We start from the raw sequence: 72,089 nt of genomic DNA on the forward strand, positions 1-72,089 counted from the left end.
ATAGTATTATTGAGCTGGTTACTGTGGACAATAGCTGACGTATAGCTTCGCGCGGACCACCAATGTTAGGCATTATTCGCATAAGTGATCCATTAACTTTGGTAATTTTCTCCCCCACCGCTCTGAAGTGCTCTTTGAAAGTTAACTTAGAGTCAATGTGCACTCCTAAGTATTTTAAGGAATCCTTTGAGGTGATTTGATGATCCCCGACAGTTAAGACTAACTCGTTCGCCGACCGTTTGGAGCTTACTAATACCACTTCCGTCTTTTGGCTAGCCAACTCCAGTCCTGTATTGGTCAGCCATTCCTTTATTCTTGCTACGGCGTCATTACATAATGCTTGAAGCAGGTCCAGTTTCTTGGCCACTACTACCACTGCAATATCATCAGCATATCCCACAATTTGCGTGTTTTCTGGTAGATCAATCTTTAGCACCCCGTCATACATTACATTCCAAAGCGTTGGACCGAGAACAGATCCCTGTGGGACGCCTCCTGTGATTTTGTACTCTTTAGCTCCTTGATCCGTGTCAAAAAGAAGTACTCTGTCTTTAAGGTAGCTACCTATAATTCTGCGTAAGTAAGCTGGAGTGCCGAAGCTTTGCAGCGCTGCCATTATCTGCATCCAGTTCGCAGTGTTAAAAGCATTCTTGATGTCCAACATAATCAGTGCACAGAACTTCCTTTTATTTTGGCCTCCAGAGATAGCTTCTCTAGCTATATTGACGACTGTTTGTATTGCATCTACGGTGGATCTTGATTTGCGAAATCCATATTGACTATTCGATAAGCCACCTGGTCTTTCTAGAGTCAGCTGTAGGCGCTCACTAATTATACGCTCGAAAATCTTCCCTAGGGAATCCAGCATACAAAGTGGCCTATATGAGGATGGTTGGTCCGGCTGTTTACCACGTTTCAGCAATAGGACAAGTCTTTGTCGTTTCCACGGGCGAGGAAACACGCCTTCTTGCATACAGGCATTAAAAAGATCAGTAAATAATGTAGCCCTAGTTGTAATCGCGGCTTTAAGGGCTATGTTTGGTACTTCGTCGGGTCCTGGGGATTTGTTATCAGCAACTCTTTTTGCAGCGTCCAGCACCTCTTGCTCTGTAATTTGCGGAATTTCCGTACTTTCTAGATCCTCGCTTGGATAAGTCCAGCGATCTTGCGCCGGGAAAAGTGTTTCAACAATAATATTCATCAGTATCGTGCACGTAGGTTGCTGTGATATCGGTCCTTTAACTTTGGCCATCACAGTTCTGTAGGCTGATCCCCAAGGATCTAGGTCGACATTATCCAGCAGTTCCCTAAAGCATAACTTCTTGCTCTTTTTTATGGCATTTTTAAGTGCCTTTCTTTGTGCGACATAGGTGCTGTGTAGCTCTGCATATCGTGGTGATGAGCGTGCCCTCTGCGCTGTTCTTCGTGCTTTGTGGCATTTTCTACGCTCTTCCGCAATTTCGTCATTCCACCAATATACCGGAGTGCGCTGTGCTTTTCCGCGACTTCTGGGCATGGCAGCATCACATGCCATACATAGCAACTTAGTGATTTGAACCGACTGGTCTTCCGCATGCGATTCTCGTACTATGGCGTCCTTCCAGATAATGTCAAATATTTGTGGGTCGAAAAGGTGCTGTTTCCATTTCCTACTTTGTCGATGTCTTGCTGCTACCGTTCGTGGAGTTTCGAGCAGCTCTACGCTAATAGCTTTATGGTCGCTGTGTGTGTAACGTTGCTTATGGACCATTTTGCTCGTCTTGCTATTTCGCTGCTAGCGAAGGTGAGATCTATAATGGATCGTCTGGTACTTGTATCGAAGGTATATATCCCTGGTTCATTTAGGAGTTCTAGCCTCAAAGAAGTAAGACTTTCGAGGAGAACTCTCCCTCTTTCGTTGGTTCGTCTACTTCCCCACACAGATGACCATGCATTGAAGTCTCCACACACTAAAAGCGGGTGTTTACCTCGTGCTTCAATGGTGATCCCGTATATCATGTCTTCGAACTCGGCGATGGTCATGCTCGGAGGGGCATAGCAACTGAAGACGTATATACCGTTGATTTTTGCCCACGTGAATCCTGCTACCGTTGGCGTCATAATTTCCTGTGGGAGAAATTTCCCTGGTGCCCAAATTGAGGCCTTCCCTGCTGAATCTGAGAGCCAACCCTGCTCCTGGCGATTTTTGTATTGTTCAGAGAGTACCACTATGTCATATCCTCCTTCATAGACTGTTTGGGATAATAGCTCTTGGGCTGCCTCGCAATGGTTTAAATTGAGCTGCAATACCCTCATGAGACAGTCATTTTGCTGCCCTCTCGTTGTGGGCATTTAAAACTGCCTGCTGAATGTTGTCCGCCACATAGCGCGCATTTCGGTGCATTTTCGCAACTTGCAGCCTTATGACCTTCCTGGCCGCATTTCCTGCATAGGCTAGACCTATCTACAGTCTCCTTACATTTCTGAGCTATATGCCCGTAGCCCCAGCACCTATAACAGCGTTTTTCTTGCTTGAGCTCTCTAATTCGGCAGGAAACCCATCCTACCCGGATTCTTTGCGTATTAAGAACCGCCTTGGCATCATCCGCTGTAAGGCTTATAAGTGCCGACTTCGTGCCACTGTACCCTGTGCGTATGCTTTTTATGGCAGCCACATCTGGAAGTTTGATGTTGCATTGCTGGTGGAGGGCGTTGCAAATCTCCTCGGGCGTAGTAATCTCATCGAGATCTCTGCACTGTAGCGTGACCATTTGGGACTTTGTTATAACTTTAGCTGAGTCCTTTAGTACCGCTTCAATTTCTGCTTGGTACGCGCTTGTTTTCCCATCTTGCGATTTTTTCAGCTCTAGTAACAGCTCTCCTTTCGCCGTTCTTCTAATCGTTTTGACGTCATCACCCAGGGATTTTAATTCGTCGCATCTTCTCACTTTACGCAATATGTCGGCGTACGTCGCATCCCCCGCCTTGGAAATGATGATTGCATCCGGCCTAGCCTTAAGTGATTTTTCTTGCTCTTCTTTTTGGCTAACTGCCACTCTCCCGTCTTTTGGGCTGTAGTTTCCTCTTTCCGCTCCGTCTTCTCTTGCGTTTCTTGCCGTCGTTTGTGTCCACCCACGTGCCCTGGTAAGACATCTTTTAGAGTAGTAGTGGGTTTTACCACGTTGTTCTCCTTGGTCGAGTACGAATTATTCCTCGGTCGCTTTCCTGGGGGTGATGGACTTCTATCCTTGGCGCATTCGCTTGCACGCAATTTATGTTCTAAATTCTTTACCTCTAGGGCCGACTCGATGTATAGCACTTTTATTACGGAGGCCAAGCGCTTGATTTCCGCGTGTATATTATTACGCCCTATGAAGAACTGCATCAAGTCCTCAATCGCCTTGCCTAGCTTGGTCATCTTTTTCTCTCCAGGGGGGTTTTGCTGATTTAACGCAGCTGACGCCTGCTTAATTAGCTCACTTAATAATGGTGTGCCCGTGTGAGCCTTGCTGTCGGAGTTCTTTTTGCAAAGCTTCGGTGTAGCACCCGGCGACGATGCTCCTTGCTTGCTTTCGGCCTCCGCTCCTTTGGGTTTCGTTACCACTTGCGACGAAATGTTAAGGCCCCCAGCCGATGGGCCACGCCCTTCTGGAGAGCGAGCTAGCTTCCTTCCTACAAATGGATTGAACGCCATTTCATTCTCCTGTGTTTGGTTTTTTATTTTAGTATTGTTGTTGCTCATCATTTATTTAATTGGGTCCCCTCTTGAGGCCGCTATCTTGGTCCGAGTGTGCAGTTACCTATATAGATCCCGTGGTTGTCTATGCGAAGGCAGGGAGGCCACGTGAAGGTTGACGCAGTCCCTCATGAAGACTGCGTTCAGAGCCAGATCAGTATTAATCGGGAGGATCTCAACCGAACCTGCACCACCAACTTAATGATGACGGACTTTGAACGTACCCCAAGGCCTGCCAAGGTTTTAACGGGACGGAGACGAATGGGACATTAACCGGAAAGTCATTTCGACGGTGTGTCAAGCCGTGTACTGAGATTTCCGAATGCCACATTCGCCAGCCCTTAACAAACATATCCGAGTCGTTGATTCCAGTATACCTTAATTAAGACCTTACTGGGCTCAGTCTTAATGTGACAATCACCTTAAATTTACAAATAATTTACCTCTTTACCTTCCTGAGTGTGTATCCCACGTCGTATAGTTGCCTCCCTATCTTGGGTAGGTATTCCCTCGAAGCAACCCCGCACTAGGCTGTGGATGCTTAATTCAGGGCGGCGTCTACTCGCCCTGTCACTGGAGGTTCTCAGGGTGCTTTAGGCCTTTTAAGCCAAACCCTCCTCACCAGCCGCTCTTGGTCGAGGGCTGCTTATTTGATATTCGCAGCTAACCTAATTAATAGGCCGTTCACTGTCCGCCAGCAGTGACCCCCTTGGCCTGAGCTCAGCCACACTTTAACTTTAACTTTAACTTTAACTTTAACTTTAACTTTAGCTTTAACTTTAACTTTAACTTTAACTTTAGGTTTAACTTTAACTTTAACTTTAACTTTAGGTTTAACTTTAACTTTAACTTTAACTTTAACTTTATCTTTAACTTTAACTTTAACTTTAACTTTATCTTTATTTTTAACTTTAACTTTCGCTTTAACTTTAACATTCACTTTAACTTTAACTTTAACTTTAACTCTAATTTTAACTTTAACTTTAACTTTATTTTTGACTTTAACTTTCACTTTAACTTTAACTTTAACTTTAACTTTAACTTTAACTTTAACTTTAACTTTAACTTTAACTTTAACTTTAACTTTAACTTTAACTTTAACTTTAACTTTAACTTTAACTTAAACTTTAACTTTCACTTTAACTTTCACTTTCACTTTAACTTTAACTTTATTTTTAACTTTAACTTTAACTTTCTCTTTAACTTTAACATTCACTTTAACTTTAACTTTAATTTTAACTTTAACTTTAACTTTAACTTTAACTTTAACTTTAACTTTAACTTTAACTTTAACTTTAACTTTAACTTTAACTTTAACTTTAACTTTAACTTTAACTTTAACTTTAACTTTAACTTTAACTTTAACTTTAACTTTAACCTTAACTTTAACTTTAACTTTAAATTTAACTTTAACTTTAACTTTAATTTTAACTTTAACTTTAACTTTAACTTTAACTGTAACTTTAACTTTAACTTTAACTTTAACTTTAACTTTAACTTTAACTTTAACTTTAACTTTAACTTTAACTTTAACTTTAACTTTAACTTTAACTTTAACTTTAACTTTAACTTTAACTTTAACTTTAACTTTAACTTTAACTTTAACTTTAACTTTAACTTTAACTTTAACTTTAACTTAAACTTAAACTTAAACTTTAACTTCAACTTTAGCTTTAACTTTAACTTAATTTTTAACTTTAACTTTCGCTTTAACTTTAACATTCACTTTAACTTTAACTTTAACTTTAACTTTAACTTTAACTTTAACTTTAAATTTAACTTTAACTTTAACTTTAACTTTAACTTTAACTTTAACTTTAACTCTAACTTTAACTTTAACTTTAACTTTAACTTTAACTTTAACTTTAACTTTAACTTTAACTTTAACTTTAACTTTAATTTTAACTTTAACTTTAACTTTAACTTTAACTTAAATTTTAACTTTAACTTTAACTTTAACTGTAACTTTAACTTTAATTTTAACTTTAACTTTAACTTTAACTTTAACTTTAACTTTAACTTTAACTTTAACTTTAACTTTAACTTTAACTTTAACTTTAACTTAAACTTTAACTTTAACTTTAACTTTAACTTTAACTGTAACTTTAACTTTAACTTTAACTTTAACTTTAACTTTAACTTTAACTTTAACTTTAACTTTAACTTTAACTTTAACTTTAACTTTAACTTAAACTTAAACTTTAACTTTAACTTCAACTTTAGCTTTAACTTTAACTTAATTTTTAACTTTAACTTTCGCTTTAACTTTAACATTCACTTTAACTTTAACTTTAACTTTAACTTTAACTTTAACTTTAACTTTAACTTTAACTTTAACTTTAACTTTAACTTTAACTTTAACTTTAACTTTAACTTTAACTTTAACTTTAATTTTAACTTTAACTTTAACTTTAACTGTAACTTTAACTTTAACTTTAACTTTAACTTTAATTTTAACTTTAACTTTAACTTTAACTGTAACTTTAACTTTAACTTTAACTTTAACTTTAACTTTAACTTTAACTTTAACTTTAACTTTAACTTTAACTTTAACTTTAACTTTAACTTTAACTTTAACTTTAACTTTAACTTTAACTTTAACTTTAACTTTAACTTAAACTTAAACTTTAACTTCAACTTTAGCTTTAACTTTAACTTAATTTTTAACTTTAACTTTCGCTTTAACTTTAACATTCACTTTAACTTTAACTTTAACTTTAACTTTAACTTTAACTTTAACTTTAACTTTAACTTTAACTTTAACTTTAAATTTAACTTTAACTTTAACTTTAACTTTAACTTTAACTTTAACTTTAACTTTAACTCTAACTTTAACTTTAACTTTAACTTTAACTTTAATTTTAACTTTAACTTTAACTTTAACTGTAACTTTAACTTTAACTTTAACTTTAACTTTAACTTTAACTTTAACTTTAACTTTAACTTTAATTTTAACTTTAACTTTAACTGTAACTTTAACTTTAACTTTAACTTTAACTTTAACTTTAACTTTAACTTTAACTTTAACTTTAACTTTAACTTTAACTTTAACTTTAACTTTAACTTTAACTTTAACTTTAACTTTAACTTTAACTTTAACTTTAATTTTAACTTTAACTTTAACTTTAACTTTAACTTTAACTTTAACTTTAACTGTAACTTTAACTTTAACTTTAACTTTAACTTTAACTTTAACTTTAACTTTAACTTTAACTTTAACTTTAACTTTAACTTTAACTTTAACTTTAACTTTAACTTTAACTTTAACTTTAACTTTAACTTAAACTTAAACTTAAACTTAAACTTAAACTTTAACTTCAACTTTAGCTTTAACTTTAACTTAATTTTTAACTTTAACTTTCGCTTTAACTTTAACATTCACTTTAACTTTAACTTTAACTTTAACTTTAAATTTAACTTTAACTTTAACTTTAACTTTAACTTTAACTTTAACTTTAACTTTAACTTTAACTTTAACTTTAACTTTAACTTTAACTTTAACTTTAACTTTAACTTTAACTCTAACTCTAACTTTAACTTTAACTTTAACTTTAACTTTAACTTTAACTTTAACTTAAACTTTAACTTAAACTTAAACTTAAACTTTAACTTCAACAAGCAGCAACTTTTGTGGTAAAACCTGTGGGAGGCAAAAGCTATGCCCAGGTACTAGGGGCCATACGCTGCCAGCTCCGCCCTAATGACACAGGTACGGTGGTACGGTCAGTACGAAAAACCAAATCTGGTAACGTACTGATTGAAACGGCGCGCTGCAGTGACCAGACGGCCTTCAGAGCAGCTATAGGTAGGGCAGTAGGAGAGGTCGGTGAAGCACAACAGCTCTCCAAGCGGATGAAGTTGGAAGTACTTGGCATGGACTGTCTCACAACTGAAACAGAAATCCAAGACGCAATAAGGAGGGAGGTCGGAAAAGAAGAAATCACTAGACCTCTCCGTGTCTCTGTGTTCGCAGCAAACCAAAGAGAACAGAAAATGGCGGTCGTCGAAGTGGACGAGAATATTGGCAACGCCCTACTCAAAAAAGATAAAATTCCTATCGGATGGATACAGTGCCGAATCAGACAGCGAGCAGAAGTACAACGCTGCTTTAGGTGTCTCGGCTACGGACACCGGAAGGCAGAATGCAAGGGTCCAGACAGGAGTAACGCCTGCTGGAAGTGTGGGCAAAGCGGCCACAAAGCTTCGGCCTGTACCGCAGCTCCAAAATGTTACCTGTGTAATACACAGAAGCTCGATCATGTCCCTGGATCTGGAGCATGCAGCATTTTCAGAGCGGCACTCGCTGTTGCAAAGGCCAAAGTCTCAATTCAATAGTGATTAGTTTTATCCAAGGCAACCTAAACCGGAGCAGATTTGCTGATGAGCTACTACAACAGTTGGTCTTAGACCATAAAGCTAACAGCGTTATCATCAGCGAACCCTATAGAGCCCGAAATGATTGGCATATAGACAACACCGGCACCGCCGCAATCTGGATAACAGATGCAAACGCCAATATTGTGAACCGTGTTGCCGGACAAGGCTACGTCCGCCTAACTACGAATAATACTACAATAGTAAGCTGCTACTTGTCCCCGAATGATCCCATTCAAACGTTCAGGGAGAAGCTTGAACTTATTGAAGACGACCTGAGGGACTTAACTAGTAACCTGGTTGTGGCGGGAGACTTTAACGCAAGAGCCGTCGAATGGGGAATGCCGCAGACTAACACCCGTGGAAGGTTAGTCCTTGAGATGGCAGCCAGGCTCGGTTTGAACGTGCTTAACACTGGTACGACCCCTACATACCGACGGCCAGGCTTTGGATACTCGATCCCCGATGTAACACTAGTGTCAGAAAGCCTGCTGCTGACCGCTGCTGGATGGAGAGTCATAGAGGATCTGACTGGCAGCGATCACAACTACATCACTTTCCACCTAAACGATCCCGGTCAGAGGCAGATTTCGAACGGGCCACGCAGAACAAAAGCATGGGACGCATCCAAGGTCGACTCTGCCACGTTCTCCGCATCAGTACTGAGGGATGCCCGACGGATAATCAACAACTCCAGTCCGACGGAAGAGACGGTTGAAAAGACAATGAGCTGTCTTCGCCACGCTTGCAACCTCTCTATGCCACGGAGGGGAGTGTGGAGGGGTAAAAAGCAGGTATACTGGTGGAATATCGAAATCGCGAAGCTGCGGAAAATATGCCACAGGATGCGAAGGCTAGCAACTCGCGCGCGCGGCAGGCCTGAGGCTCTAGAAAAGTCGGAAGCGTACAAAGGAGCGAAGAAAGCTCTTAGTGCTACCATTAAGCAAAGCAAGCTTAAGTGCTGGAAAGCGCTTTGCGAGGAAGTGGATCGAGACCCATGGGGCAGGGATATAAGATAGTAATGAAGAAGTTCCGTCCGCCAAACCAGCTGATGGACGAGAACCAAATAAGGAGCATTGTGGATGGCCTGTTTCCCACCCAACTGCCTAGGGAGCGCGGGTACGTTACCCATGAAGATAGCAACGGGGAACCATTCCAAGAAGAAGAGCTTAAAACTGCCGTGCGAACTATGAAACCTAGGAAAGCATCTGGGCCCGACGGAATACCCGCGGAGGCAATTAGACTAGCTGCAAACGACTGCCCAGAACTTATGTTGCACATGTACAACAAATGTCTCGAAGAAAGAATTTTCCCCACCATATGGAAGACAGCACGACTGGTTCTCATTCCAAAAGGGAAAGGAGATCCCAACTCTCCATCATCCTACCGTCCCCTATGTATGTTGGACACAGCAGGGAAATTGATGGAGAGTCTCCTGAAGCAACGCCTCACCAGAGCGTTACAGGACGCCGGAGGACTGTCGCCCAGACAGCATGGTTTTCGGAGGGGCACTCTACAATAGATGCCATAGCAGAAGTTATAGACGCAGTCAAGAAAGCCGAGACAGCGTGCCACAGAGCAAGACCTATAGTGTTGCTGGTCACGCTGGACGTCAAAAACGCTTTTAACTCAGCTAGGTGGGAGGACATGCTTGAGGCACTAGAAAGCACTTTCAAAGTACCGCAATATTTGTTATAAATTTTAAGGGACTACCTAAGAGAGAGGTATCTAATATATGAAAGTACTCACGGTCAAAAAAAGGTAAAAATAACAGGTGGAGCAGCCCAGGGTTCGGTACTAGGTCCCGATCTCTGGAATATAACTTACGACAGTCTTCTTCGATTAGACATGCCAGAAAGCACCTTCCTCGTTGCATTTGCAGACGACGTGGCAGCTGTAATAACAGCACCAAGCTGCGAGCTGGCACAGCTAAAATTAAACCAGGTCATGCGTAATGTAAATAGGTGGATGGCTGAGCACGGTCTCCAGTTAGCAACAGCCAAAACGGAGATCGTCATCCTCACAAAGAGACGTACTCCCACTACCAGGAACATGATGGTTGGGGACCAGCCAATAGAAACACTCGCTTCAACGAAATATCTGGGAGTGAGGTTAGACAGCAAACTCAACTTCTCGGATCACATACGAGGGACCTGCGAAAGAGCTGCGCGCATAATAGCGCAGTTGAGTAGATTAATGGCAAACACAGGTGGCCCAAAGCCATGCACAAGGAAGTTGCTTGCATCAGCCTCGGATTCTATACTCTTATATGGTGCAGAAATCTGGGCGGACGCAATGAAATACCGGAAGAACCGAGTCGCCCTCACCTAGGTCCAACGCAGAGGGGCGCTGCGAATATATTCGGCTTACCGCACGGATTAAGCTGAAGCTGTCCTGGTCGTCGCGGGAACCATACCGATATATCTTCTCGTTGAGGAAAGAAAAACAATATATGACAACGGATCGCAAGCAAGTAGAGCTGCTGTTGCCATGCAGGCGCGAGAAGAATCGATCCGACGTTGGCAAGATCAGTGGAGCAACAGCATCGTAGGAAAGTGGACTAGGGAACTAATCCCTGAACTTGATCCATGGTTGAAACGACCGCACGGAGAGGTAGACTTTTACCTGACCCAGTTTCTAACGGGACATGGTTACTTCCGCAAATACCTACACAGAATGGGTAAGGTTGATAGCCCGAGCTGTCTGTACTGTGGGGAAATAGACGATGTACGCCACACCTTCTTCGAATGCAGGCACTTCTCCTATCAGCGAAGGAGGGTAGAAGAGGTACTTGGCGACCTATCCCCGGGCAGTGTCATTAATAACATGACCTGTCGAAGAGACAGATGGGATACGGTCAGCACATATGTGAGGCATATACTTACCACTAAACGAGAAGACGGATGCCTAGCCCATTAGCGTGAGAGTAGCCATAGAGCTCACGTAGCGCGCACCCGTACCCGAAGTAATGCTAAACGCGGTCCCAGGTACGGGGATTTGCGCGGGCCGTGGGAGGTTAGGTTTTAGTGGGTAGGCCTTCATGGAAGAAGGGAGTCCTACACTCGGAGAGTCTCGCAGTGAAACTTAAATATCCCGGTCAGTGCATAAAGCATTTCCTCCTTCCACGAAACACAAAAAACAAAAAAAAAAAAATTCAAATTTAGCTTTAACTTTAGCTTAATTTTTAACTTTAACTTTCGCTTTAACTTTAGCATTCACTTTAACTTTAACTTTAAATTTAGCTTTAACTTTAACTTTAACTTTAACTTTAACCTTAACTTTAACTTTAACTTTAACTTTAACTTTAACTTTAACTTTAACTTTAACTTTAAATTTAACTTTAACTTTAACTTTAACTTTAACTTTATTTTTAACTTTAACTTTCACTTTAACTTTAACTTTATTTTTAACTTTAACTTCTCTTTAACTTTAACATTCACTTTAACTTTACCTTTAACTTTAATTTTAACTTTAACTTTAACTTTAACTTTAACTTTAACTTTAACTTTAACTTTAACTTTAACTTTAACTTTAACTTTAACTTTAACTTTAACTTTAACTTTAACCTTGACTTTAACTTTAACTTTAAATTTAACTTTAACTTTAAATTTAAATTTAACTTTAAATTTAACTTTAACTTTAACTTTAACTTTAACTTAAACTTAAACTTAAACTTTAACTTCAACTTTAGCTTTAACTTTAACTTAATTTTTAATTTTAATTTTCGCTTTAACTTTAACATTCACTTTAACTTTAACTTTAACTTTAATTTTAACTTTAACTTTAACTTTAACCTTGACTTTAACTTTAACTTTAAATTTAACTTTAACTTTAACTTTAACTTTAACTTTAACTTTAACTTTAACTTTAACTTTAACTTTAACTTTAACTTTAACTTTAACTTTAACTTTAACTTTAACTTAAACTTAAACTTAAACTTTAACTTCAACTTTAGCTTTAACTTTAACTAAATTTTTAACTTTAACTTTCGCTTTAACTTTAACATTCACTTTAACTTTAACTTTAAATTTAGCTTTAACTTTAACTTTAACTTTAACTTCAACTTTAACTTCAACTTTAACTTTAATTTTAACTTTAACTTTAACTTTAACTTTAAATTTAACTTTAACTTTAACTTTAACTTTCACTTTAAATTTAACTTCAACTTTAGCTTTAACTTTAACTTTATTTTTAACTTTAACTTTCACTTTAACTTTCACTTTCACTTTAACTTTAACTTTATTTTTAACTTCAACTTTCTCTTTAACTTTAACATTCACTTTAACTTTAACTTTAATTTTAACTTTAACTTTAACTTTAAATTTAACTTTAACTTTAACCTTAACTTTAACTTTAACTTTAACTTTAAATTTAACTTTAACTTTAAATTTAAATTTAACTTTAACTTTAACTTTAACTTTAACTTTAACTTTAACTTTAACTTTAACTTTAACTTTAACTTTAACTTTAACTTTAACTTTAACTTTAACTTTAACTTAAACTTAAACTTAAACTTAAACTTAAACTTTAACTTTAACTTCAAATTTTGCTTTAACTTTAACTTAATTTTTAACTTTAACTTTCGCTTTAACTTTAACATTCACTTTAACTTTAACTTTAACTTTAACTTTAAATTTAACTTTAACTTTAACTTTAACTTCAACTTTAACTTCAACTTTAACTTTAATTTTTACTTTAACTTTAACTTTAACTTTAAATTTAACTTTAACTTTAACTTTAACTTTAACTTTCACCTTAACTTTCACTTTCACTTTAACTTTAACTTTATTTTTAACTTTAACTTTCTCTTAAACTTTAACATTCACTTTAACTTTAACTTTAACTTTAACTTTAATTTTAACTTTAACTTTAACTTTAACTTTAACCTTAACTTTAACTTTAACTTTAACTTTAAATTTAACTTTAACTTTAAATTTAACTTTAACTTTAACTTTAACTTTAACTTTAATTTTAACTTAAACTTAAACTTAAACTTAAACTTTAACTTTAACTTCAACTTTAGCTTTAACTTTAACTTAATTTTTAACTTTAACTTTAGCTTTAACTTTAACATTCACTTTAACTTTAACTTTAACTTTAACTTTAACTTTAGCTTTAACTTTAACTTTAACTTTAACTTTAACTTTAAATTTAACTTTAACTTTAACTTTAACTTTAACTTCAACTTTAACTTCAATTTTAACTTTAATTTTAACTTTAACTTTAACTTTACTTTAACTTTAACTTTAACTTTAACTTTATCTTTAACTTTAACTTTAACATTCACTTTTACTTTAACTTTAACTTTAATTTTAACTTTAACTTTAACTTTAACTTTAACTTTAACTTTAACTTTAACTTTAACTTTAACTTTAACTTCAACTTTAACTTTAACTTTAACTTCAACTTTAACTTTAACATTCACTTTAACTTTAACTTTAACTTTAACTTTAACTTTAACTTTAACTTTAACTTTAACTTTAACTTTAACTTTAACTTTAGCTTTAACTTTAACTTTAACTTTAACTTTAACTTTAACTTTATCTTTAACTTTAACTTTATTTTTAACTTAACTCTAACTTTCGCTTTAACTTTAACATTCATTTTAACTTTAACTTTAACTTTAACTTTAACTGTAACTTTAACTTTAACTTTAACTTTAACTTTAACTTTAACTTTAACTTTAACTTTAACTTTAACTTTAACTTCAACTTTAACTTTAACATTCACTTTAACTTTAACTTTAACTTTCACTTTAACTTTAACTTTAACTATAACTTTAACTTTAAATTTAAATTTAACTTTAACTTTAACTTTAATTTTAACTTTAACTTTAACTTTAACTTTAACTTTAACTTTAACTTTAACTTTAACTTCAACTTTAACTTCAACTTTAACTTTAATTTTAACTTTAACTTTAACTTTAACTTAACTTTAACTTTAACTTTAACTTTAACTTTAACCTTAACTTTAACTTCAACTTTAACTTCAACTTTAACTTTAATTTTAACTTTAACTTTAACTTCAACTTTAGCTTTAACTTTAACTAAATTTTTAACTTTAACTTTCGCTTTAACTTTAACATTCACTTTAACTTTAACTTTAAATTTAGCTTTAACTTTAACTTTAACTTTAACTTTAACTTTAACTTCAACTTTAACTTCAACTTTAACTTTAATTTTAACTTTAACTTTAACTTTAACTTTAACTTTAAATTTAACTTTAACTTTAACTTTAACTTTCACTTTAAATTTAACTTCAACTTTAGCTTTAACTTTAACTTTATTTTTAACTTTAACTTTCACTTTAACTTTCACTTTCACTTTAACTTTAACTTTATTTTTAACTTCAACTTTCTCTTTAACTTTAACATTCACTTTAACTTTAACTTTAATTTTAACTTTAACTTTAACTTTAAATTTAACTTTAACTTTAACCTTAACTTTAACTTTAACTTTAACTTTAACTTTAAATTTAACTTTAACTTTAAATTTAACTTTAACTTTAACTTTAACTTTAACTTTAACTTTAACTTTAACTTTAACTTTAACTTTAACTTTAACTTTAACTTTAACTTTAACTTTAACTTTAACTTTAACTTTAACTTTAACTTTAACTTTAACTTAAACTTAAACTTAAACTTAAACTTAAACTTTAACTTTAACTTCAAATTTTGCTTTAACTTTAACTTAATTTTTAACTTTAACTTTCGCTTTAACTTTAACATTCACTTTAACTTTAACTTTAACTTTAACTTTAAATTTAGCTTTAACTTTAACTTTAACTTTAACTTTAACTTTAACTTTAACTTTAACTTTAACTTTAACTTTAACTTTAACTTCAACTTTAACTTTAACTTTAATTTTAACTTTAACTTTAACTTTAATTTTAACTTTAACTTTAAATTTAACTTTAACTTTAACTTTCACTTTAAATTTAACTTCAACTTTAGCTTTAACTTTAACTTTATTTTTAACTTTAACTTTCACTTTAACTTTAACTTTAACTTTCACTTTCACTTTAACTTTAACTTTATTTTTAACTTTAACTTTAACTTTATCTTTAACTTTAACTTTAACTTTAACTATAACTTTAACATTCACTTTAACTTTAACTTTAACTTTAACTTTAATTTTAACTTTAACTTTAACTTTAACTTTAAGTTTAACTTTAACTTTAACTTTAACTTTAAGTTTCACTTTAACTTTAATTTTATTTTTAACTTTAACTTTAACTTTAACTTTAACTTTAACTTTAGCTTTAACTTTAACTTTAACTTTAACTTTAACTTTAACTTTAGCTTTATCTTTAACTTCAACTTTAACTTTAACTTTATTTTTAACTTTAACTTTAACTTTCGCTTTAACTTTAACATTCACTTTAACTTTAACTTTAACTTTAACTGTAACTTTAACTTTAACTTTAACTTTAACTTTAACTTCAACTTTAACTTTAACTTTAACTTTAACTTTAAGGTCAACTTTAACTTTAACATTCACTTTAACTTTAACTTTAACTTTAACTTTAACTTTCACTTTAACTTTAACTTTAATTTTAACTTTAACTTTAACTTTAACTTTAACTTTAACTTTAACTTTAACTTTAACTTTAACTTTAACTTTAACTTTAGCTTTAACTTTAACTTTAACTTTAACTTTAACTTTAACTTTAAGTTTAAGTTTAACTTTAACTTTAACTTTAACTTTAACTTTAACTTTAACTTTAACTTTAACTTTAACTTTAACTTTAACTTTAACTTTAACTTTAACTTTAACTTTAACTTTAACTTTAACTTTAACTTTAACTTTAACTTTAACTTTAACTTTAACTTTAACTTTAACTTTAACTTTAACTTTAACTTTAAATTTAACTTTAACTTTAACTTTAACTTTAGGTATACTGGTGGAATAGCGAAATCGCGGAGCTGCGGAAAATATGCCACAGGATGCGAAGGCTAGCAACTCGCGCGCGCGGCAGGCCTGAGGCTCTAGAAAAGTCGGAAGCGTACAAAGGAGCGAAGAAAGCTCTTAGTGCTGCCATTAAGCAAAGCAAGCTTAAGTGCTGGAAAGCGCTTTGCGACGAAGTGGATCGAGACCCATGGGGGCAGGGATATAAGATAGTAATGAAGAAGTTCCCTCCGCCAAACCAGCTGATGGATGAGAACCAAATAAGGAACATTGTGGATGGCCTGTTTCCCACCCAACTGCCTAGGGAGGGCGGGTACGTTACCCATGAAGATCGCAACGTGGAACCATTCCAAGAAGAAGAGCTTAAAACTGCCGTGCGAACTATGAAACCTAGGAAAGCATCTGGGCCCGACGGAATACCCGCGGAGGCAATTAGACTAGCTGCAAACGACTGCCCAGAACTTATGTTGCACATGTACAACAAATGTCTCGAAGGAAGAATTTTCCCCACCATATGGAAGACAGCACGACTAGTTCTCATTCCAAAAGGGAAAGGAGATCCCAACTCTCCATCATCCTACCGTCCCCTATGTATGTTGGACACAGCAGGGAAATTGATGGAGAGTCTCCTTAAGCAACGCCTCACCAGAGCGTTACAGGACGCCGGAGGACTGTCGCCCAGACAGCATGGTTTTCGGAGGGGGCACTCCACAATCGATGCCATAGCAGAAGTTGTAGACGCAGTCAAGAAAGCCGAGACAGCGTGCCACAGAGCAAGACCTATAGTGTTGCTGGTCACGCTGGACGTCAAAAACGCTTTTAACTCAGCTAGGTGGGAGGACATGCTTGAGGCACTAGAAAGCACTTTCAAAGTACCGCAATATTTGTTAGAAATTTTAAGGGACTACCTAAGAGAGAGGTACTTAATATATGAAAGTACTCACGGTCAAAAAAAGGTAAAAATAACAGGTGGAGCAGCCCAGGGTTCGGTACTAGGTCCCGATCTCTGGAATATAACTTACGACAGTCTTCTTCGATTAGACATGCCAGAAAGCACCCACTCGTTGCATTTGCAGACGACGTGGCAGCTGTGATAACAGCACCAAGCTGCGAGCTGGCACAGCTAAAATTAAACCAGGTCATGCGCAATGTAAATAGGTGGATGGCTGAGCACGGTCTCCAGTTAGCAACAGCCAAAACGGAGATCGTCATTCTCACAAAGAGACGTATTCCCACTACCAGGAACATGATGGTTGGGGACCAGCCAATAGAAACACTCGCTTCAACGAAATATCTGGGAGTGAGGTTAGACAGCAAACTCAACTTCTCGGATCACATACGAGGGGCCTGCGAAAGAGCTGCGCGCATAATAGCGCAGTTGAGTAGATTAATGGCAAACACAGGTGGCCCAAAGCCATGCACAAGGAAGTTGCTTGCATCAGCCTCGGATTCTATACTCTTATATGGTGCAGAAATCTGGGCGGACGCAATGAAATACCGGAAGAACCGAGTCGCCCTCACCTCGGTCCAACGCAGAGGGGCGCTGCGAATATCTTCGGCTTACCGCACGGTATCAGCTGAAGCTGTCCTGGTCGTTGCGGGAACCATACCGATATATCTTCTCGTTGAGGAAAGAAAAACAATATATGACAACGGATCGCAAGCAAGTAGAGCTGCTGTTGCCATGCAGGCGCGTGAAGAATCGATTCGATGTTGGCAAGATCAGTGGAGCAACAGCATCGTAGGAAAGTGGACTAGGGAACTAATCCCTGAACTGAATCCATGGTTGAAGCGACCGCACGGAGAGGTAGACTTTTACCTGACCCAGTTTCTAACGGGACATGGTTACTTCCGCAAATACCTACACAGAATGGGTAAAGTTGATAGCCCGAGCTGCCTGTACTGTGGGGAAATAGACGATGTACGCCACACCATCTTCGAATGCAGGCACCTTTCCCATCAGCGAAGGAGGGTAGAAGAGGTACTTGGCGACCTATCCCCGGGCAGTGTCATTAATAACATGACCTGTCGAAGAGACAAATGGGATACGGTCAGCACATATGTGAGACATATACTTACCAGTAAACGAGAAGACGGATGCCTAGCCCATTAGCGTGAGAGTAGCCATAGAGCTCACGTAGCGCGCACCCGCACCCGAAGTAATGCTAAACGCGGTCCCAGGTACGGGGATTTGCGCGGGCCGTGGGAGGTTAGGTTTTAGTGGGTAGGCCTTCATGGAAGAAGGGAGTCCTACACTCGGAGGGTCTCGCAGTGAGGCTTAAATATCCCGGTCAGTGCATAAAGCATTTCCTCCTTCCACGAAACACAAAAAAAAAAAAAAAAAAAAAAAAAAAAACTTTAACTTTAACTTCAACTTTAACTTTAACTTTAATTTTAACTTTAACTTTAACTTTAACTTTAACTTTAACTTTAACTTTAACTTTAACTTCAACTTTAACTTTAACATTCACTTTAACTTTAACTTTCACTTTAACTTTAACTTTAACTTTAACTTTAACTTTAGCTTTAACTTTAACTTTAACTTTAACTTTATCTTTAACTTTAACTATAACTTTAACTTTATTTTTGACTTTAACTTTAACTTTAACTTAACTTTAACTTTAACTTTAACTTTAACTTTAACTTTAACTTTAACTTTAACTTTAACTTTAACTTAAATTTCACTTTCACTTTAACTTTAACTTTAATTTTAACTTTAGCTTTAACTTTAACTTTAACTGTAACTTTAACTTTAACTTTCACTTTAACTTTAACTTTATTTTTGACTTTAACTTTAACTTTAAATTTAACTTTAACTTTACTTTAACTTTAACTTTAACTTTAACTTTAACTTTAACTTTAACTTTAAGTTTAACTTTAACTTTAACTTTAACTTTAACTTTAACTTTAACTTTAACTTTAAATTTAACTTTAACTTTAACTTTAACTTTAACTTTAACTTTAACTTTAACTTTATCTTTAACTTTAACTTTAACTTTATTTTTAACTTTAACTTTAACTTTAACATTCACTTTAACTTTACCTTTAACTTTAACTTTCACTTTAACTTTAACTTTAACTTTAACTTTAACTTTAACTTTAACTTTAACTTTAACTTTTACTTTAACTTTAACCTTAACTTCAACTTTAACTTTAACTTTAACTTTAATTTTAACTTTAACTTTAACTTTAACTTTAACTTTAACTTTAACTTTAACTTTAACTGTAACTTTAACTTTAACTTTCACTTTAACTTTAACTTTATTTTTGACTTTAACTTTAACTTTAACTTTAACTTTAATTTTAACTTTAACTTTATCTTTAACTTTAACTTTAACTTTAACTTTATTTTTGACTTTAACTTTAACTTAACTTTAACTTTAACTTTAACTTTAATTTTCACTTTCACTTTAACTTTAACTTTAACTTTAACTTTAACTTTAACTTTAACTTTAACTTTAGCTTTAACTTTAACTTTAACTTTAACTTTAACTTTAACTGTAACTTTAACTTTAACTTTCACTTTAACTTTAACTTTATTTTTGACTTTAACTTTAACTTTAACTTTAACTTTAACTTTAACTTTAACTTTAACTTTAACTTTAACTTTAACTTTATCTTTAACTTTAACTTTAACTTTATTTTTAACGTTAACTTTAACTTTCGCTTTAACTTTAACATTCACTTTAACTTTAACTTTAATTTTACTTTAACTGTAACTTTAACTTTAACTTTAAGCTTAACTTCAACTTTAACTTTAACTTTAACTTTAACTTTAATTTTAACTTTAACTTTAACTTTAACTTTAACTTTAACTTTAACTTTAACTTTAACTTTAACTTTAACTTTAACTTTAACTTTAACTTTAACTTTAACTTTAACTTCAACTTTAACTTTAACTTTAATTTTAACTTTAACTTTAACTTTAGCTTTAACTTTAACTTTAACTTTAACTTTAACTTTAACTTTAACTTTAACTTTAACTTTAACTTTAACTTTAACTTATACTTAAACTTAAACTTAAACTTTAATTTTAACTGCAACTTTAGCTTTAACTTTAATTTTAACTTTAACTTTCGCTTTAACTTTAACATTCACTTTAACTTTAACTTTAAATTTAACTTTAACTTTAACTTTAACTTTAGCTTTAACTTTAACTTTAACTTTAACTTTAGGTTTAACTTAAACTTTAACTTTAACTTTAACTTTAACTTTAACTTTAACTTTAACTTTAACTTTAACTTTAACTTTAACTTTAACTTTAACTTTAACTTTAACTTTAACTTTAACTTTAACTTTAACTTTAACTTTATCTTTAACTTTAACTTTAACTTTAACTTTATTTTTAACTTTAACTTTAACTTTCGCTTTAACTTTAACATTCACTTTAACTTTAACTTTAACTTTAACTCTAATTTTAACTTTAACTTTAACTTTAACTTTATTTTTGACTTTAACTTTAACTTTAACTTTAACTTTAACTTTAACTTTAACTTAAAATTTAAATTTCACTTTCACTTTAACTTTAACTTTAACTTAAACTTAAACTTAAACTTTAACTTTCACTTTAACTTTAACTTTATTTTTAACTTTAACTTTAACTTTCTCTTTAACTTTAACATTCACTTTAACTTTAATTTTAATTTTAACTTTAACTTTAACTTTAACTTTAACTTTAACTTTAACTTTAACTTTAACTTTAACTTTAACTTTAACTTTAACTTTAACTTTAACTTTAACTTTAACTTTAACTTTAACTTTAACTTTAACTTTAACTTTAACTTTAACTTTAACTTTAACTTTAACTTTAACTTTAACTTTAACTTTAACTTTAACTTTAACTTTAACTTTAACTTTAACTTTAACTTAACTTTAACTTTAACTTTAACTTTAACTTTAACTTAAACTTAAACTTAAACTTTAACTTCAACTTTAGCTTTAACTTTAACTTAATTTTTAAATTTAACTTTCGCTTTAACTTTAACATTCACTTTAACTTTAACTTTAACTTTAACTTTAACTTTAAATTTAGCTTTAACTTTAACTTTAACTTTAACTTTAACCTTAACTTTAACTTTAACTTTAACTTTAACTTTAACTTTAACTTTAACTTTAACTTTAACTTTAACTTTAACTTTAACTTTAACTTTAACTTTAACTTTAAATTTAACTTTAACTTTAACTTTAACTTTAACTTTATTTTTAACTTTAACTTTCACTTTAACTTTCACTTTCACTTTAACTTTAACTTTATTTTTAACTTTAACTTCTCTTTAACTTTAACATTCACTTTAACTTTACCTTTAACTTTAATTTTAACTTTAACTTTAACTTTAACCTTGACTTTAACTTTAACTTTAAATTTAACTTTAACTTTAAATTTAACTTTAACTTTAACTTTAACTTTAACTTTAACTTTAACTTTAACTTTAACTTTAACTTTAACTTTAACTTAAACTTAAACTTAAACTTAAACTTAAACTTAAACTTAAACTTAAACTTAAACTTAAACTTAAACTTAAACTTAAACTTAAAGTTTAACTTCAACTTTAGCTTTAACTTTAACTTAATTTTTAACTTTAATTTTCGCTTTAACTTTAACATTCACTTTAACTTTAACTTTAACTTTAATTTTAACTTTAACTTTAACTTTAACCTTGACTTTAACTTTAACTTTAAATTTAACTTTAACTTTAACTTTAACTTTAACTTTAACTTTAACTTTAACTTTAACTTTAACTTTAACTTTAACTTTAACTTTAATTTTAACTTTAACTTTAACTTTAACTTTAACTTTAACTTTAACTTTAACTTTAACTTTAACTTTAACTTTAACTTAAACTTAAACTTAAACTTAAACTTTAACTTCAACTTTAGCTTTAACTTTAACTTAATTTTTAACTTTAACTTTCGCTTTAACTTTAACGTTCACTTTAACTTTAACTTTAACTTTAACTTTAACTTTAAATTTAGCTTTAACTTTAACTTTAACTTTAACTTTAACTTTAACTTTAACTTTAACTTTAACTTTAACTTTAACTTTAACTTTAACTTTAACTTTAACTTTAACTTCAACTTTAACTTCAACTTTAACTTTAATTTTAACTTTAACTTTAACTTTAACTTTAACTTTAACTTTAACTTTAACTTTAACTTTAAATTTAACTTTAACTTTAACTTTCACTTTAAATTTAACTTCAACTTTAGCTTTAACTTTAACTTTATTTTTAACTTTAACTTTCACTTTAACTTTAACTTTAACTTTCACTTTAACTTTCACTTTCACTTTCACTTTAACTTTAACTTTATTTTTAACTTTAACTTTAACTTTATCTTTAACTTTAACTTTAACTTTAACTATAACTTTAACATTCACTTTAACTTTAACTTTAACTTTAACTTTAACTTTAATTTTAACTTTAACTTTAACTTTAAGTTTAACTTTAACTTTAACTTTAACTTTAACTTTCACTTTAACTTTAATTTTATTTTTAACTTTAACTTTAACTTTAACTTTAGCTTTAACTTTAACTTTAAGTTTAACTTTAACTTTAACTTTAACTTTAACTTTAACTTTAACTTTAACTTTAACTTTAACTTTAACTTTAACTTTAACTTTAACTTTAACTTTAACTTTAACTTTAACTTTAACTTTATCTTTAACTTCAACTTTAACTTTAACTTTAACTTTAACTTTATTTTTAACTTTAACTTTCGCTTTAACTTTAACATTCACTTTAACTTTAACTTTAACTTTAACTGTAACTTTAACTTTAACTTTAACTTTAACTGTAACTTTAACTTTAACTTTAACTTTAACTTTAACTTTAACTTTAACTTTAACTTTAACTTTAACTTTAACTTTAACTTTAACTTTAACTTTAACTTTAACTTTAACTTTAACTTTAACTTTAACTTTAACTTTAACTTTAACGTCAACTTTAACTTTAACATTCACTTTAACTTTAACTTTAACTTTCACTTTAACTTTAACTTTAACTTTAACTTTAACTTTAACTTTAACTTTAACTTTAACTTTAACTTTAACTTTAACTTTAACTTTAACTTTAACTTTAACTTTAACTTTAACTTTAACTTTAACTTTAACTTTAACTTTAACTTTAACTTTAACTTTAACTTTAACTTTAACTTTAACTTTAACTTTAACTTTAACTTTAACTTTAATTTTAACTTTAACTTTAACTTTAACTTTAACTTTAACTTTAACTTCAACTTTAACCTTAACTTTAACTTTAACTTCAACTTTATCTTTAACTTTAACTTTAACTTTAACATTCACTTTTACTTTAACTTTAACTTTAACTTTAACTTTAATTTTAACTTTAACTTTAACTTTAACTTTAACTTTAACTTTAACTTTAACTTTAACTTCAACTTTAACTTTAACTTTAACTTTAACTTTAACTTCAACTTTAACTTTAACATTCACTTTAACTTTAACTTTAACTTTAACTTTCACTTTAACTTTAACTTTAACTTTAACTTTAACTTTAACTTTAACTTTAACTTTAACTTTAACTTTAACTTTAACTTTAACTTTAACTTTAACTTTAACTTTAACTTTAACTTTAACTTTAACTTTAACCTTTAACTTTAACTTTAACTTTAACTTTAACTTTAACTTTAACTTTAACTTTAACTTTAACTTTAACTTTAACTTTAACTTTAACTTTAACTTTAGCTTTAACTTTAACTTTAACTTTAACTTTAACTTTATCTTTAACTTTAACTTTATTTTTAACTTAACTCTAACTTTCGCTTTTACTTTAACATTCACTTTAACTTTAACTTTAACTTTAACTTTAACTTTAACTTTAACTTTAACTTTAACTGTAACTTTAACTTTAATTTTAACTTCAACTTTAACTTTAACATTCACTTTAACTTTAACTTTAACTTTCACTTTAACTTTAACTATAACTTTAACTTTAACTTTAACTTTAACTTTAACTTTAACTTTAACTTTAACTTTAACTTTAACTTTAACTTTAACTTTAACTTTAACTTTAACTTTAACTTTAACTTTAACTTTAACTTTAACTTTATCTTTAACTTTAACTTTAACTTTATTTTTGACTTTAACTTTAACTTAACTTTAACTTTAACTTTAACTTTAACTTTAACTTTAACTTTAATTTTCACTTTCACTTTAACTTTAACTTTACTTTAACTTTAACTTTAACTTTAACTTTAACTTTATTTTTGACTTTAACTTTAACTTTAACTTAACTTAACTTTAACTTTAACTTTAACTTTAACTTTAACTTTAATTTTCACTTTCACTTTAACTTTAACTTTACTTTAACTTTAACTTTAGCTTTAACTTTAACTTTAACTTTAACTTTAGCTTTAACTTTAACTTTAACTTTAACTTTAACTTTAACTTTAACTTTAACTTTAACTTTAACTTTAACTTTAACTTTAACTTTAACTTTAACTTTAACTTTATCTTTAACTTTAACTTTAACTTTATTTTTGACTTTAACTTTAACTTTAACTTAACTTTAACTTTAACTTTAACTTTAACTTTAACTTTAACTTTAATTTTCACTTTCACTTTAACTTTAACTTTACTTTAACTTTAACTTTAGCTTTAACTTTAACTTTAACTTTAACTTTAACTTTAACTGTAACTTTAACTTTAACTTTCACTTTAACTTTAACTTTATTTTTGACTTTAACTTTAACTTTAACTTTAACTTTAACTTTAACTTTAACTTTATCTTTAACTTTAACTTTAACTTTAACTTTATTTTTAACGTTAACTTTAACTTTCGCTTTAACTTTAACATTCACTTTAACTTTAACTTTAATTTTACTTTAACTGTAACTTTAACTTTAACTTTAACCTTAACTTCAACTTTAACTTTAACTTTAACTTTAACTTTAACTTTAACTTTAACTTTAACTTTAACTTTAACTTTAACTTTAACTTTAACTTTAACTTTAACTTTAACTTTAACTTTAACTTTAACTTTAACTTTAACTTTAACTTCAACTTTAACTTTAACTTTAATTTTAACTTTAACTTTAGCTTTAACTTTAACTTTAACTTTAACTTTAACTTTAACTTTAACTTTAACTTTAACTTTAACTTAAACTTAAACTTAAACTTTAACTTTAACTGCAACTTTAGCTTTAACTTTAATTTTAACTTTAACTTTCGCTTTAACTTTAACATTCACTTTAACTTTAACTTTAACTTTAACTTTAGCTTTAACTTTAACTTTAACTTTAACTTTAACTTTAAATTTAACTTTAACTTTAACTTTATCTTTAACTTTAACTTTAACTTTAACTTAACTTTAACTTTAACTTTATTTTTAACTTTAACTTTAACTTTCGCTTTAACTTTAACATTCACTTTAACTTTAACTTTAACTTTAACTCTAATTTTAACTTTAACTTTAACTTTAACTTTATTTTTGACTTTAACTTTAACTTTAACTTTAACTTTAACTTTAAATTTCACTTTCACTTTAACTTTAACTTTAACTTTAACTTTAACTTTAACTTTCACTTTAATTTTAACTTTATTTTTAACTTTAACTTTAACTTTCTCTTTAACTTTAACATTCTTTTTAACTTTAACTTTAATTTTAACTTTAACTTTAACTTTAACTTTAAGTTTAACTTTAACTTTAACTTTAACTTTAACTTTAACTTTAACTTTAACTTTAACTTTAACTTTAACTTTAAATTTAACCTTAACTTTAACTTTAACTTTAAATTTAACTTTAACTTTAAATTTAGCTTTAACTTTAACTTTAACTTTAATTTTAACTTTAACTTTAACTTTAACTTTAACTTTAACTTTAACTTTAACTTTAACTTTAACTTTAACTTTAACTTTAACTTTAATTTTAACTTTAACTTTAACTTTAACTTTAACTTTAACTTTAACTTTAACTTTAACTTTAACTTTAACTTTAACTTTAACTTTAACTTTAACTTTAACTTTAACTTTAACTTTAACTTTAACTTTAACTTTAACTTTAACTTTAACTTTAACTTTAACTTTAACTTTAACTTTAACTTTAACTTTAACTTTAACTTTAACTTAAACTTAAACTTAAACTTTAACTTTAACTTTAGCTTTAACTTTAACTTAATTTTTAACTTTAACTTTCGCTTTAACTTTAACATTCACTTTAACTTTAACTTTAACTTTAACTTTAACTTTAACTTTAACTTTCTTTAACTTTAACTTTAACTTTAAATTTAACTTTAACTTTAACTTTAACTTTAACTTTAACTTTAACTTTAACTTTAACTTTAACTTTAACTTTAACTTTAACTTTAACTTTAACTTTAACTTTAACTTTAACTTTAACTTTAACTCTAACTTTAACTTTAACTTTAACTTTAACTTTAACTTTAACTTTAACTTTAACTTTAACTTTAACTTTAACTTTAACTTAAACTTAAACTTAAACTTTAACTTCAACTTTAGCTTTAACTTTAACTTAATTTTTAACTTTAACTTTCGCTTTAACTTTAACATTCATTTTAACTTTAACTTTAACTTTAAATTTAGCTTTAACTTTAACTTTAACTTTAACCTTAACTTTAACTTTAACTTAAATTTAACTTTAACTTTAACTTTAACTTTAACTTTAATTTTAAATTTAACTTTAACTTTAACTTTAACTTTAACTTTATTTTTAACTTTAACTTTCACTTTAACTTTCACTTTCACTTTAACTTTAACTTTATTTTTAACTTTAACTTCTCTTTAACTTTAACATTCACTTTAACTTTACCTTTAACTTAAATTTTAACTTTAACTTTAACTTTAACTTTAACCTTGACTTTAACTTTAACTTTAAATTTAACTTTAACTTTAAATTTAACTTTAACTTTAACTTTAACTTTAACTTTAACTTTAACTTTAACTTTAACTTTAACTTTAACTTTAACTTTAACTTTAACTTAAACTTAAACTTAAACTTAAACTTAAACTTTAACTTCAACTTTAGCTTTAACTTTAACTTAATTTTTAAATTTAATTTTCGCTTTAGCTTTAACATTCACTTTAACTTTAACTTTAACTTTAATTTTAACTTTAACTTTAACTTTAACCTTGACTTTAACTTTAACTTTAAATTTAACTTTAACTTTAACTTTAACTTTAACTTTAACTTTAACTTTAACTTAAACTTAAACTTAAACTTAAACTTTAACTTCAACTTTAGCTTTAACTTTAACTTAATTTTTAACTTTAACTTTCGCTTTAACTTTAACATTCACTTTAACTTTAACTTTAACTTTAACTTTAAATTTAGCTTTAACTTTAACTTTAACTTTAACTTTAACTTTAACTTTAACTTTAACTTTAACTTTAACTTTAACTTTAACTTTAACTTTAACTTTAACTTTAACTTTAACTTTAACTTTTACTTTAACTTTAACTTTAACTTTAACTTTAACTTTAACTTTAACTTTAACTTTAACTTTAACTTCAACTTTAACTTCAACTTTAACTTTAATTTTAACTTTAACTTTAACTTTAACTTTAACTTTAAATTTAACTTTAACTTTAACTTTCACTTTAAATTTAACTTCAACTTTAGCTTTAACTTTAACTTTATTTTTAACTTTAACTTTCACTTTAACTTTAACTTTAACTTTCACTTTAACTTTCACTTTCACTTTCACTTTAACTTTAACTTTATTTTTAACTTTAACTTTAACTTTATCTTTAACTTTAACTTTAACTTTAACTATAACTTTAACATTCACTTTAACTTTAACTTTAACTTTAATTTTAACTTTAACTTTAACTTTAACTTTAAGTTTAACTTTAACTTTCACTTTAACTTTAATTTTAACTTTAACTTTAACTTTAACTTTAACTTTAACTTTAACTTTAACGTCAACTTTAACTTTAACATTCACTTTAACTTTAACTTTAACTTTAACTTTAACTTTAACTTTAACTTTAACTTTAACTTTAACTTTAACTTTAACTTTAACTTTAACTTTAACTTTAACTTTAACTTTAACTTTAACGTCAACTTTAACTTTAACATTCACTTTAACTTTAACTTTAACTTTAACTTTAACTTTAACTTTAACTTTCACTTTAACTTTAACTTTAACTTTAACTTTAACTTTAACTTTAACTTTAACTTTAACTTTAACTTTAACTTTAACTTTAACTTTAACTTTAACTTTAACTTTAACTTTAACTTTAACTTTAACTTTAACTTTAACTTTAACTTTAACTTTAACTTTAACTTTAACTTTAACTTTAACTTTAACTTTAACTTTAACTTTAACTTTAACTTTAACTTTAACTTTAACTTTAACTTTAACTTTAACTTTAGCTTTAACTTTAACTTTAACTTTAACTCTAACTTTAACTTTAAGTTTAAGTTTAACTTTAACTTTAACTTTAACTTTAACTTTAACTTTAACTTTAACTTTAACTTTAACTTTAACTTTAACTTTAACTTTAACTTTAACTTTAACTTTAACTTTAACTTTAACTTTAACTTTAACTTTAACTTTAACTTTAACTTCAACTTTAACTTTAACTTTAACTTTAACTTTAACTTTAACTTTAACTTTAACTTTAACTTTAACTTTAACTTTAACTTTAAATTTAACTTTAACTTTAACTTTAACTTTAACTTTAACTTTAACTTTAACTTTAACTTTAACTTTAACTTTAACTTTAACTTTAACTTTAACTTTAACTTTAACTTCAACTTTAACTTTAACATTCACTTTTACTTTAACTTTCACTTTAACTTTAACTTTAACTTTAACTTTAACTTTAGCTTTAACTTTAACTTTAACTTTATCTTTAACTTTAACTATAACTTTAACTTTATTTTTGACTTTAACTTTAACTTTAACTTTAACTTTAACTTTAACTTTAACTTCAACTTTAACTTTAACTTTAACTTTAACTTTATTTTTAACTTTAACTTTAACTTTCGCTTTAACTTTAACATTCACTTTAACTTTAACTTTAACTTTAACTGTAACTTTAACTTTAACTTTAACTTTAACTTTAACTTTAACTTTAACTTTAACTTTAACTTTAACTTTAACTTTAACTTTAACTTTAATTTTAACTTTAACTTTAACTTTAACTTTAACTTTAACTTTAACTTTAACTTTAACTTTAACTTTAACGTCAACTTTAACTTTAACATTCACTTTAACTTTAACTTTAACTTTAACTTTAACTTTAACTTTAACTTTAACTTTAACTTTAACTTTAACTTTAACTTTAACTTTAACTATAACTTTAACTTTAACTTTAACTTTAACTTTAACTTTAACTTTAACTTTAACTTTAACTTTAACTTTAACTTTAGCTTTAACTTTAACTTTAACTTTAACTTTAACTTTAACTTTAACTTTAACTTTAACTTTAAGTTTAAGTTTAACTTTAACTTTAACTTTAACTTTAAATTTAACTTTAACTTTAACTTTAACTTTAACTTTAACTTTAACTTTAACTGTAACTTTAACTTTAACTTTAACTTTAACTTTAACTTTAACTTTAACTTTAATTTTAACTTTAACTTTAACTTTAACTTTAACTTTAACTTTAACTTTAACTTTAACTTTAACGTCAACTTTAACTTTAACATTCACTTTAACTTTAACTTTAACTTTAACTTTAACTTTAACTTTAACTTTAACTTTAACTTTAACTTTAACTTTAACTTTAACTATAACTTTAACTTTAACTTTAACTTTAACTTTAACTTTAACTTTAACTTTAACTTTAACTTTAACTTTAACTTTAACTTTAACTTTAGCTTTAACTTTAACTTTAACTTTAACTTTAACTTTAACTTTAACTTTAACTTTAACTTTAAGTTTAAGTTTAACTTTAACTTTAACTTTAACTTTAACTTTAACTTTAACTTTAACTTTAACTTTAACTTTAACTTTAACGTCAACTTTAACTTTAACATTCACTTTAACTTTAACTTTAACTTTAACTTTCACTTTAACTTTAACTTTAACTTTAACTTTAACTTTAACTTTAACTTTAACTTTAACTTTAACTTTAACTTTAACGTCAACTTTAACTTTAACATTCACTTTAACTTTAACTTTAACTTTGACTTTAACTTTCACTTTAACTTTAACTTTAACTTTAACTTTAACTTTAACTTTAACTTTAACTTTAACTTTAACTTTAACTTTAACTTTAACTTTAACTTTAACTTTAACTTCAACTTTAACTTTAACTTTAACTTTATTTTTAACTTTAACTTTAACTTTCGCTTTAACTTTAACATTCACTTTAACTTTAACTTTAACTTTAACTGTAACTTTAACTTTAACTTTAACTTTAACTTTAACTTTAACTTTAACTTTAACTTTAACTTTAACTTTAACTTTAACTTTAACTTTAACTTTAACTTTAACTTTAACTTTAACTTTAACGTCAACTTTAACTTTAACATTCACTTTAACTTTAACTTTAACTTTAACTTTAACTTTCACTTTAACTTTAACTTTAACTTTAACTTTAACTTTAACTTTAACTTTAACTTTAACTTTAACTTTAACTTTAACTTTAACTTTAACTTTAACTTTAACTTTAACTTTAACTTTAACTTTAACTTTAACTTTAACTTTAACTTTAACTTTAACTTTAACTTTAACTTTAACTTTAACTTTAACTTTAACTTTAACTTTAACTTTAACTTTAACTTTAACTTTAGCTTTAACTTTAACTTTAACTTTAACTCTAACTTTAACTTTAAGTTTAAGTTTAACTTTAACTTTAACTTTAACTTTAACTTTAACTTTAACTTTAACTTTAACTTTAACTTTAACTTTAACTTTAACTTTAACTTTAACTTTAACTTTAACTTTAACTTTAACTTTAACTTTAACTTTAACTTTAACTTTAACTTTAACTTTAACTTTAACTTTAACTTTAACTTTAACTTCAACTTTAACTTTAACTTTAATTTTAACTTTAACTTTAACTTTAACTTTAACTTTAACTTTAACTTTAACTTTAACTTTAACTTTAACTTTAACTTTAACTTTAACTTTAACTTTAACTTTAACTTTAACTTTAACTTTAACTTTAACTTTAACTTTAACTTCAACTTTAACTTTAACATTCACTTTTACTTTAACTTTCACTTTAACTTTAACTTTAACTTTAACTTTAACTTTAACTTTAGCTTTAACTTTAACTTTAACTTTATCTTTAACTTTAACTATAACTTTAACTTTATTTTTGACTTTAACTTTAACTTTAACTTAACTTTAATTTTAACTTTAACTTTAACTTTAACTTTAACTTTAACTTTAACTTTAACTTTAACTTTAACTTTAACTTTAACTTTAACTTTAACTTTAACTTTAAATTTCACTTTCACTTTAACTTTAACTTTAATTTTAACTTTAGCTTTAACTTTAACTTTAACTTTAACTTTAAATTTAACTGTAACTTTAACTTTAACTTTCACTTTAACTTTAACTTTATTTTTGACTTTAACTTTAACTTTAACTTTAAATTTAACTTTAACTTTACTTTAACTTTAACTTTAACTTTAACTTTAACTTTAACTTTAACTTTAACTTTAACTTTAACTTTAACTTTAACTTTAACTTTAACTTTAACTTTAACTTTAACTTTAACTTTAACTTTAACTTTAACTTTATCTTTAACTTTAACTTTAACTTTATTTTTAACTTTAACTTTAACTTTAACATTCACTTTAACTTTAACTTTAACTTTAACTTTCACTTTAACTTTAACTTTAACTTTAACTTTAACTTTAACTTTAACTTTAACTTTAACTTTAACTTTAACTTTAACTTTAACTTTAACTTTAACTTTAACTTTTACTTTAACTTTAACCTTAATTTCAACTTTAACTTTAACTTTAATTTTAACTTTAACTTTAACTTTAACTTTAACTTTAACTTTAACTTTAACTTTAACTTTAACTTTAACTTTAACTTTAACTTTAACTTTAACTTTAACTTTAACTTTAACTTTAACTTTAACTTTAACTTTAACTTTAACTTTAACTTTAACTTTAACTTTAACTGTAACTTTAACTTTAACTTTAACTTTCACTTTAACTTTAACTTTATTTTTGACTTTAACTTTAACTTTAACTTTAACTTTAACTTTAACTTTAACTTTAACTTTAACTTTAACTTTATCTTTAACTTTAACTTTAACTTTAACTTAAACTTTATTTTTAACGTTAACTTTAACTTTCGCTTTAACTTTAGCATTCACTTTAACTTTAACTTTAATTTTACTTTAACTGTAACTTTAACTTTAACTTTAACCTTAACTTCAACTTTAACTTTAACTTTAACTTTAACTTTAACTTTAACTTTAACTTTAATTTTAACTTTAACTTTAACTTTAACTTTAACTTTAACTTTAACTTTAACTTTATCTTTAACTTTAACTTCAACTTTAACTTTAATTTTAACTTTAACTTTAACTTTAACTTTAGCTTTAACTTTAACTTTAACTTTAACTTTAACTTAAACTTAAACTTTAACTTTAACTGCAACTTTAGCTTTAACTTTAATTTTAACTTTAACTTTCGCTTTAACTTTAACATTCACTTTAACTTTAACTTTAAATTTAACTTTAACTTTACCTTTAGCTTTAACTTTAACTTTAACTTTAACTTTAACTTTAACTTTAGGTTTAACTTTAACTTTAACTTTAACTTTAACTTTAACTTTAACTTTAACTTTATTTTTAACTTTAACTTTAACTTTCGCTTTAACTTTAACATTCACTTTAACTTTAACTTTAACTCTAATTTTAACTTTAACTTTAACTTTAACTTTATTTTTGACTTTAACTTTAACTTTAAATTTCACTTTCACTTTAACTTTAACTTTAACTTTAACTTTAATTTTCACTTTCACTTTAACTTTAACTTTAACTTTAACTTTAACTTTAACTTTAGCTTTAGCTTTAACTTTAACTTTAACTTTAACTTTAACTTTAACTTTAACTTTAACTTTAACTTTAACTTTAACTGTAACTTTAACTTTAACTTTCACTTTAACTTTAACTTTATTTTTGACTTTAACTTTAACTTTAACTTTAACTTTAACTTTAACTTTAACTTTAACTTTAACTTTAACTTTAACTTTAACTTTAACTTTAACTTTAACTTTAACTTTAACTTTAACTTTAACTTTAACTTTAACTTTAACTTTAACTTTAACTTTATCTTTAACTTTAACTTTAACTTTAACTTAAACTTTATTTTTAACGTTAACTTTAACTTTCGCTTTAACTTTAGCATTCACTTTAACTTTAACTTTAATTTTACTTTAACTGTAACTTTAACTTTAACTTTAACCTTAACTTCAACTTTAACTTTAACTTTAACTTTAACTTTAACTTTAACTTTAATTTTAACTTTAACTTTAACTTTAACTTTAACTTTAACTTCAACTTTAACTTTAATTTTAACTTTAACTTTAACTTTAACTTTAGCTTTAACTTTAACTTTAACTTTAACTTTAACTTAAACTTAAACTTAAACTTTAACTTTAACTGCAACTTTAGCTTTAACTTTAATTTTAACTTTAACTTTCGCTTTAACTTTAACATTCACTTTAACTTTAACTTTAACTTTAACTTTAGGTTTAACTTTAACTTTAACTTTAACTTTAACTTTAACTTTAACTTTAACTTTAATTTTAACTTTAACTTTAACTTTAACTTTATCTTTAACTTTAACTTTAACTTTAACTTTAACTTTAACTTTAACTTTCGCTTTAACTTTAACATTCACTTTAACTTTAACTTTAACTCTAATTTTAACTTTAACTTTAACTTTAACTTTATTTTTGACTTTAACTTTAACTTTAACTTTAAATTTCACTTTCACTTTAACTTTAACTTTAACTTTAACTTTAACTTTAACTTAAACTTTAACTTTCACTTTAACTTTAACTTTATTTTTAACTTTAACTTTAACTTTCTCTTTAACTTTAACATTCACTTTAACTTTAATTTTAACTTTAACTTTAACTTTAACTTTAACTTTAACTTTAACTTTAACTTTAACTTTAACTTTAACTTTAACTTTAACTTTAACTTTAACTTTAACTTTAACTTTAACTTTAACTTTAACTTTAACTTTAACTTTAACTTTAACTTTAACTTTAACTTTAACTTTAACTTTAACTTTAACTTTAACTTTAACTTTAACTTTAACTTAAACTTAAACTTAAACTTAAACTTTAACTTCAACTCTAGCTTTAACTTTAACTTAATTTTTAACTTTAACTTTCGCTTTAACTTTAACATTCACTTTAACTTTAACTTTAAATTTAGCTTTAACTTTAACTTTAACTTTAACTTTAACCTTAACTTTAACTTTAACTTTAACTTTAACTTTAACTTTAACTTTAACTTTAACTTTAACTTTAACTTTAACTTTAACTTTAACTTTAACTTTAACTTTAACTTTAACTTTAACTTTAACTTTAAATTTAACTTTAACTTTAACTTTAACTTTATTTTTAACTTTAACTTTCACTTTAACTTTCACTTTCACTTTAACTTTAACTTTATTTTTAACTTTAACTTCTCTTTAACTTTACCTTTAACTTTAATTTTAACTTTAACTTTAACTTTAACCTTGACTTTAACTTTAACTTTAAATTTAACTTTAACTTTAAATTTAACTTTAACTTTAACTTTAACTTTAACTTAAACTTAAACTTAAACTTAAACTTAAACTTAAACTTAAACTTAAACTTAAACTTAAACTTTAACTTCAACTTTAGCTTTAACTTTAACTTAATTTTTAAATTTAATTTTCGCTTTAGCTTTAACATTCACTTTAACTTTAACTTTAACTTTAACTTTAACTTTAACTTTAACTTTAACTTTAACTTTAACTTTAACTTTAACTTTAACTTTAACTTTAACTTTAACTTAAACTTAAACTTAAACTTTAACTTCAACTCTAGCTTTAACTTTAACTTAATTTTTAACTTTAACTTTCGCTTTAACTTTAACATTCACTTTAACTTTAACTTTAAATTTAGCTTTAACTTTAACTTTAACTTTAACTTTAACCTTAACTTTAACTTTTACTTTAACTTTAAGTTTAACTTTAACTTTAACTTTAACTTTAACTTTAACTTTAAATTTAACTTTAACTTTAACTTTAACTTTATTTTTAACTTTAACTTTCACTTTAACTTTAACTTTAACTTTATTTTTAACTTTAACTTCTCTTTAACTTTACCTTTAACTTTAATTTTAACTTTAACTTTAACTTTAACCTTGACTTTAACTTTAACTTTAAATTTAACTTTAACTTTAAATTTAACTTTAACTTTAACTTTAACTTTAACTTTAACTTTAACTTTAACTTTAACTTTAACTTTAACTTTAACTTTAACTTTAACTTAAACTTAAACTTAAACTTAAACTTAAACTTAAACTTAAACTTAAACTTAAACTTTAACTTCAACTTTAGCTTTAACTTTAACTTAATTTTTAAATTTAATTTTCGCTTTAGCTTTAACATTCACTTTAACTTTAACTTTAACTTTATTTTTAACTTTAACTTTCACTTTAACTTTCACTTTCACTTTAACTTTAACTTTATTTTTAACTTTAACTTCTCTTTAACTTTACCTTTAACTTTAATTTTAACTTTAACTTTAACTTTAACCTTGACTTTAACTTTAACTTTAAATTTAACTTTAACTTTAAATTTAACTTTAACTTTAAATTTAACTTTAACTTTAACTTTAACTTTATTTTTAACTTTAACTTTCACTTTAACTTTCACTTTCACTTTAACTTTAACTTTATTTTTAACTTTAACTTCTCTTTAACTTTAACATTCACTTTAACTTTACCTTTAACTTAAATTTTAACTTTAACTTTAACTTTAACTTTAACTTTAACCTTGACTTTAACTTTAACTTTAAATTTAACTTTAACTTTAAATTTAACTTTAACTTTAACTTTAACTTTAACTTTAACTTTAACTTTAACTTTAACTTAAACTTAAACTTAAACTTAAACTTAAACTTTGACTTCAACTTTAGCTTTAACTTTAACTTAATTTTTAAATTTAATTTTCGCTTTAGCTTTAACATTCACTTTAACTTTAACTTTAACTTTAATTTTAACTTTAACTTTAACTTTAACCTTGACTTTAACTTTAACTTTAAATTTAACTTTAACTTTAACTTTAACTTTAACTTTAACTTTAACTTTAACTTTAACTTAAACTTAAACTTAAACTTAAACTTTAACTTCAACTTCAGCTTTAACTTTAACTTAATTTTTAACTTTAACTTTCGCTTTAACTTTAACATTCACTTTAAATTTAACTTTAACTTTAACTTTAAATTTAGCTTTAACTTTAACTTTAACTTTAACTTTAACTTTAACTTTAACTTTAACTTTAACTTTAACTTTAACTTTAACTTTTACTTTAACTTTAACTTTAACTTTAACTTTAACTTTAACTTCAACTTTAACTTCAACTTTAACTTTAATTTTAACTTTAACTTTAACTTTAACTTTAAATTTAACTTTAACTTTAACTTTCACTTTAAATTTAACTTCAACTTTAGCTTTAACTTTAACTTTATTTTTAACTTTAACTTTCACTTTAACTTTAACTTTAACTTTCACTTTAACTTTCACTTTCACTTTAACTTTAACTTTATTTTTAACTTTAACTTTAACTTTATCTTTAACTTTAACTTTAACTTTAACTATAACTTTAACATTCACTTTAACTTTAACTTTAACTTTAACTTTAATTTTAACTTTAACTTTAACTTTAACTTTAAGTTTAACTTTAACTTTAACTTTCACTTTAACTTTAATTTTATTTTTAACTTTAACTTTAACTTTAACTTTAACTTTAGCTTTAACTTTAACTTTAACTTTAACTTTAACTTTAACTTTAACTTTAACTTTAACTTTATTTTAAACTTTAACTTTAACTTTCGCTTTAACTTTAACATTCACTTTAATTTTAACTTTAACTTTAACTTTAACTGTAACTTTAACTTTAACTTTAACTTTAACTTTAACTTTAACTTTAACTTTAACTTTAACTTTAACTTTAACTTTAACTTTAACTTTAACTTTAACTTTAACTTTAACTTTAACTTTAACTTTAACTTTAACTTTAACTTTAACTTTAACTTTAACTTTAACTTTAACGTCAACTTTAACTTTAACATTCACTTTAACTTTAACTTTAACTTTAACTTTAACTTTAACTTTAACTTTAACTTTAACTTTAACTTTAACTTTAACTTTAACTTTAACTTTAACTTTAACTTTAACTTTAACTTTAACTTTAACTTTAACTTTAACTTTAACTTTAACTTTAACTTTAACTTTAACTTTAGCTTTAACTTTAACTTTAACTTTAACTTTAACTTTAACTTTAACTTTAACTTTAACTTTAACTTTAAGTTTAAGTTTAACTTTAACTTTAACTTTAACTTTAACTTTAACTTTAACTTTAACTTTAACTTTAACTTTAACTTTAACTTTAACTTTAACTTTAACTTTAACTTTAACTTTAACTTTAACTTTAACTTTAACTTTAACTTTAACTTTAACTTTAACTTTAACTTTAACTTTAACGTCAACTTTAACTTTAACATTCACTTTAACTTTAACTTTAACTTTAACTTTAACTTTAACTTTCACTTTAACTTTAACTTTAACTTTAACTTTAACTTTAACTTTAACTTTAACTTTAACTTTAACTTTAACTTTAACGTCAACTTTAACTTTAACATTCACTTTAACTTTAACTTTAACTTTGACTTTAACTTTCACTTTAACTTTAACTTTAACTTTAACTTTAACTTTAACTTTAACTTTAACTTTAACTTTAACTTTAACTTTAACTTTAACTTTAACTTCAACTTTAACTTTAACTTTAACTTTATTTTTAACTTTAACTTTAACTTTCGCTTTAACTTTAACATTCACTTTAACTTTAACTTTAACTTTAACTTTAACTTTAACTTTAACTTTAACTTTAACTTTAACTTTAACTTTAACTTTAACTTTAACTTTAACTTTAACTTTAACTTTAACTTTAACTTTAACTTTAACTTTAACTTTCACTTTAACTTTAACTTTAACTTTAACTTTAACTTTAACGTCAACTTTAACTTTAACATTCACTTTAACTTTAACTTTAACTTTAACTTTAACTTTAACTTTCACTTTAACTTTAACTTTAACTTTAACTTTAACTTTAACTTTAACTTTAACTTTAACTTTAACTTTAACTTTAACTTTAACTTTAACTTTAACTTTAACTTTAACTTTAACTTTAACTTTAACTTTAACTTTAACTTTAACTTTAACTTTAACTTTAACTTTAACTTTAACTTTAACTTTAGCTTTAACTTTAACTTTAACTTTAACTCTAACTTTAACTTTAAGTTTAAGTTTAACTTTAACTTTAACTTTAACTTTAACTTTAACTTTAACTTTAACTTTAACTTTAACTTTAACTTTAACTTTAACTTTAACTTTAACTTTAACTTTAACTTTAACTTTAACTTTAACTTTAACTTTAACTTTAACTTTAACTTTAACTTTAACTTCAACTTTAACTTTAATTTTAACTTTAACTTTAACTTTAACTTTAACTTTAACTTTAACTTTAACTTTAACTTTAACTTTAACTTTAACTTTAACTTTAACTTTAACTTTAACTTTAACTTTAACTTTAACTTCAACTTTAACTTTAACATTCACTTTTACTTTAACTTTCACTTTAACTTTAACTTTAACTTTAACTTTAACTTTAACTTTAGCTTTAACTTTAACTTTAACTTTATCTTTAACTTTAACTATAACTTTAACTTTATTTTTGACTTTAACTTTAACTTAACTTTAATTTTAACTTTAACTTTAACTTTAACTTTAACTTTAACTTTAAATTTCACTTTCACTTTAACTTTAACTTTAATTTTAACTTTAGCTTTAACTTTAACTTTAACTTTAAATTTAACTGTAACTTTAAATTTAACTTTCACTTTAACTTTAACTTTATTTTTGACTTTAACTTTAACTTTAACTTTAAATTTAACTTTAAATTTACTTTAACTTTAACTTTAACTTTAACTTTAACTTTAACTTTATCTTTAACTTTAACTTTAACTTTATTTTTAACTTTAACTTTAACTTTAACATTCACTTTAACTTTAACTTTAACTTTCACTTTAACTTTAACTTTAACTTTAACTTTAACTTTAACTTTAACTTTAACTTTAACTTTAACTTTAACTTTAACTTTAACTTTAACTTTAACTTTAACTTTAACTGTAACTTTAACTTTAACTTTCACTTTAACTTTAACTTTCACTTTAACTTTAACTTTATTTTTGACTTTAACTTTAACTTTAACTTTAAATTTAACTTTAACTTTAACTTTAACTTTAACTTTAACTTTAACTTTAATTTTAACTTTAACTTTATCTTTAACTTTAACTTTATTTTTGACTTTAACTTTAACTTTAACTTAACTTTAACTTTAACTTTAACTTTAACTTTAACTTTAACTTTAACTTTAACTTTAATTTTCACTTTCACTTTAACTTTAACTTTAACTTTAACTTTAACTTTAGCTTTAGCTTTAACTTTAACTTTAACTTTAACTTTAACTTTAACTTTAACTTTAACTTTAACTGTAACTTTAACTTTAACTTTCACTTTAACTTTAACTTTATTTTTGACTTTAACTTTAACTTTAACTTTAACTTTAACTTTAACTTTAACTTTAACTTTAACTTTAACTTTAACTTTAACTTTAACTTTAACTTTAACTTTAACTTTAACTTTAACTTTAACTTTAACTTTATCTTTAACTTTAACTTTAACTTTAACTTAAACTTTATTTTTAACGTTAACTTTAACTTTCGCTTTAACTTTAGCATTCACTTTAACTTTAACTTTAATTTTACTTTAACTGTAACTTTAACTTTAACTTTAACCTTAACTTCAACTTTAACTTTAACTTTAACTTTAATTTTAACTTTAACTTTAACTTTAACTTTAACTTTAACTTTAACTTTAATTTTAACTTCAACTTTAACTTTAATTTTAACTTTAACTTTAACTTTAACTTTAACTTTAGCTTTAACTTTAACTTTAACTTTAACTTTAACTTAAACTTAAACTTTAACTTTAACTGCAACTTTAGCTTTAACTTTAATTTTAACTTTAACTTTCGCTTTAACTTTAACATTCACTTTAACTTTAACTTTAAATTTAACTTTAACTTTAACTTTAGCTTTAACTTTAACTTTAACTTTAACTTTAGGTTTAACTTTAACTTTAACTTTAACTTTAACTTTAACTTTAACTTTAACTTTAACTTTATCTTTAACTTTAACTTTAACTTTAACTTTAACTTTATTTTTAACTTTAACTTTAACTTTCGCTTTAACTTTAACATTCACTTTAACTTTAACTTTAACTCTAATTTTAACTTTAACTTTAACTTTAACTTTATTTTTGACTTTAACTTTAACTTTAACTTTAACTTTAAATTTCACTTTCACTTTAACTTTAACTTTAACTTTAACTTTAACTTTAACTTAAACTTTAACTTTCACTTTAACTTTAACTTTATTTTTAACTTTAACTTTAACTTTCTCTTTAACTTTAACATTCACTTTAACTTTAACTTTAATTTTAACTTTAACTTTAACTTTAACTTTAACTTTAACTTTAAATTTAACTTTAACTTTAACTTTAACTTTAACTTTAACTTTAACTTTAACTTTAACTTTAACTTTAACTTTAACTTTAACTTTAACTTTAACTTTAACTTTAACTTTAACTTTATCTTTAACTTTAACTTAAACTTAAACTTAAACTTTAACTTCAACTCTAGCTTTAACTTTAACTTAATTTTTAACTTTAACTTTCGCTTTAACTTTAACATTCACTTTAACTTTAACTTTAAATTTAGCTTTAACTTTAACTTTAACTTTAACTTTAACCTTAACTTTAACTTTAACTTTAACTTTAACTTTAACTTTAACTTTAACTTTAACTTTAACTTTAACTTTAACTTTAACTTTAACTTTAACTTTAACTTTAACTTTAACTTTAACTTTAACTTTAACTTTAACTTTAACTTTAACTTTAAATTTAACTTTAACTTTAACTTTAACTTTATTTTTAACTTTAACTTTCACTTTAACTTTCACTTTCACTTTAACTTTAACTTTATTTTTAACTTTAACTTCTCTTTAACTTTACCTTTAACTTTAATTTTAACTTTAACTTTAACTTTAACCTTGACTTTAACTTTAACTTTAAATTTAACTTTAACTTTAAATTTAACTTTAACTTTAACTTTAACTTTAACTTAAACTTAAACTTAAACTTAAACTTAAACTTAAACTTAAACTTAAACTTAAACTTAAACTTAAACTTAAACTTAAACTTTAACTTCAACTTTAGCTTTAACTTTAACTTAATTTTTAACTTTAATTTTCGCTTTAACTTTAACATTCACTTTAACTTTAACTTTAACTTTAATTTTAACTTTAACTTTAACTTTAACCTTGACTTTAACTTTAACTTTAAATTTAACTTTAACTTTAACTTTAACTTTAACTTTAACTTTAACTTTAACTTTAACTTTAACTTTAACTTTAACTTTAACTTTAACTTTAACTTTAACTTTAACTTTAACTTTAACTTTAACTTTAACTTTAACTTTAACTTTAACTTTAACTTTAACTTTAACTTTAACTTTAACTTAAACTTAAACTTTAACTTCAACTTTAGCTTTAACTTTAACTTAATTTTTAACTTTAACTTTCGCTTTAACTTTAACATTCACTTTAACTTTAACTTTAACTTTAACTTTAAATTTAGCTTTAACTTTAACTTTAACTTTAACTTTAACTTTAACTTTAACTTTAACTTTAACTTTAACTTTAACTTTAACTTTAACTTTAACTTTAACTTTAACTTTAACTTCAACTTTAACTTCAACTTTAACTTTAATTTTAACTTTAACTTTAACTTTAACTTTAACTTTAACTTTAAATTTAACTTTAACTTTAACTTTCACTTTAAATTTAACTTCAACTTTAGCTTTAACTTTAACTTTATTTTTAACTTTAACTTTCACTTTAACTTTAACTTTAACTTTCACTTTAACTTTAACTTTCACTTTCACTTTCACTTTAACTTTAACTTTATTTTTAACTTTAACTTTAACTTTATCTTTAACTTTAACTTTAACTTTAACTTTAACTATAACTTTAACATTCACTTTAACTTTAACTTTAACTTTAATTTTAACTTTAACTTTAACTTTAAGTTTAACTTTAACTTTAACTTTCACTTTAACTTTAATTTTATTTTTAACTTTAACTTTAACTTTAGCTTTAACTTTAACTTTAACTTTAACTTTATCTTTAACTTCAACTTTAACTTTAACTTTATTTTTAACTTTAACTTTAACTTTCGCTTTAACTTTAACATTCACTTTAACTTTAACTTTAACTTTAACTTTAACTGTAACTTTAACTTTAACTTTAACTTTAACTTTAACTTTAACTTTAACTTTAACGTCAACTTTAACTTTAACATTCACTTTAACTTTAACTTTAACTTTCACTTTAACTTTAACTTTAACTTTAACTTTAACTTTAACTTTAACTTTAACTTTAACTTTAACTTTAACTTTAGCTTTAACTTTAACTTTAACTTTAACTTTAACTTTAAATTTAACTTTAACTTTAACTTTAACTTTAACTTTAACTTTAACTTTAACTTTAACTTTAACTTTAACTTTAACTTTAACTTTAACTTTAACTTTAACTTTAACTTTAACTTCAACTTTAACTTTAACTTTAATTTTAACTTTAACTTTAACTTTAACTTTAACTTCAACTTTAACTTTAACATTCACTTTAACTTTAACTTTCACTTTAACTTTAACTTTAACTTTAACTTTAACTTTAACTTTAACTTTAGCTTTAACTTTAACTTTAACTTTATCTTTAACTTTAACTATAACTTTAACTTTATTTTTGACTTTAACTTTAACTTTAACTTAACTTTAACTTTAACTTTAACTTTAACTTTAACTTTAACTTTAACTTTAACTTTAAATTTCACTTTCACTTTAACTTTAACTTTAATTTTAACTTTAGCTTTAACTTTAACTTTAACTTTAACTGTAACTTTAACTTTAACTTTCACTTTAACTTTAACTTTATTTTTGACTTTAACTTTAACTTTACTTTAACTTTAACTTTAACTTTAACTTTAACTTTAACTTTAACTTTAACTTTAACTTTAACTTTAACTTTAACTTTAACTTTAACTTTAACTTTAACTTTAACTTTAACTTTAACTTTAACTTTAACTTTAACTTTAACTTTAACTTTAACTTTAACTTTAACTTTAACTTTAACTTTATCTTTAACTTTAACTTTAACTTTATTTTTAACTTTAACTTTAACTTTAACATTCACTTTAACTTTAACTTTAACTTTTACTTTAACTTTAACCTTAACTTCAACTTTAACTTTAACTTTAATTTTAACTTTAACTTTAACTTTAACTTTAACTTTAACTTTAACTTTAACTTTAACTTTAACTTTAACTTTCACTTTAACTTTAACTTTATTTTTAACTTTAACTTTCACTTTAACTTTAACTTTAACTTTATTTTTAACTTTAACTTTAACTTTCGCTTTAACTTTAACATTCACTTTAAATTTAACTTTAATTTTAACTTTAACTTTCACTTTAACTTTCACTTTCAATTTAACTTTAACTTTAACTTTAACTTTAACTTTAACTTTAACTTTAACTTTAACCTTAACTTTAACTTTAACTTTAACTTTGAAATTAACTTTAACTTTAACTTTAACTTTATTTTTAACTTTAACTTTAACTTCAACTTTAACTTTAACTTTAATTTTAACTTTAACTTTAACTTTAACTTTAACTTTCACTTTAACTTTAACTTTATTTTTAACTTTAACTTTAACTTTCGCTTTAACTTTAACATTCACTTTAAATTTAACTTTAATTTTAACTTTAACTTTAACTTTAACTTTCACTTTAACTTTCACTTTAACTTTAACTTTAACTTTAACTTTAACTTTAACTTTAACCTTAACTTTAACTTTAACTTTAACTTTGAAATTAACTTTAACTTTAACTTTATTTTTAACTTTAACTTTAACTTTCGCTTTAACTTTAACAGTCACTTTAACTTTAACTTTAACTTTAACTTTCACTTTAACTTTAACTTTATTTTTAACTTTAACTTTAACTTTAACTTTAACTTTAACTTTCACTTTAACTTTCACTTTAACTTTAACTTTCACTTTAAATTTAACTTTAACTTTATTTTTAACTTTAACTTTAACTTTAACTTTCACTTTAACTTTCACTTTAACTTTATTTTTAACTTTAACTTTAACTTTCTCTTTAACTTTAACATTCACTTTAACTTTAACTTTAATTTTAACTTTAACTTTATCTTTAACCTTAATTTTAACTTTAACTTTAACTTTAAATTTAACTTTAACTTTAATTTTAACTTTAACTTTAACTTTACCTTTAACTTTAAGTTTAACTATAACTTTAACATTCACTTTAACTTTAACTTTAACTTTAACTTTGACTTTAACTTTAACTTTAACTTTACCTTTAACTTTAAGTTTAACTTTAACTTTAACTTTAACTTTAACTTTAACTTTAACTTTATCTTTAACTTTAACTTTAACTTTAACTATAACTTTAACATTCACTTTAACTTTAACTTTAACTTTAACTTTAATTTTAACTTTAACTTTAACTTTAACTTTAACTTTAACTTTAACTTTAACTTTAACTTTAACTTTAACTTTAACTTTAACTTTAACTTTAACTTTAACTTCAACTTTAACTTTAACATTCACTTTAACTTTAACTTCAACTTTAACTTTCACTTTAACTTTAACTTTAACTTTAACTTTAACTTTAACTTTAACTTTAACTTTAACTTTAACTTTAACTTTAACTTTAACTTTAACTTTAACTTTAACTTTAACTTTAACTTTAACTTTAACTTTAACTTTAACTTTAACTTTAACTTTAACTTTAACTTTAACTTTAACTTTAACTTTAACTTTAACTTTAACTTTAACTTTAACTTTAACTTTAACTTTAACTTTAACTTTAACTTTAACTTTAACTTTAACTTTAACTTTAACTTTAACTTTAACTTTAACTTTAACTTTAACTTTAACTTTAACTTTAGCTTTAACTTTAACTTTCACTTTAACTTTAACTTTAACTTTAACTTTAACTTTAACTTTAACTTTAACTTTATCTTTAACTTTAACTTTAACTTTATTTTTAACTTTAACTTTAACTTTCGCTTTAACTTTAACATTCACTTTAACTTTAACTTTAACTTTAACTGTAACTTTAACTTTAACTTTAACTTTAACTTTAACTTTAACTTTAACTTTAACTTTAACTTTAACTTTAACTTTAACTTTAACTTTAACTTTAACTTTAACTTTAACTTTAACTTTAACTTTAGCTTTAACTTTAACTTTAACTTTAACTTTAACTTTAACTTTAACTTTAACTTTAACTTTAACTTTAACTTTAACTTTAACTTTAACTTTATCTTTAACTTTAACTTTATTTTTAACTTTATCTTTAACTTTCGCTTTAACTTTAACTTTAGCTTTAACTTTAACTTTAACTTTAACTTTATCTTTATCTTTAACTTTAACTATAACTTTAACTTTAACTTTAACTTTAACTTTAACTTTAACTTTAACTTTAACTTTAACTTTAACTTTAACTTTAACTTTAACTTTAACTTTAACTTTAACTTTAACTTTAACTTTAACTTTAACTTTAACTTTAACTTCAACTTTAACTTTAACATTCACTTTAACTTTAACTTTAACTTTAACTTTAACTTTAACTTTCACTTTAACTTTAACTTTAACTTTAACTTTAACTTTAACTTTAGCTTTAACTTTAACTTTAACTTTAACTTTAACTTTAACTTTAACTTTAACTTTAACTTTAGCTTTAACTTTAACTTTAACTTTCGCTTTAACTTTAACATTCACTTTAACTTTAACTTTAACTTTAACTTTAACCTTAACTTCAACTTTAACTTTAACTTTAATTTTAACTTTAACTTTAACTTTAACTTTAACTTTAACTTTAACTTTAACTTTAACTTCAACTTTAACTTTAACTTTAATTTTAACTTTAACTTTAACTTTAACTTTCACTTTAACTTTAACTTTAACTTTATTTTTAAATTTAACTTTAACTTTCGCTTTAACTTTAACATTCACTTTAAATTTAACTTTTATTTTAACTTTAACTTTAACTTTCACTTTAACTTTCACTTTCACTTTAACTTTATTCTTAACTTTAACTTTAACTTTCTCTTTAACTTTAACATTCACTTTAAGTTTAACTTTAACTTTAATTTTAACTTTAAGTTTAACTTTAACTTTAACTATAACTTTTACTTTAACTTTAACTTTAACTTTAACTTTAACCTTAATTCTAACTTTAACTTTAACTTTAAAATTAACTTTAACTTTAAATTTAACTTTAACTTTAACTTTAACTTTAGCTTTAACTTTAACTTTAACTTTAACTTTAAATTTAACTTTAACTTTAACTTTAACTTTAACTTTAACTTTAACTTTAACTTTAACTTTAACTTTAACTTTAACTTTAACTTTAACTTTAACTTTAACTTTAACTTTAACTTTAACTTTAACTTTAACTTTAACTTTAACTTTAACTTTAACTTTAACTTTAACTTTAACTTTAACTTTAACTTTAACTTTAACATTAACTTTAACTTTAACTTTAACTTTAACTTTAACTTTAACTTTAACTTTAACTTTAACTTTAACTTTAACTTTAACTTTAACTTTAACTTTAACTTTAACTTTAACTTTAACTTTAACTTAAACTTAAACTTTAACTTTAACTTTAACTTTAACTTTAACTTTAACTTTAACTTTAACTTAAACTTAAACTTTAACTTTAACTTCAACTTTAGCTTTAAATTTAACTTTATTTTTAACTTTAACTTTCACTTTAACTTTAACATTCACTTTAACTTTAACTTTAACTTTAACTTTAACTTTAACTTTAACTTTAACTTTAACTTTAACTTTAACTTTCACTTTAACTTTCACTTTAACTTTAACTTTAACTTTATTTTTAACTTTAACTTTAACTTTCTCTTTAACTTTAACATTCACTTTAATTTTAACTTTAATTTTAACTTTAACTTTAACTTTAACCTTAATTTTAACTTTAACTTTAAATTTAACTTTAACTTTAATTTTAACTTTAACTTTAACTTTACCTTTAACTTTAAGTTTAACTTTAACTATAACTTTAACTTTAACTTTAACTTTAACTTTAACTTTAAATTTAACTTTAACTTTAACTTTAACTTTAATTTTAACTTTAACTTTAACTATAACTTTAACTTTAACTTTAAGTTTAACTTTAACTTTAACTATCACTTTAACTTTAATTTTATTTTTAACTTTAACTTTAATTTTAACTTTAACTTTAACTTTAACTTTAATTTTAACTTTAACTTTAACTTTAACTTTAACTTTAACTTTAACTTTAACTTTAACTTTAACTTTAACCTTAACTTTAACTTTAATTTTAACTTTAACTTTAACTTTAACTTTAACTTTAACTTTAACTTTAACCTTAACTTTAACTTTAACTTTAACTTAAACTTAAACTTAAACTTAAACTTTAAATTTAACTTTAACTTTAACTTTAACTTTAACTTAAACTTAAACTTAGACTTAAACTTAAACTTAAACTTAAACTTTAACTTTAACTTCAACTTTAGCTTTAACTTTAACTTAATTTTTAACTCTAACTTTCGCTTTAACTTTAACATTCACTTTAAATTTAACTTTAACTTTAACTTTAGCTTTAACTTTAACTTTAACTTTAACTTTAACTTTAACTTTAAATTTAACTTTAACTTTAACTTTAAATTTAACTTCAACTTTAACTTTAACTTCAACTTTAACTTTAATTTTAACATTAACTTTAACTTTACTTTAACTTTAACTTTAACTTTAACTTTAACTTTAACTTTAACTTTATCTTTAACTTTAACTTTAACTTTAACTTTAACTTTAACTTTAACTATAACTTTAACATTCACTTTAACTTTAACTTTAACTTTAATTTTAACTTTAACTTTAACTTTAATTTTAACTTTAACTTTAACTTTAACTTCAACTTCAACTTAAACTTTAACTTTAACATTCACTTTAACTTTAACTTTAACTTTAACTTTAACTTTAACTTTCACTTTAACTTTAACTTTAACTTTAACATTAACTTTAACTTTAACTTTAGCTTTAACTTTAACTTTAACTTTATCTTTAACTTTAACTTTATTTTTAACTTTAACTTTAACTTTCGCTTTAACTTTAACATTCACTTTAACTTTAACTTTAACTTTAACTGTAACTTTAACTTTAACTTTATTTTTGACTTTAACTTTAACTTAACTTTAACTTTAACTTTAACTTTTACTTTAAATTTCACTTTCACTTTAACTTTAACTTTAACTTTAACTTTAACTTTAACTTTAGCTTTAACTTTAACTTTAACTTTAACTTTAACTGTAACTTTAACTTTCACTTTAACTTTAACTTTATTTTTGACTTTAACTTTAACTTTAACTTTAACTTTAACTTTATCTTTAACTTTAACTTTAACTTTATTTTTAACTTTAACTTTAACTTTCGCTTTAACTTTAACATTCACTTTAACTTTAAATTTAACGTTAACTTTAACTTTAACTTCAACTTTAACTTTAACTTTAATTTTAACTTTAACTTTAACTTTAACTTTAACTTTAACTTTAACTTTAAATTTAAATTTAACTTTAACTTTAACTTTAACTTTAACTTTAACTTTAACTTTAACTTCAACTTTAACTTTAATTTTAACTTTAACTTTATTTTTAACTTTAACTTTCGCTTTAACTTTAACATTCACTTTAACTTTAACTTTAACTTTAACTTTAACTTTAACTTTAACTTTAACTTTAATTTTAACTTTAACTTTAACATTAACCTTAACTTCAACTTTAACTTTAACTTTGTATGTATGTATTTATTTGAAAATTTGTTCCTAGCACAACAATTTTGACAAATTATTTAACAGTTCTAGTCATGAATAGCATGAGCTATAAAAATTTAACATTTATAATAATAGATTAATCAAATTAAATTAAATATAACGGACAATAGTGAAATATTTATGTATGTAAATGTAAATCTTAAAACAAAAGAAAAGTAGTTAATAAATATTAGAAGACAGCAGTAGTGATGACAACCTTTGGCTGGTTATAGATTGAATAGTATTTAACAAATAAAGAAAGAAGACACAGAGAAAGGAAAAGGACTTAGAAATGAACATTTTAACAACAACAATTTGAGATCCAGTTTAAGAGTCGTTAAAAAATGATGTTAGCTCTTTTCTGAAGTGCAGAGCACTACTTAAGAGTCGAAGACTAGTAGGTAGCGAGTTCCAAAGACGTATTGCAGTAACAAAGAATTGGCGCTCAGAGGTTAGCGAGCGGTATCTGATGTGCTTAAGAAGAAGCACCGATCTTGATGATTGCAGAAAAATAAGCTTACGATATAGATAGTCGGGTTCCTTCGTGTGTATCAATTTATGGAGGAAGGACAGTGTTTTGACTTTTAAAAGATTTTCGAAAGAAATTTTTAGCAACCTTTCAACATGTTGAGATACGTGGTCAAATCTTTTCAACCCATAAACATATCTAGCAATGTTGTTGTAAACAACATTTAGTTTGTTCTTGCACAGATAGTCACAGTTTGAGTAAATCACACAACCATGGAGTAGCGTAGGTATTAAGTACGCTTTAGCCAGAAGTAGTCTTATGTGCAAAGGCGTGAAATACTGTGTTAACCATAGTGTACGAAGCATTCCATACACTTTCCCAACTGTTCTAAAAATATGGTCTTTCCATGTCAATGTTTTGTTAAAAATTACACCTAAGTTTTTCGCCGTATCTACGTATTCTATAACGGAATTGTCGAACACTACATTCTCTAAATCATTAGTGGGAAAAGACCTTCTATGAATAACAATACATTTGGACTTATTCGGGTTTATACATAAGCCATTCATAGCAGCCCATGAAAATATTTGATTCAAATCGTGGTTTAAGTTACTTATGCACAAGCTAGTTTGATCACGAGGACAACACGTAAATAACTGCACATCATCAGCGTAGATATGAACATTACAATACTTAAGGACATCGGGTAAGTCATTGATGTACAGAACAAATAACAGAGGACCCAGGATAAAGCCTTGAGGGACGCCTCTTAAGACATGAAGGAAGTCAGACTTTTCACCATCTATACATACTGCTTGAGAAACTTTAACTTTAACTTTACTTTAACTTTAACTTTAACTTTAACTTTAACTTTAACTTTATCTTTAACTTTAACTTTAACTTTAACTTTAACTTTAACTTTAACTTTAACTTTAACTTTAACTTTAACTTTAACTTTAACTTTAACTTTAACTTTAACTTTAACTTTAACTTTAACTTTAACTTTATTTTTAACTTTAACTTTAACTTTCGCTTTAACTTTAACTTTAACTTTAACTTCAACTTTAACTTTAATTTTAACTTTACCTTTAACTTTAACTTTCACTTTAACTTTAACTTTAATTTCAACTTTAACTTTAATTTTAACTTTACCTTTAACTTTAACTTTAACTTTCACTTTAACTTTAACTTTCGCTTTAACTTTAACATTCACTTTAAATTTAACTTTAATTTTAACTTTAACTTTAACTTTAACTTTCACTTTAACTTTCACTTTAACTTTAACTTTATTCTTAACTTTAACTTTAACTTTAACTTTCTCTTTAACTTTAACATTCACTTTAACTTTAAGTTTAACTTTAATTTTAACTTTAACTTTAACTTTAACCTTAACTTTAACCTTATCTTTAACTTTAAAACTAACTTTAACTTTAAATTTAACTTTAACTTTAACTTTAACTTTATTTTTAACTTTAACTTTAACTTTCGCTTTAACTTTAACATTCACTTTAACTTTAACTTTAACTTTAACTTTAACTTTCACTTTAACTTTAACTTTAACTTCAACTTTAACTTTAATTTTAACTTTACCTTTAACTTTAACTTTAACTTTCATTTTAACTTTAACTTTCGCTTTAACTTTAACATTCACTTTAAATTTAACTTTAATTTTAACTTTAACTTTAACTTTAACTTTCACTTTAACTTTCACTTTAACTTTAACTTTATTCTTAACTTTAACTTTAACTTTAACTTTCTCTTTAACTTTAACATTCACTTTAACTTTAAGTTTAACTTTAATTTTAACTTTAACTTTAACCTTAACTTTAACCTTAACTTTAACTTTAACTTTAAAACTAACTTTAACTTTAAATTTAACTTTAACTTTAAATTTAACTTTAACTTTAACTTTAACTTTATTTTTAACTTTAACTTTAACTTTCGCTTTAACTTTAACATTCACTTTAACTTTAACTTTAACTTTAACTTTAACTTTCACTTTAACTTTCACTTTAACTTTAACTTTATTTTTAACTTTAACTTTAACTTTCTCTTTAACTTTAACATTCACTTTAACTTTAATTTTAACTTTAACTTTAACTTTAACTTTAACCTTAACTTTAACTTTAACTTTAAATTTAACTTTAACTTTATTTTTAACTTTAACTTTAACTTTCGCTTTAACTTTAACAGTCACTTTAACTTTAACTTTAACTTTAACTTTAACTTTCACTTTAACTTTAACTTTATTTTTAACTTTAACTTTAACTTTCACTTTAACTTTCACTTTAACTTTAACTTTCACTTTAAATTTAACTTTAACTTTATTTTTAACTTTAACTTTAACTTTAACTTTCACTTTAACTTTCACTTTAACTTTAACTTTATTTTTAACTTTAACTTTAACTTTCTCTTTAACTTTAACATTCACTTTAACTTTAACTTTAATTTTAACTTTAACTTTATCTTTAACCTTAATTTTAACTTTAACTTTAACTTTAAATTTAACTTTAACTTTAATTTTAACTTTAACTTTAACTTTACCTTTAACTTTAAGTTTAACTATAACTTTAACATTCACTTTAACTTTAACTTTAACTTTAACTTTGACTTTAACTTTAACTTTAACTTTACCTTTAACTTTAAGTTTAACTTTAACTTTAACTTTAACTTTAACTTTAACTTTAACTTTAACTTTAACTTTATCTTTAACTTTAACTTTAACTTTAACTATAACTTTAACATTCACTTTAACTTTAACTTTAACTTTAACTTTAATTTTAACTTTAACTTTAACTTTAACTTTAACTTTAACTTTAACTTTAACTTTAACTTTAACTTTAACTTTAACTTCAACTTTAACTTTAACATTCACTTTAACTTTAACTTTAACTTTAACTTTAACTTTAACTTTAACTTTAACTTTAACTTTAACTTTAACTTTAACTTTAACTTTAACTTTAACTTTAACTTTAACTTTAACTTTAACTTTAACTTTAACTTTAACTTTAACTTTAACTTTAACTTTAACTTTAACTTTAACTTTAACTTTAGCTTTAACTTTAACTTTAACTTTAACTTTAACTTTAACTTTAACTTTAACTTTAACTTTAACTTTATCTTTAACTTTAACTTTAACTTTATTTTTAACTTTAACTTTAACTTTCGCTTTAACTTTAACATTCACTTTAACTTTAACTTTAACTTTAACTGTAACTTTAACTTTAACTTTAACTTTAACTTTAACTTTAACTTTAACTTTAACTTTAACTTTAACTTTAACTTTAACTTTAACTTTAACTTTAACTTTAACTTTAACTTTAACTTTAACTTTAACTTTAACTTTAACTTTAACTTTAACTTTAGCTTTAACTTTAACTTTAACTTTAACTTTAACTTTAACTTTAACTTTAACTTTAACTTTAACTTTAACTTTAACTTTAACTTTAACTTTATCTTTAACTTTAACTTTAACTTTATTTTTAACTTTAACTTTCGCTTTAACTTTAACTTTAGCGTTAACTTTAACTTTAACTTTATCTTTAACTTTAACTATAACTTTAACTTTAACTTTAACTTTAACTTTAACTTTAACTTTAACTTTAACTTTAACTTTAACTTTAACTTTAACTTTAACTTTAACTTTAACTTTAACTTTAACTTTAACTTTAACTTTAACTTTAACTTTAACTTTAACTTTAACTTTAACTTCAACTTTAACTTTAACATTCACTTTAACTTTAAATTTAACTTTAACTTTAACTTTCACTTTAACTTTAACTTTAACTTTAACTTTAACTTTAACTTTAACTTTAACTTTAACTTTAACTTTAACTTTAGCTTTAACTTTAACTTTAACTTTAACTTTAACTTTAACTTTAACTTTAACTTTAACTTTAACTTTAGCTTTAACTTTAACTTTAACTTTCGCTTTAACTTTAACATTCACTTTAACTTTAACTTTAACTTTAACTTTAACCTTAACTTCAACTTTAACTTTAACTTTAATTTTAACTTTAACTTTAACTTTAACTTTAACTTTAACTTTAACTTTAACTTCAACTTTAACTTTAACTTTAATTTTAACTTTAACTTAAACTTTAACTTTCACTTTAACTTTAACTTTAACTTTATTTTTAAATTTAACTTTAACTTTCGCTTTAACTTTAACATTCACTTTAAATTTAACTTTTATTTTAACTTTAACTTTAACTTTCACTTTAACTTTCACTTTCACTTTAACTTTATTCTTAACTTTAACTTTAACTTTCTCTTTAACTTTAACATTCACTTTAAGTTTAACTTTAACTTTAATTTTAACTTTAACTTTAACTTTAACTTTAACTTTAACTATAACTTTAACTTTAACTTTAACTTTAACTTTAACTTTAACTTTAACCTTAATTCTAACTTTAACTTTAACTTTAAAATTAACTTTAACTTTAAATTTAACTTTAACTTTAACTTTAACTTTAGCTTTAACTTTAACTTTAAATTTAACTTTAACTTTAACTTTAACTTTAACTTTAACTTTAACTTTAACTTTAACTTTAACTTTAACTTTAACTTTAACTTTAACTTTAACTTTAACTTTAACTTTAACTTTAACTTTAACTTTAACTTTAACTTTAACTTTAACTTTAACTTTAACTTTAACTTTAACTTTAACTTTAACTTTAACTTTAACTTTAACTTTAACTTGAACTTTAACTTTAACTTTAACTTTAACTTTAGCTTAAACTTAAACTTAAACTTTAACTTTAACTTCAACTTTAGCTTTAAATTTAACTTTATTTTTAACTTTAACTTTCACTTTAACTTTAACATTCACTTTAACTTTAACTTTAACTTTAACTTTAACTTTAACTTTAACTTTAACTTTAACTTTAACTTTAACTTTAACTTTAACTTTAACTTTAACTTTAACTTTAACTTTAACTTTAACTTTAACTTTAACTTTCACTTTAACTTTCACTTTAACTTTAACTTTATTCTTAACTTTAACTTTAACTTTAACTTTCTCTTTAACTTTAACATTCACTTTAACTTTAAGTTTAACTTTAATTTTAACTTTAACTTTAACCTTAACTTTAACCTTAACTTTAACTTTAACTTTAAAACTAACTTTAACTTTAAATTTAACTTTAACTTTAAATTTAACTTTAACTTTAACTTTAACTTTATTTTTAACTTTAACTTTAACTTTCGCTTTAACTTTAACATTCACTTTAACTTTAACTTTAACTTTAACTTTAACTTTCACTTTAACTTTCACTTTAACTTTAACTTTATTTTTAACTTTAACTTTAACTTTCTCTTTAACTTTAACATTCACTTTAACTTTAATTTTAACTTTAACTTTAACTTTAACTTTAACCTTAACTTTAACTTTAACTTTAAATTTAACTTTAACTTTATTTTTAACTTTAACTTTAACTTTCGCTTTAACTTTAACAGTCACTTTAACTTTAACTTTAACTTTAACTTTCACTTTAACTTTAACTTTATTTTTAACTTTAACTTTAACTTTCACTTTAACTTTCACTTTAACTTTAACTTTCACTTTAAATTTAACTTTAACTTTATTTTTAACTTTAACTTTAACTTTAACTTTCACTTTAACTTTCACTTTAACTTTAACTTTATTTTTAACTTTAACTTTAACTTTCTCTTTAACTTTAACATTCACTTTAACTTTAACTTTAATTTTAACTTTAACTTTATCTTTAACCTTAATTTTAACTTTAACTTTAACTTTAAATTTAACTTTAACTTTAATTTTAACTTTAACTTTAACTTTACCTTTAACTTTAAGTTTAACTATAACTTTAACATTCACTTTAACTTTAACTTTAACTTTAACTTTGACTTTAACTTTAACTTTAACTTTACCTTTAACTTTAAGTTTAACTTTAACTTTAACTTTAACTTTAACTTTAACTTTAACTTTAACTTTAACTTTAACTTTATCTTTAACTTTAACTTTAACTTTAACTATAACTTTAACATTCACTTTAACTTTAACTTTAACTTTAACTTTAATTTTAACTTTAACTTTAACTTTAACTTTAACTTTAACTTTAACTTTAACTTTAACTTTAACTTTAACTTTAACTTTAACTTCAACTTTAACTTTAACATTCACTTTAACTTTAACTTTAACTTTAACTTTAACTTTAACTTTAACTTTAACTTTAACTTTAACTTTAACTTTAACTTTAACTTTAACTTTAACTTTAACTTTAACTTTAACTTTAACTTTAACTTTAACTTTAACTTTAACTTTAACTTTAACTTTAACTTTAACTTTAACTTTAACTTTAACTTTAACTTTAACTTTAACTTTAACTTTAACTTTAACTTTAGCTTTAACTTTAACTTTAACTTTAACTTTAACTTTAACTTTAACTTTAACTTTAACTTTAACTTTAACTTTAACTTTAACTTTAACTTTATCTTTAACTTTAACTTTAACTTTATTTTTAACTTTAACTTTAACTTTCGCTTTAACTTTAACATTCACTTTAACTTTAACTTTAACTTTAACTGTAACTTTAACTTTAACTTTAACTTTAACTTTAACTTTAACTTTAACTTTAACTTTAACTTTAACTTTAACTTTAACTTTAACTTTAACTTTAACTTTAACTTTAACTTTAACTTTAACTTTAACTTTAACTTTAGCTTTAACTTTAACTTTAACTTTAACTTTAACTTTAACTTTAACTTTAACTTTAACTTTAACTTTAACTTTAACTTTAACTTTATCTTTAACTTTAACTTTAACTTTATTTTTAACTTTAACTTTCGCTTTAACTTTAACTTTAGCGTTAACTTTAACTTTAACTTTATCTTTAACTTTAACTATAACTTTAACTTTAACTTTAACTTTAACTTTAACTTTAACTTTAACTTTAACTTTAACTTTAACTTTAACTTTAACTTTAACTTTAACTTTAACTTTAACTTTAACTTTAACTTTAACTTTAACTTTAACTTTAACTTTAACTTTAACTTTAACTTCAACTTTAACTTTAACATTCACTTTAACTTTAACTTTAACTTTAACTTTAACTTTCACTTTAACTTTAACTTTAACTTTAACTTTAACTTTAACTTTAACTTTAACTTTAACTTTAGCTTTAACTTTAACTTTAACTTTAACTTTAACTTTAACTTTAACTTTAACTTTAACTTTAGCTTTAACTTTAACTTTAACTTTCGCTTTAACTTTAACATTCACTTTAACTTTAACTTTAACTTTAACTTTAACCTTAACTTCAACTTTAACTTTAACTTTAATTTTAACTTTAACTTTAACTTTAACTTTAACTTTAACTTTAACTTTAACTTTAACTTCAACTTTAACTTTAACTTTAATTTTAACTTTAACTTAAAGTTTAACTTTCACTTTAACTTTAACTTTAACTTTATTTTTAAATTTAACTTTAACTTTCGCTTTAACTTTAACATTCACTTTAAATTTAACTTTTATTTTAACTTTAACTTTAACTTTCACTTTAACTTTCACTTTCACTTTAACTTTATTCTTAACTTTAACTTTAACTTTCTCTTTAACTTTAACATTCACTTTAAGTTTAACTTTAACTTTAATTTTAACTTTAACTTTAACTTTAACTTTAACTTTAACTATAACTTTAACTTTAACTTTAACTTTAACTTTAACTTTAACTTTAACCTTAATTCTAACTTTAACTTTAACTTTAAAATTAACTTTAACTTTAAATTTAACTTTAACTTTAACTTTAACTTTAGCTTTAACTTTAACTTTAAATTTAACTTTAACTTTAACTTTAACTTTAACTTTAACTTTAACTTTAACTTTAACTTTAACTTTAACTTTAACTTTAACTTTAACTTTAACTTTAACTTTAACTTTAACTTTAACTTTAACTTTAACTTTAACTTTAACTTTAACTTTAACTTTAACTTTAACTTTAACTTTAACTTTAACTTTAACTTTAACTTTAACTTTAACTTTAACTTTAACTTTAACTTTAACTTTAACTTTAACTTTAACTTGAACTTTAACTTTAACTTTAACTTTAACTTTAACTTAAACTTAAACTTAAACTTTAACTTTAACTTCAACTTTAGCTTTAAATTTAACTTTATTTTAACTTTAACTTTCACTTTAACTTTAACATTCACTTTAACTTTAACTTTAACTTTAACTTTAACTTTAACTTTAACTTTAACTTTAACTTTAACTTTAACTTTAACTTTAACTTTAACTTTAACTTTAACTTTAACTTTAACTTTAACTTTAACTTTAACTTTAACTTTAACTTTAACTTTAACTTTAACTTTAACTTTAACTTTAACTTTAACTTTAACTTTAACTTTAACTTTAACTTTAACTTTAACTTTAACTTTAACTTTCACTTTAACTTTCACTTTAACTTTAACTTTAACTTTATTTTTAACTTTAACTTTAACTTTCTCTTTAACTTTAACATTCACTTTAACTTTAACTTTAATTTTAACTTTAACTTTAACTTTAACCTTAATTTTAACTTTAACTTTAACTTTAACTTTAACTTTAAATTTAACTTTAACTTTAATTTTAACTTTAACTTTAACTTTACCTTTAACTTTAAGTTTAACTTTAACTATAACTTTAACTTTAACTTTAACTTTAACTTTAAATTTAACTTTAACTTTAACTTTAACTTTAACTTTAACTTTAATTTTAACTTTAACTTTAACTTTAACTATAACTTTAACTTTAACTTTAAGTTTAACTTTAACTTTAACTTTCACTTTAACTTTAATTTTATTTTTAACTTTAACTTTAATTTTAACTTTAACTTTAACTTTAACATCGCGGGTTCGAATCGAGCTCAAGGCCTAACAATAATTTTTTATCATTATTATTGTTATGATAAATTTTTTCTTAATTGAAAAAATTTTTAAATTAGAATAGAAGAAAGAACAAATTTTAGACAACTGCCAAAGCTAGTTGTATAGATCCATTTCGGGAACTGCTAAATTCCCTCATCGGCAACGTTTAGGCGCCGCTGCTATAACCATTCAGCCATCACAGCGGTTTTTTGTTTGCCTTCATTAATCCTACTTCTATTCTGTTTCGTGCCAATTGATATTCACAACACTGCGACATCTGTTGCAGAATGGCTGTGAAAATTGGACTTGTTTGTTGGCAATGCCGCCATAGTGTCATAATTTATTGACACTTTTTTCCCCGTGCTCTGGGATGTATTAACAATTTTTGTTGTTATATCGGCCTACTGATTTTAAGATCGCGGGTTCGAATCGAGCTCAAGGCCTAACAATAATTTTTTATCATTATTATTGTTATGATAAATTTTTTCTTAATTGAAAAAATTTTTAAATTAGAATAGAAGAAAGAACAAATTTTAGACAACTGCCAAAGCTAGTTGTATAGATCCATTTCGGGAACTGCTAAATTCCTTCATCGGCAACGTTTAGGCGCCGCTGCTATAACCATTCAGCCATCACAGCGGTTTTTTGTTTGCCTTCATTAATCCTACTTCTATTCTGTTTCGTGCCAATTGATATTCACAACACTGCGACATCTGTTGCAGAATGGCTGTGAAAATTGGACTTGTTTGTTGGCAATGCCGCCATAGTGTCATAATTTATTGACACTTTTTTCCCCGTGCTCTGGGATGTATTAACAATTTTTGTTGTTATATCGGCCTACTGATTTTAAGATCGCGGGTTCGAATCGAGCTCAAGGCCTAACAATAATTTTTTATCATTATTATTGTTATGATAAATTTTTTCTTAATTGAAAAAATTTTTAAATTAGAATAGAAGAAAGAACAAATTTTAGACAACTGCCAAAGCTAGTTGTATAGATCCATTTCGGGAACTGCTAAATTCCTTCATCGGCAACGTTTAGGCGCCGCTGCTATAACCATTCAGCCATCACAGCGGTTTTTTGTTTGCCTTCATTAATCCTACTTCTTTAACTTTAACTTTAATTTTAACTTTAACTTTAACTTTAACTTTAACTTTAACTTTAACTTTAACTTTAACTTTAACTTTAACCTTAACTTTAACTTTAATTTTAACTTTAACTTTAACTTTAACTTTAACTTTAACTTTAACTTTAACTTTAACCTTAACTTTAACTTTAACTTTAACTTAAACTTAAACTTTAAATTTAACTTTAACTTTAACTTTAACTTTAACTTAACTTAAACTTAGACTTAAACTTAAACTTAAACTTTAACTTCAACTTTAGCTTTAACTTTAACTTAATTTTTAACTCTAACTTTCGCTTTAACTTTAACATTCACTTTAAATTTAACTTTAACTTTAACTTTAACTTTAGCTTTAACTTTAACTTTAACTTTAACTTTAAATTTAACTTTAACTTTAACTTTAAATTTAACTTCAACTTTAACTTTAACTTCAACTTTAACTTTAATTTTAACATTAACTTTAACTTTAACTTTACTTTAACTTTAACTTTAACTTTAACTTTATCTTTAACTTTAACTTTAACTTTAACTTTAACTTTAACTTTAACTTTAACTTTAACTATAACTTTAACATTCACTTTAACTTTAACTTTAACTTTAATTTTAACTTTAACTTTAACTTTAACTTTAACTTTAACTTTAACTTCAACTTCAACTTTAACTTTAACTTTAACATTCACTTTAACTTTAACTTTAACTTTAACTTTAACTTTAACTTTAACTTTAACTTTCACTTTAACTTTAACTTTAACATTAACTTTAACTTTAACTTTAACTTTAGCTTTAACTTTAACTTTAACTTTATCTTTAACTTTAACTTTATTTTTAACTTTAACTTTAACTTTCGCTTTAACTTTAACATTCACTTTAACTTTAACTTTAACTGTAACTTTAACTTTAACTTTATTTTTGACTTTAACTTTAACTTAACTTTAACTTTAACTTTAACTTTAACTTTTACTTTAAATTTCACTTTCACTTTAACTTTAACTTTAACTTTAACTTTAATTTTAACTTTAGCTTTAACTTTAACTTTAACTTTAAGTTTAACTGTAACTTTAACTTTCACTTTAACTTTAACTTTATTTTTGACTTTAACTTTAACTTTAACTTTAACTTTAACTTTATCTTTAACTTTAACTTTAACTTTATTTTTAACTTTAACTTTAACTTTCGCTTTAACTTTAACATTCACTTTAACTTTAAATTTAACGTTAACTTTAACTTTAACTTCAACTTTAACTTTAACTTTAATTTTAACTTTAACTTTAACTTTAACTTTAACTTTAACTTTAAATTTAAATTTAACTTTAACTTTAACTTTAACTTTAACTTTAACTTTAACTTTAACTTTAACTTTAACTTTAACTTTAACTTCAACTTAACTTTAATTTTAACTTTAACTTTAACTTTATTTTTAACTTTAACTTTCGCTTTAACTTTAACATTCACTTTAACTTTAACTTTAACTTTAACTTTAACTTTAACTTTAACTTTAACTTTAACTTTAACTTTAACTTTAACTTTAACTTTAATTTTAACTTTAACTTTAACATTAACCTTAACTTCAACTTTAACTTTAACTTTGTATGTATGTATTTATTTGAAAATTTGTTCCTAGCACAACAATTTTGACAAATTATTTAACAGTTCTAGTCATGAATAGCATGAGCTATAAAAATTGAACATTTATAATAATAGATTAATCAAATTAAATTAAATATAACGGACAATAGTGAAATATTTATGTATGTAAATGTAAATCTTAAAACTAAAGAAAAGTAGTTAATAAATATTAAAAGACAGCTGTAGTGATGACAACCTGTGGCTGGTTATAGATTGAATAGTATTTAACAAATAAAGAAAGAAGACACAGAGAAAGGAAAAGGACTTAGAAATGAACATTTTTACAACAACAATTTGAGATCCAGTTTAAGAGTCGTTAAAAAATGATGTTAGCTCTTTTCTGAAGTGCAGAGCACTACTTAAGAGTCGAAGACTAGTAGGTAGCGAGTTCCAAAGACGTATTGCAGTAACAAAGAATTGGCGCTCAGAGGTTAGCGAGCGGTATCTGATGTGCTTAAGAAGAAGCACCGATCTTGATGATTGCAGAAAAATAAGCTTACGATATAGATAGTCGGGTTCCTTCGTGTGTATCAATTTATGGAGGAAGGACAGTGTTTTGACTTTTAAAAGATTTTCGAAAGAAATTTTTAGCAACCTTTCAACATGTTGAGATACGTGGTCAAATCTTTTCAACCCATAAACATATCTAGCAATGTTGTTGTAAACAACATTTAGTTTGTTCTTGCACAGATAGTCACAGTTTGAGTAAATCACACAACCATGGAGTAGCGTAGGTATTAAGTACGCTTTAGCCAGAAGTAGTCTTATGTGCAAAGGCGTGAAATACTGTGTTAACCATAGTGTACGAAGCATTCCATACACTTTCCCAACTGTTCTAAAAATATGGTCTTTCCATGTCAATGTTTTGTTAAAAATTACACCTAAGTTTTTCGCCGTATCTACGTATTCTATAACGGAATTGTCGAACACTACATTCTCTAAATCATTAGTGGGAAAAGACCTTCTATGAATAACAATACATTTGGACTTATTCGGGTTTATACATAAGCCATTCATAGCAGCCCATGAAAATATTTGATTCAAATCGTGGTTTAAGTTACTTATGCACAAGCTAGTTTGATCACGAGGACAACACGTAAATAACTGCACATCATCAGCGTAGATATGAACATTACAATACTTAAGGACATCGGGTAAGTCATTGATGTACAGAACAAATAACAGAGGACCCAGGATAAAGCCTTGAGGGACGCCTCTTAAGACATGAAGGAAGTCAGACTTTTCACCATCTATACATACTGCTTGAGAAACTTTAACTTTAACTTTACTTTAACTTTAACTTTAACTTTAACTTTAACTTTATCTTTAACTTTAACTTTAACTTTAACTTTAACTTTAACTTTAACTTTAACTTTAACTTTAACTTTAACTTTAACTTTAACTTTAACTTTAACTTTAACTTTCAATTTATTTTTAACTTTAACTTTAACTTTCGCTTTAACTTTAACTTTAACTTTAACTTCAACTTTAACTTTAATTTTAACTTTACCTTTAACTTTAACTTTAACTTTCACTTTAACTTTAACTTTAATTTCAACTTTAACTTTAATTTTAACTTTACCTTTAACTTTAACTTTCACTTTAACTTTAACTTTCGCTTTAACTTTAACATTCACTTTAAATTTAACTTTAATTTTAACTTTAACTTTAACTTTAACTTTCACTTTAACTTTCACTTTAACTTTAACTTTATTCTTAACTTTAACTTTAACTTTAACTTTCTCTTTAACTTTAACATTCACTTTAACTTTAAGTTTAACTTTAATTTTAACTTTAACTTTAACTTTAACCTTAACTTTAACCTTAACTTTAACTTTAACTTTAAAACTAACTTTAACTTTAAATTTAACTTTAACTTTAACTTTATTTTTAACTTTAACTTTAACTTTCGCTTTAACTTTAACATTCACTTTAACTTTACCTTTAACTTTAACTTTCACTTTAACTTTAACTTTAACTTCAACTTTAACTTTAATTTTAACTTTACCTTTAACTTTAACTTTAACTTTCACTTTAACTTTAACTTTCGCTTTAACTTTAACATTCACTTTAAATTTAACTTTAATTTTAACTTTAACTTTAACTTTAACTTTCACTTTAACTTTCACTTTAACTTTAACTTTATTCTTAACTTTAACTTTAACTTTAACTTTCTCTTTAACTTTAACATTCACTTTAACTTTAAGTTTAACTTTAATTTTAACTTTAACTTTAACTTTAACCTTAACTGTAACCTTAACTTTAACTTTAACTTTAAAACTAACTTTAACTTTAAATTTAACTTTAACTTTAAATTTAACTTTAACTTTAACTTTAACTTTATTTTTAACTTTAACTTTAACTTTCGCTTTAACTTTAACATTCACTTTAACTTTAACTTTAACTTTAACTTTAACTTTAACTTTAACTTTCACTTTAACTTTCACTTTAACTTTAACTTTATTTTTAACTTTAACTTTAACTTTCTCTTTAACTTTAACATTCACTTTAACTTTAATTTTAACTTTAACTTTAACTTTAACTTTAACCTTAACTTTAACTTTAACTTTAAATTTAACTTTAACTTTAATTTTAACTTTAACTTTAACTTTAAATTTAACTTTAACTTTAACTTTAACTTTAACTTTAAATTTAACTTTAACTTTAACTTTAACTTTAACTTTAACTATAACTTTAACTTTAAGTTTAACTTTAACTTTAACTTTAACTTTAACTTTAACTTTAACTTTAACTTTAACTATAACTTTAACTTTAACTTTAAGTTTAACTTTAACTTTAGCTTTAACTTTAACTTTAACTTTAACTTTACTTTAACTTTAACTTTAACTTTAACTTTAACTTTAACTTTAACTTTAACTTTTACTTTAACTACAACTTAAACTTTTTTTTTTTTTTTTTTTTTTTTTTTTGCGGGGAGGCTGAAAAATGCCTAATGCACCATAATTGCTGCCGTCGCAGCAACCGTGTGTCCGTAGACTAAAAAAACAGCCCCGTTCTGGAACCGTCGCCCACCCCGGCACCACTTTCGCATTACTTCAGGGTGGCGTTCCATATTTCTCATTTTTTAAGAGCCTACTGTTGTCCCTGCGTCCAGGTTCCCGCTATTTGCTCCGAGTGTCCATTTAATCGCCACTGCTTCGCATGCGCATTTCTCTGCGCTCCCTCTCAGCATCCATCAGGCGTGTCATTACTATAAATGCCATTTTGCTCACTGCAGTCCAGCATTCTTTCCTGCTGCACATATGTGAAACTAAATTTCTCGTGGTAGGTTCCTCCCCAAAGACTCCATGCAAGGCGAGTCTTTCTTCGTGGAAACGGGGGCAGTAGAACATGACGTGTTCTGCGTTTTCTAACTCTGTGGTACACATTGGGCAATGAGGATCTTCCTCTATCCTACGCTTCCATAAATACTCTTTGAAACCGCCATGTCCACTCATTATCTGCGTGAGATGGTAGTTCAGTTCGCCGTGCTTCCGCTCATTCCATTGAGCTACGTTCCAAACTAGTGTGAAAGTCCAACGCCCTTTACTCGAGGCCTCCCACCGTTCTTGCCACTTAGCTATTATTTGTGTCCTTGCTCTTTTCTTGTCTTCTTCAAATGGTCGCTCGATATTAGTGTTATACAGATCGGCCATTTCTCTTGCCAGTAAGTCCACTGGGATTTTCCGGGTTAGAACCAGGATCGCGTCGTCGGACACCGTCCGATAAGCACTTGCTATTCTTAAAGAAGCAAGTCGGTACGCTGCTAATATATATTTTTGATGGGTCTGTTTAGATCCATACCACACTGGTGCTGCGTATAGTATTATTGAACTGGTTACTGTGGACAATAGCTGACGTATAGCTTCGCTCGGACCACCAATGTTAGGCATTATTCGCATAAGTGATCCATTAACTTTGGTAATTTTCTCCCCCACCGCTCTGAAGTGCTCTTTGAAAGTTAACTTAGAGTCAATGTGCACTCCTAAGTATTTTAAGGAATCCTTTGAGGTGATTTGATGATCCCCGACAGTTAAGACTAACTCGTTCGCCGACCGTTTGGAGCTTACTAATACCACTTCCGTCTTTTGGCTAGCCAACTCCAGTCCTGTATTGGTCAGCCATTCCTTTATTCTTGCTACGGCGTCATTACATAATGCTTGAAGCAGGTCCAGTTTCTTGGCCACTACTACCACTGCAATATCATCAGCATATCCCACAATTTGCGTGTTTTCTGGTAGATCAATCTTTAGCACCCCGTCATACATTACATTCCAAAGCGTTGTACCGAGAACAGATCCCTGTGGGACGCCTCCTGTGATTTTGTACTCTTTAGCTCCTTGATCCGTGTCAAAAAGAAGTACTCTGTCTTTAAGATAGCTACCTATAATTCTGCGTAAGTAAGCTGGAGTGCCGAAGCTTTGCAGCGCCGCCATTATCTGCATCCAGTTCGCAGTGTTAAAAGCATTATTGATGTCCAACATAATCAGTGCACAGAACTTCCTTTTATTTTGGCCTCCAGAGATAGCTTCTCTAGCTATATTGACGACTGTTTGTATTGCATCTACGGTGGATCTTGATTTGCGAGATCCATATTGACTATTCGATAAGCCACCTGGTCTTTCTAGAGTCAGCTGTAGGCGCTCACTAATTATACGCTCGAAAATCTTCCCTAGGGAATCAAGCATATAAAGTGGCCTATATGAGGATGGTTGGTCCGGCTGTTTACCACGTTTCAGCAACAGGACAAGTCTTTGTCGTTTCCACGGGCGAGGGAACACGCCTTCTTGCATACAGGCATTAAAAAGATCAGTAAATAATGTAGCCCTAGTTGTAATCGCGGCTTTAAGGGCTATGTTTGGTACTTCGTCGGGTCCTGGGGACTTGTTATCAGCAACTCTTTTTGCAGCGTCCAGTACCTCTTGCTCTGTAATTTGCGGAATTTCCGTACTTTCTAGATCCTCGCTTGGATAAGTCCAGCGATCTTGCGCCGGGAAAAGTGTTTCAACAATAACATTCATCAGTATCGGGCACGTAGGTTGCTGTGATATCGGTCCCTTAACTTTGGCCATCACAGTTCTGTAGGCTGATCCCAAGGATCTAGGTCGACATTATCCAGCAGTTCCCTAAAGCATAACTTCTTGCTCTTTTTTATGGCATTTTTAAGTGCCTTTCTTTGTGCGACATAGGTGCTGTGTAGCTCTGCATATCGTGGTGATGAGCGTGCCCTCTGCGCTATTCTTCGTGCTTTGTGGCATTTTCTACGCTCTTCCGCAATTTCGTCATTCCACCAATATACCGGAGTGCACTGTGCTTTTCCGCGACTTCTGGGCATGGCAGCATCACATGCCATACATAGCAACTTAGTGATTTGAACCGACTGGTCTTCCGCATGCGATTCTCGTACTACGGCGTCCTTCCAGATAATGTCAAATATTTGTGGGTCGAAAAAGTGCTGTTTCCATTTCCTACTTTGTCGATGTCTTGCTGCTACCGTTCGTGGAGTTTCGAGCAGCTCTACGCTAATAGCTTTATGGTCGCTGTGTGTGTAGACGTTGCTTATGGACCATTTTGCTCGTCTTGCTATTTCGCTGCTAGCGAAGGTGAGATCTATAATGGATCGTCTGGTACCTGTATCGAAGGTATATATCCCTGGTTCATTTAGGAGTTCTAGCCTCAAAGAAGCAAGACTTTCGAAGAGAACTCTCCCTCTTTCGTTGGTTCGTCTACTTCCCCACACAGATGACCATGCATTGAAGTCTCCACACACTAAAAGCAGGTGTTTACCTCGTGCTTCAATGGTGATCCCGTATATCATGTCTTCGAACTCGGCGATGGTCATGCTCGGAGGGGCATAGCAACTGAAGACGTATATACCGTTGATTTTTGCCCACGTGTATCCTGCTACCGTTGGCGTCATAATTTCCTGTGGGAGAAATTTCCCTGGTGCCCAAATTGAGGCTTTCCCTGCTGAATCTGAGAACCAACCCTGCTCCTGGCGATTTTTGTATTGTTCAGAGAGTACCACTATGTCATATCCTCCTTCATAGACTGTTTGGGATGAACAGCCGGACCAACCATCCTCATATAGGCAACTTTGTATGCTTGATTCCCTAGGGAAGATTTTCGAGCGTATAATTAGTGAGCGCCTACAGCTGACTCTAGAAAGACCAGGTGGCTTATCGAATAGTCAATATGGATTTCGCAACTCAAGATCCACCGTAGATGCAATACAAACAGTCGTCAATATAGCTAGAGAAGCTATATCTGGAGGCCAAAATAAAAGGAAGTTCTGTGCACTGATTATGTTGGACATCAAGAATGCTTTTAACACTGCGAACTGGATGCAGATAATGGCAGCGCTGCAAAGCTTCGGCACTCCAGCTTACTTACGCAGAATTATAGGTAGCTATCTTAAAGACAGAGTACTTCTTTTTGACACGGATCAAGGAGCTAAAGAGTACAAAATCACAGGAGGCGTCCCAGAGGGATCTGTTCTCGGTCCAACGCTTTGGAATGTAATGTATGACGGGGTGCTAAAGATTGATCTACCAGAAAACACGCAAATTGTGGGATATGCTGATGATATTGCAGTGGTAGTAGTGGCCAAGAAACTGGACCTGCTTCAAGCATTATGTAATGACGCCGTAGCAAGAATAAAGGAATGGCTGACCAATGCAGGACTGGAGTTGGCTAGCCAAAAGACGGAAGTGGTATTAGTAAGCTCCAAACGGTCGGCGAACGAGTTAGTCTTAACTGTCGGGGATCATCAAATCACCTCAAAGGATTCCTTAAAATACTTAGGAGTGCACATTGACTCTAAGTTAACTTTCAAAGAGCACTTCAAAGCGGTGGGGGAGAAAATTACCAAAGTTAATGGATCACTTATGCGAATAATGCCTAACATTGGTGGTCCGAGCGAAGCTATACGTCAGCTATTGTCCACAGTAACCAGCTCAATAATACTATACGCAGCACCAGTGTGGTATGGATCTAAACAGACCCATCAAAAATATATATTAGCAGCTAACCGACTTGCTTCTTTAAGAATAGCAAGTGCTTATCGGACGGTGTCCGACGACGCGATCCTGGTTCTAACCCGGAAAATCCCAGTGGACTTACTGGCAAGCGAAATGGCCGATCTGTATAACACTAATATCGAGCGACCATCTGAAGAAGACAAGAAAAGAGCAAGGACACAAACAATAGCTAAGTGGCAAGAACGGTGGGAGGCCTCGAGTAAAGGGCGTTGGACTTTCACACTAGTTTGGAACGTAGCTCAATGGAATGAGCGGAAGCACGTCGAACTGAACTACCATCTCACGCAGATAATGAGTGGACATGGCGGTTTCAAAGGGTATTTATGGAAGCGTAGGATAGAGGAAGATCCTCATTGCCCAATGTGTACCACAGGGTTAGAAAACGCAGAACACGTCATGTTCTACTGCCCCCGTTTCCACGAAGAAAGACTCACCTTGCATGGAGTCTTTGGGGAGGAACCTACCACGAGAAATTTAGTTTCACATATGTGCAGCAGGAAAGAATGCTGGACTGCAGTGAGCAAAATGGCATTTATAGTAATGACACGCCTGATGGATGCTGAGAGGGAGCGCAGAGAAATGCGCATGCGAAGCAATGGCGATTAAATGGACACTCAGAGCAAATAGCGGGAACCTGGACGCAGGGACAACAGTAGGCTCTTAAAAAATGAGAAATATGGAACGCCACCCTGAAGTAATGCGAAAGTGGTGCCGGGGTGGGCGACGGTTCCAGAACTGTTTTTTAGTGTACGGACACACGGTTGCTGCGACGGCAGCAATTATGGTGCATTAGGCATTTTTCAGCCTCCCCGCAAAAAAAAAAAAAAAAAAAAAAAAGACTGTTTGGGATAATAGCTCTTGGGCTGCCTCGCAATGGTTTAAATTGAGCTGCAATACCCTCATGAGACAGTAATTTTGCTGCCCTCTCGTTGTGGGCATTTAAAACTGCCTGCTGAATGTTGTCCCCCACATAGCGCGCATTTCGGTGCATTTTCGCAACTTGCAGCCTTATGACGTTCCTGGCCGCATTTCCTGCATAGGCTAGACCTATCTACAGTCTCCTTACATTTCTGAGCTATATGCCCGTAGCCCCAGCACCTATAACAGCGTTTTTCTTGCTTGAGCTCTATAATTCGGCAGGAAACCCATCCTACCCGGATTCTTTGCGTATTAAGAACCGCCTTGGCATCATCCGCTGTAAGGCTTATAAGTGCCGACTTCATGCCACTGTACCCTGTGCGTATGCTTTTTATGGCAGCCACATCTGGAAGTTTGATGTTGCATTGCTGGTGGAGGGCGTTGCAAATCTCCTCGGGCGTAGTAATCTCATCGAGATCTCTGCACTGTAGCGTGACCATTTGGGACTTTGTTATAACTTTAGCCGAGTCCTTTAGTACCGCTTCAATTTCTGCTTGGTACGCGCTTGTTTTCCCATCTTGCGATTTTTTCAGCTCTAGTAACAGCTCTCCTTTCGCCGTTCTTCTAATCGTTTTGACGTCATCACCCAGGGATTTTAATTCGTCGCATCTTCTCACTTTACGCAATATGTCAGCGTACGTCGCATCCCCCGCCTTGGAAATGATGATTGCATCCGGCCTAGCCTTAAGTAATTTTTTCTTGCTCTTCTTTTTGGCTAACTGCCACTCTCCCGTCTTTTGGACTGCAGTTTCCTCTTTCCGCTCCGTTTTCTCTTGCGTTTCTTGCCGTCGTTTGTGACAACCCACGTGCCCTGGTAAGACATATTTTAGAGTAGTAGTGGGTTTTACCACGTTGTTCTCCTTGGTCGAGTACGAATTATTCCTCGGTCGCTTTCCTGGGGGTGATGGACTTCTATCCTTGGCGCATTCGCTTGCACGCAATTTATGTTCTAAATTCTTTACCTCTAGGGCCGACTCGATGTACAGCACTTTTATTACGGAGGCCAAGCGCTTGATTTCCGCGTGTATATTATTACGCCCTATGAAGAACTGCATCAAGTCCTCAATCGCCTTGCCTAGCTTGGTCACTTTTTTTTCTCCAGGGGGGTTTTGCTGATTTAACGCAGCTGACGCCTGCTTAATTAGCTCACTTAATAATGGTGTGCCCGTTTGAGCCTTGCAATCGGAGTTCTTTTTGCAAAGCTTCGGTGTAGCACCCGGCGACAACGCTCCTTGCTTGCTTTCGGCCTCCGCTCTTTGGGTTTCGTTACCACTTGCGACGAAATGTTAAGGCCCCCAGCCGATGGGCCACGCCTTTCTGGGGAGCGAGCTAGCTTCCTTCCTACAAATGGATTGAACGCCATTTCATTCTCCTGTGTTTGGTTTTTTACTTTAGTATTGTTGTTGCTCATTATTTATTTAATTGGGTCCCCACTTGAGGCCGCTATCTTGGTCCGAGTGTGCAGTTACCTATATAGATCCCGTGGTTGTCTATGCGAAGGCAGGGAGGCCACGTGAAGGTTGACGCAGTCCCTCATGAAGACTGCGTTCAGAGCCAGATCAGTATTAATCGGGAGGATCTCAACCGAACCTGCACCACCAACTTAATGATGACAGACTTTGAACGTACCCCAAGGCCTGCCAAGGTTTTAACGGGACGGAGACGAATGGGACATTAACCGGAAAGTCATTTCGACGGTGTGTCAGGCCGTGTACTGAGATTTCCGAATGCCACATTCGCCAGCCCTTAACAAACATATCCGAGTCGTTGATTCCAGTATACCTTAATTAAGACCTTACTGGGCTCAGTCTTAATGTGACAATCACCTTAAATTTACAAATAATTTACCTCTTTACCTTCCTGAGTGTATATCCCACGTCGTATAGTTGCCTCCCTATCTTGGGTAGGTATTCCCTCGAAGCAATCCCGCACTAGGCTGCGGATGCTAAATTCAGAGCGGCATCTACTCGCCCTGCCACTGGAGGTTCTCAGGGTGCTTTAGGCCTTTTAAGCCAAACCCTCCTAACCAGCCGGTCTTGGTCGAGGGCTGCTTATTTGATATTCGCAGCTAACCTAATTAATAGGCCGTTCACTGTCCGCCAGCAGTGACCCCCTTGGCCTGAGCTTAGCCACACTTTAACTTTAACTTTAACTTTAACTGTAACTTTAACTTTAACTTTAAATTTAACTTTAACTTTAATTTTTACTTTAACTTTAACTTTAACTTTAAATTTAACTTTAACTTTAATTTTAACTTTAACTTTAACTTTAACTTTAACTATAACTTTAAGTTAAAGTTAAAGTCAAAAATAAAGTTAAAGTTAAAGTGAAAGTTAAAGTTAAAGTTAAAGTGAATGTTAAAGTTAAAGCGAAAGTTAAAGTTTATCTTTAACTTTAACTTTAACTTTAACTTTAACTTTAACTTTAACTTTAACTTTAACTTTAATTTTAACTTTAACTTTAACTTTAACTTTAACTTTAAATTTAACTTTAACTTTAACTTTAACTTTAACTTTAACTTTAACTTTAATTTTAACTTTAACTTTAACTTTAACTTTAACTATAACTTTAACTTTAACTTTAACTTTAACTTTAACTTTAACTTTAACTATAACTTTAACTTTAACTTTAACTTTAATTTTAACTTTAACTTTAACTTTAAATTTAACTTTAACTTTAACTTTAATTTTAACTTTAACTTTAACTTTAACTTTAACTTTAAATTTAACTTTAACTTTAAATTTAACTTTAACTTTAACTTTAATTTTAACTTTAACTTTAACTTTAACTTTAAATTTAACTTTAACTTTAACTTTAACTTTAAC

This window comes from Eurosta solidaginis, unplaced genomic scaffold, assembly GCF_040869045.1.
Source record: "Eurosta solidaginis isolate ZX-2024a unplaced genomic scaffold, ASM4086904v1 ctg00001045.1, whole genome shotgun sequence".
NCBI lineage: Eukaryota > Metazoa > Arthropoda > Insecta > Diptera > Tephritidae > Eurosta > Eurosta solidaginis.